Consider the following 62,905-nt stretch of genomic DNA (forward strand, 5'->3'; position numbering starts at 1 on the left):
ATTCATCAAGATGATCTAACAAGGATGGGAATATTTAAACTCATAAGTAAATAGACTAACAATATATGCTATTTCAGAAAACAAAAAAAAAAGTGGAAGAATAAAATTAAGAGGCACATTTATCTAAAATACATTGAGCCCAATCAATCCTTAGCTAAAACATACTAAAACACGTTAAAACCTGTCTCTCATTGACCCTAGCATCAAATCTCCTTTCCTGTTTCAGTGAAAAAAAACACTTCATGAGTCTTGGTAGGAACTGTCTCTGAGACAGCTCCTTCTCCCTACCTACTGGCATCAAGAAGACAAGCAAATGACCTGGATTCAGCCAAACAGAAGTGAACACCCTGGACCTTGACTCTGAAAGAGAAAGAGAGCCCCGAAGGTGCAGGGAAATCGGGGAAGTGATTATAGGGACAGCAGTGGCAGTGAGGACGGTGTTGGCAGCAGTGAAGGTGGCAGCAGTAACCATCCCGCAGGAGTGTCTGGGACCATGGTGCAGCTTAAAGCAGCCTGTTTCTGACGGTTTCTATGGCCTTGTTTCTGGCCACTTTGATATCGATGTGGTTTACAAATCTGGTCCTCCAAATTTCCATTGAGTCTGTGAACTACCCAACTCTCCCAATACATTCAGTTTCTGTTTTGGGTTTGTTTTTTGTGTTTTTGTTTTTTTAACCAAAGTCCATCTCTGTTTCTTGTAACCCAGAACAGTGACTAATACATTTTTTTCAAGTTATTTATAATAAAGAATATAGGCAAAAAGCCTAAATGTCTAAAAATAAGGGAAGAGTAGATTGTAGTATATCCATACAAAAATATGATACAGTAATAAATATTTTAAATACACTTGGAAATTGGCATATGAAAGTCATACATAGTTATTTTTAAAATAATATTACCTAGCTGTTCACAAGTAAGAAATGCTGGTTAATTTTTCCTAAATAAAAATTATATAAATACTGTATTACTTAAATTAGAAATAATAAAATATCACCAAAAAAGTAAAATTATGGAATCGCAATGACTAAATATTGGTTAATAAAATTTTAAATTTAAAAAAAAAAATACATTGAGCCCAGCCAGCTTGGCTCAGTGGTTGAGCATCAACTGTCAACTGCTTGCTTGATCACCAGTGGGGAGCATGCAGGAGGCAGACAATCAATGATTCTCTCTTATCATTGATATTTCTATCTCTTTCCTTCTCTCTTCCCCTCTGAAATTAATAAAAATATTTTTAAATAATAACAATAAATTACATTGATATTTTTAAGGAGCTCTCATTCCTTAAAGTTCTATCTTCTTATGGCCAAGGACTATAAAGGGCTGATTAATGAGAAGGCTAGTATGTAAGGTATCATCTACAATAATAAGCACACATGCAGACATACCAATAAAACTTACAAGATGACTCCTTAGCTGGGAATTGTCATAAACAAGAATGCCCATTATGTCTAGGCAAGTGCTCCTATATTCTTTTGTGTGTGTTAAATACTTTGTTTCCATAATTAAAAGATAACAATAATCTGTAAAGCAGGTACCATTTGGTTCCCATTGACAGATGAGGAAACTAAGTTAATTAAGATGAAAGAACTTGTCTAATGCTTCACAGTTTTTTAGTGATGGAGCCACTAGGTCACAAGACTTTAGAGAGCTTGGTCATTCAGTTATCCCCAATACATTTTTCCTGATCCCTGTGGACCTCCCACCCACCCACCCACCACCCCACTTCAGTGCTTCTCTAAGCTACCAAAGATATCTTTGCATTTAGTACACTGGATTCTAATTGTGTGAATCTGTGTATCTCCTTAGATGACATGAGTTCCTTGAAGTAGGGAGCATGTTTTTCAAACCTGAGGATACAAAAGAATCACACAAAAAAAGGTGGCTATTACCAGTAGTCCCAAAACACATCTATTGTCCTAGCTTTGCATACTCTCCAAACTACTTGTGCATGCACCTACCAGAGAGCTAGTCTCCTACTGGCCCTCTCAGCTCAGGGCCCGAATACAATAGTGAGTTCTCTTTCTGAACTGATTTTTAACTGTTCTATAAGGTCAATATTATAAGTTACCTCAAAATCTCTTGGGAAATAAATGTGGGTTTATTTATAAATGAATGTATGTGTATGTGACAGTTTAATGAAATCTGAGAAAAGTAAAGTTTGAAAGTTAAAAGGATCCATGGGGGAATGGGGAGAGATGGTTTACTTTTCCCTTTTTGCAAATGAAAGAAGTATAGTCTGTACCAAACTTGCAAACTGGTCCCTGAAAATGTTTTGTGTTTAGACCACAGAATTTTCTTTACTTGATTTTATTGTTCTGGGTTAAGGCTCACATATATTAATTATAATGAGTTTAGAATTACAAAAACAGCAAAGTGTTGCTGTAGTCTAACTTTCACCAATCTTAACGTCCACTCTGGCATTTCATTAAAATACAGGTTGCTGGTTACATGGCAAGTTTGGGTTGAAATTTCTGATTATGTAATATCTAACAAGGCAAACCAAGGAGAAACACAGTTCAACACAGAAGTCATGGATTTTTTCCCACTTATATTGTTTCAGGTGCCACAGAAAATCAGAAAATCCATGACACACCAGGCAGTAAGGCAATATGTGTCAGGCAGGCAGCCAAAGACAGACAACAGAATCCAGAGCCAGAGACAGAAATGGGTGGAGGACAGGTCATGAGCAGATCAGGCAGCCTCTTAGGAGCAAGTGTGAGCATGATCAGGATAAGCAGTGAGTCATGGCCAAATAGGCAAATTGGAAGCCTTACTTTAGGATCCTGAGGAAAAGGGTGGGGAGAGGAGAGGGAGGGGAGGAGGGAGACTAAAGGGTGAGGGGATAGGGAGAGATGCTGAAAGCCAAAAGCAGAACAGGAACAAATTACAAATGGAGAATGCAGTCACATTGCGTCAGAATCAAGTGGACTTTGGCAGCTAAGGCAGGTCCCTGTTCCAGCTTCAGCTGTTCTTCTTCCCCTCCTGCCACGTGAATTTGGCCTGGGGGCTTTCAGCAGAGGCAATGGAAACAGCTAGCTCAGTAAGAGTGTGGGGGTGAGAAGCTGAAAACAGTTTCTGCAAAGAAAGTGTATGTTTTGTTTATAAAGGAAATTAGAAATGTGCTAAAGAAGGTATTTGAATATAAATGAGGTATTTGTGTATTTCAATACCCAAAAGAAAAATCACTCAATAGCAAGAATAGCTAAGCTTAAAAAAGATTAAACAGAACACAAGCACACACTTCAGTAAATACGTTAATGAACCATATAGCTAAACATGCATGGCATTTTCAATTCATGCCTCAGTCGAGAAGACTCCTGATCATCTCCCACTCTTTTAAAAGGGCAGAGAGCTGTTTAACAACCCTTCAGTGTTCCAGGCAGCAAACAGACTCTCAACTATTAATGGCAAAGCTGCCAGAAGTCAGACATACCTGGGAACAGATGAAAGGTTTCGTTTGTTCACCTTCAATGTTACACTAGTTCCCACTCAGGATCTCTGAACACATTACTGGAAACTTTTAAAACACACAGTTACTGGTGCAAAGAGGTTTCTGAAAACATACAAAGCACACATTCAACAAGAAAGTCCACCTGAAAATCCTGTGAAGGCAAAATTGGATTGGAACATTACAGCATGCCTGTTTTGTTTTGTTTTTTTACATAGACCAAAGCAAGTTCAAAGACTCAAAGATTTTCTTGAAAATGATAAAAACATATGTCAAATGAGGTTTCACCTTGAATGCCAAATCCAACTCACTGGCAATTGCTTCTTGAAGCCCCATATATCTGGTCTAATTAGTGATGTCTGCCACAGCCTAGAGAGGAGGGAGCAGATATTCACATCATTTAAAAATCTATCTTACTTTGAGTCCTAGGCCATCTGGGCATACTACTTTCTTCCCTAGAGGTGCAAAATGGCAGTTTTGGGGCTGGGTTAACATTGAAGATATGTTTTGGCCCTCGCAATAATTTTAAAAATTAGTTGCCAATATTTGAAAACGGGAGATTTCACATTTTTAAAGATTTAAAGTTTCTCTTAAAAATGAAAATTTCTAATAATTTTATTGCTCTCTTTCCAAATGGCCACTGTCACCTGAAGCTTAGTAGAAGCTGCCTCCTTTAGATGAGATGTTCTCTCTCAATTTCCTTCTTTCACTCATTTACATTGCCTGTCTGGCCTCTGTAGGATATGTGTTTGTGACTCCCTACTCTATGCCTCTGTATTACTGTTACTTAATCAGACTCCTCAAAATGAATGAGGACTTTAAGGTTCACTGTTCCCTTTTCCATTTCAATTCTGTCATTAACCAGAATGACTTTAACTTCTAATACCCTAGTTTTTGTGTGTGCTTTGTTAATAACTTCATATTTAACAGATGTTTGTGCCTTTATTTCCAACAAGTCTACCATTTCTTCTCAACCAGATGTTTAGTCCCTTTCCCCTTTCTATATTTTCCAAATATAGAAGCCCCTTTCTGGGTCTACTTTGATCCCATGGCCCATCATGCCACTGCTTCACTAACAAGCGTTAACAAACAAACAAACAAAAAGAAAGGAAAAAAAAGAAAAGAAAAGAAAAAAACAACAACATTGAAACCTGTAAAGAATTTTTGTGAGTTTATTTGAGCCAAACTGTTGATATGTGCTGGGAAGCAGAACCTCAATTAATTGAGATAGTGCTCCAGAGAATTGAGGGTTATATCTATATTTATACATTGTAATCAAAGGAAAGGGACGTAGGTGAGTTACATGAAATTCATTGGTGATAGATTAGGGAAGTGGGACAAAGCGAAGCGGGGAAACCTCTGGGATAGGGTAAAAGGTTAAATGATGGACATGAGCTTCTTTTACAGAGATGGATACAGGATACTCTAATGTAATTAACAGTTGACAATTAAATTGATAACAATAACCATGAGACAAGGTAGGAAAAAATATCCAAGCATAGCAGCATATAGAAGAGGAAAAAAAAAAACCTTAAAAAACAGGAGGAGAGCCTAAGGGAACTTTGGGACAACACGAAATGAAACAACATCCATATAATAGGGGTGCCAGAAGGAGGGGAAACTGAGCGAGGAATAGAAAACCTGTTTAAAGAAATAATAACAGAAAACTTCCCTGATATAGGGAAGAAAAAACTCACACAAATCCAAGAAGTTTACAGAATCTCAAACAAGATGAACCCCAAAAGACCAACACCAAGACATATTATAATTAAATTGGCAAACACCAATGACAAAGTAAGAATCTTAAAGGCTGCCAGAGAGAGACAGAAAATTACCTACAAAGGATCCCCCATCAGACTAGTGACTAATTTCTCAACAGAAACACATCAGGCCAGAAGGGAATGGAATGAAATTTACAAAGTCATGCAAAGCAAGGGTCTGAATCAAACTGAACCTCCTCTCCAATTCTGCTTTCCCACCCTATTAATGACATCAATACATACCCAGTCTCTGAAGCCAAACACTTGAGTCATTCTATGGTCCACCCCCATCTTCCTCACCCAATTTCTATAATTCCAGATCTGAAATATAAGCAGTGCAAAAAATAAACAGTCAAGATACCACCTTGGCAATGAAAAGAGTTTTTAGGGGTAAAATAGGCAGGTTTAGGAAATTTTATGAATTAAAGGGTCCATGGAAAAAGCACAGGGCTACAGAGCTGCAGAAGGTACATTTCCATAGAATAAGGTAGTTGGGAGCAGCAGAAGGTGTACATTTACAGAATAAGGGAAGGAAGCCCCTCATTCTGAGAGGGAAGAATAGGAGAACAATAAGGGAGAAGAAGGATGGAACTTCAAGTACCTCACATGAGGTTTGAGCTCTGAAGTTGCTATAGTGACCAAATCAGAGGGGATTGTGACCAATCAGAGGGGATGTCATGGCACAAAGAACTGGAGCCTTTATAAACCATAGGGAAAAAAGGGACTTAATGGGATTCTCTCCCCACATGGGAGTCTGTGCTTGTTTCTCAATAAATTTCCACCTTTTGCTATATCACCTTTTGTCCATGGTTTCATTCTTCAACTCCAACTGAACAAGGACCTGTGAACCATCCTGCCCAGAAGAACACCACATGTTCAAGTTCAATTTTCCAATTTCAGCAATAAGAAAAACAAAAATCACCCTGGGAGCTGATTGTAGTTTGGCCCTGGGGAATCCATTCTCCCATAGCACTCCAATTTGAAATTTCTAAAATGAAAATCTGATCATATAATTTATTTTCAAAGTCTTTCCATAGATTTAAGAATAAAAGCAAAGCATCAGTTTAGAGCACAGGCCCTTCTTGAGTCATTCCTTAACTAGCCTTCACTTCATGACTCTCCTCCACGTGTTACTTAAAAGGGAACATGTCCCTGAGCAGGTCTGCCTAGGGCCAGCCGATGGTGTGTGGGTTTCCTGTAGGAAAAGTTTTGTGTAGGAAAAGTTTCACCACAGTCCAGGTGAATTTTAGAGGATGTTTATGAAAGCTGGGGACAGTAACACAAGGAAGGGCTGGGGAAATGAGCCTAAGCTGCTAAGCTTTGGCTCACTAAGAAGTCAGAGAAAGGGGGGCCTTGGATACAGGTATAGGGGGGTTATCTGGGACAAACTGCTGCTGCCCATTGCTGCCCTGGTTGCAAGCCTTGTGAGGTCTCTTAGAGTTTAGGAGATGCATACCTGTGGGGGAAGAAGTGGGGAGAGGTTCCAATGTGTTCCTGGGAAGGAGAGCAAGCTCTGAGTTGTCTCAAGGCTTGTGTTTCTCTCTTGCAGACCAGAATCTTAGGGGAAGTCTCAGAGGAAAGTTTCAACAGAATCTTCAACAATTTTCTAGGTGTGCTCCTTCAGAGTCGTGGTCTCCATTGGTTGGTCACTGTCACCCACCTGGTTTTGTGCTTTTCTGGTCCTGTGTCACCCACCTGGTTTTTTGCTTTTCTGGGTCAGGAGCTGAAATACATCTGAAGCCTAGATATTATTTCTAGAGAGGTGACTTTCTGCATATGCTGTAAATTGAAGTCAGTTTATTCAGCTATCTGTCTATTTCCCTATTTCACTTGTCCTGGCTTACTGGCCTATCTCACATGTGCCCTTTATGCACCAGCTATAATGAACTCCTTGCACTTTCCTGAATGTATTGCACTGTTTCATATCTGTACTTTCATTCACACTGTTACCTCTGCCTAGAATTAGTCCATGTTCCTTTCTCTCTCTCTCTCTCTCTCTCTCTCTCTCTCTCTCTCTCTCTCTCTCTCTCTATTTGCTTGGCTAACTCAACCTTTCCTTCAAGACTTAAACATAAGCTCCTCCAGGAAGCTTTCCCTGACTCTTGAAGGGGAAAAGAATTGGCCACCCCAAAATATGTCTTTTTGGCATAAGGATTACTGTTTGTTGGAAAGGAAACTGGTTGTTGTTTTTTTAATCCTCACCCAGGTATATTTTTTTCATTGATTTTTAGAGTGGAAGGGAGAGGGAGAGACAGAAAGAAACATCAGTATGAGAGACACACATCAATTGGCTGCCTCCCGCATGCCCCCGACCAGAGCTAGGAGCCTGCAACCGAGGTTCATGCCCTTGACCAGAATCAAACCAGGAACCCTTCAGTCCTCAGGCTGATGACACTCTATCTACTGAGAAAAACTGCTACGGCTAAGCTGGTTATTGTTAAGAAACAGCAGACCTGACCTAAGAAAGGCTCTGAAAACTGAGTGGTTATCCTTTTTAAAGAGACATTTATGTGTGAGAGAACTCTTCATTTGTAAGGGTTTCTCCCTCTCTGTGTCAGGAAGAAAAGGAAGACCAAATCTATTGAAACTCTTACCAATGGAGAAGGAAAGTGTCTATATCTGCCTAACAATCTTACCCCTGATAACTGTGCTTTTCCTAGTAACATCCCATAATTGACAGGCCCCCAAAATCTTTTGTCTTTAGCTGGAGATGGTATTTAAAGTGGTGGCTTACCTCATTGCAGGGAGTTACTAAGTTTTCCTAGCTCTCTCTCAAGTATACAGGAGGTATGCTTGTTATTAAACTTCTGTTTTTCGGAGGAGGTAAGATGGCGGAAGAATAGATGGGCGGATTCTGAGCCCGCTCCCAAGCAGAAAGAGAGAGAAGCTGATGGTCTTGTGCTGTGAGTGTTTATTAGCAAGCTGGGAGACAGCGAACACCAGAAGAAACTGCTGGGGGGCTGCTGACGGAGGTGCCCCTCACAGGGAAGCACCCACGCGGGCTGTGTCCCTGCCCGGAGCTACCTACCGGCTTGCACGGGGAAACCTCACCATCTTGAGAGGAAGATAGGATCGTGTCAGAGGCCTGAATATCCACAGCCGCAGCGACCACCAAGCAGCGGTGCCCCTCAGAACGCGGATCCCAGGCGGTGCGAACACCTGACTGCATTGGAATACCCCACTGCTCGGCGAAAAGGTCAGATTTCGCGGGGAGAGGGTGGAGAGTGCTCGCGGCGAAGATAAAAAGCCTGCGCGCCCGCGCTCGCGGAAGCTGGAGGACAAAGGCAGTGATTACAAGTAGAAGCCCCCGCTGTTGGGCGGGTGTCACCCGTGAGAGTGGACGGGGCTCCTAACAGGGGAGATATCTAAAGAGCAACACATTTGGATCTGGCTCGGAGGGATATCGGAGAGTTGCGGGAGATTGCAGTTGCTCGGGCCTGCCCCATCCCCACTCCATAGTTCCTGCTGCAGAGAGGGCTGAGAGAAAAAAAAAAAAAAAAAAAAAAGCTGGAGAGGCTCTAGACTAGAGTCTGGAAACTCAACCTAGAAACGCTGCCCCCAGAGGCTAATTCACAAATTGACTCTAGTGTAATAAAAACAAAGCAAAACCTGCCTAAAAATCAGGACTGGATCATAACAATAGAGGAAGCGAATGACCTTCATTACTGCAAATTTTACTTAAATTTTTTAAATTTTATTATTATTTTTTTAATTTTTAAATTTTTGTTTTTTATTTTTGTTTTCATTATTTGCAACGTTTACTCAAGAAACTATTTTTTTTTCTTTTTCCTCACTTGATTTTATCTTTATAATTATTACATTGTATATGTAATCAACATTATTACTACTATTAATTTACCTTTTTCATCTTATTTTCTTTTATTTCTTTTTATTATTTTTATTTCATTTGATTATATAGATTTTTTTTTTTTTATCTCAGGATTACTGTTCTACAGTCTTTATCTATCTTTCCTTCTCCAATGCTTTATTCTATCTCAACCCTACCTTTATGCCTTCACCCTCTTTCCGAACTTTTCCTTTGGTACCCCGTTTATCTTAACCCTTTCCTGCTCTAGATTTTCCCCATTCCTTCTGTCTATCCCCTCCTAAAATTTCACCCTACTTGTATATATCTAATTTCCAACTACCTGCTCCAAGCCCATTCACACCTCCCTCGTAGTTGTCCTAACAACAAAACAAAACAAAACAAAACAAAAAAACAGTCTATCTCTCTAACTCTTTGAAGTTGTATGTTGAATGTTAACTATACTGAAGTTGTATGCTTTTTTTTATATATAAGATTGATTTGCCTATGCTTTTTGTTTGATTGTATGTTTTTGTTAGCCGGGTTCTAGTCACCATTATTGGTGGTTATTAATATTGCAAACACATTTCTATTCAGTGCCTGTGTGTAGTGCCTGGTTGTGTTGTATTTTGTGCCCTTAAATCAAAGCAGGAGAGAGAGAGAACTACACAACCAGACATCCTAGATAATGGGCAGACCAAAAAACAGTCCGCAAATGAAAGAAAAGCAGGCTTCACCAGAAAAGGAAGTAAACGAGATAGACTCAAGCAACCTACCAGAGCAAGAATTCAGAGTAATGATCATAAGATGGCTAAAAAGAATGGAAGACAAATTTGACAATATGAGTAAGACCCAAGAGGAAATGAAGAAGAACCAAGAAGAAATGAAAAATGACATTGCTACTGTAAAGAACTCAATAGAAAGCATCAAGAGTAGATTAGAAGAAGCAGAGGACCGCATCAGTGAGCTAGAAGACAAGATGGAAAAAAATACCCAATTAGAACAGCTTCTGGAAAAAAAAATTAAAAAACAGGAGGAAAGTCTAAGGGAACTTTGGGACAATACAAAACAAAACAATATTAGAATAATAGGGGTTCCAGAAGGAAAGGGAATTGAGGAAGACATGGAAAACGTATTTCAAGAAATAATGACAGAAAACTTTCCTGAGATAGAGAAGAAAAAAACCCACACAAATCCAAGATGCTCGCAGAGTCCCAAGCAAAATGAACCCCAGAAAATCCACCCCTAGGCACATTATAATTAAGCTGGCAAATACCAACGACAAAAAAAGAATTTTAAAAGCAGCCAGAGAGAGACAGACAGTTACATATAAAGGAGCCCCCATCAGACTAGCAACTGATTTCTCCACAGAAACTTATCAGGCCAGAAGGGAATGGGATGAAATATACAACGTCATGCAAAGGAAGGGACTGAATCCAAGAATACTGTACCCAGCAAGGCTATCAATCAAAAGTGAAGGTGAAATCAGGAGCTTCACAGACAAAAACAGACTAAGGGAATTTATCTCCACCAAACCAGCAATGCAAGAAATGCTAAAGGGTCTACTGTAAAATTAAAGAAATTGAAAGCAAAGAAGGAACACAGGGGTATAGAATAAAAATGGCGTCAAATCAGTATCTATCAATAATAACTTTAAATGTAAATGGACTAAATGCTCCAATCAAAAGACATAGGGTAACGGATTGGATAAGAAAACAAGACCCATATATCTGTTGTCTACAAGAAACCCACCTCAGAAAAAAGGATGCACACAGACTGAGGGTGAAGGGATGGAAAAAGGTTTTCCAGGCGAATGGAAATGAAAAAAAAGCTGGGGTAGCAATACTTATATCTGACAAATTAGATCTCAGAGTGAAGGACATAACAAGAGATAATGAAGGCCACTTCATAATACTAAAGGGAGCAATCCAACAAGAAGAAATAACCCTGGTAAATATATATGCACCCAATACGGGAGCACCCCAATATATAAAAAAATTGCTGGAGGACATTAAGGGAGAGATTAATAGCAATACAATCATAGTAGGAGATTTTAATACCCCACTGTCACCCTTTGACAAATCATCTAAACAAAAAATCAGCAAAGAAATATCAATCCTAAATGACTCGCTAGACCAGATGGAATTAATCGACATTTTCAGAACATTCCACCCCAAAGCCACAGAATATACATTCTTCTCAAGCGCACATGGGACATTCTCAAAGATAGACCACATTTTGGGACATAGGCAAAGTCTCTTCAAATTCAAAAAGATAGAAATCATATCAAGCATCTTCTCAGATCATAGTGCCATAAAACTGGAAATTAACTACAATGAAAAAAATCCAAAGAAATCAAACACATGGAGACTAAACAGCATGCTATTAAACAAGGACTGGGTTACCAAAGAAATCAAGGAAGAAATTAAAAACATCCTAGAAACAAATGACAATGAAAACACAACTATCCAAAATCTATGGGACACAGCAAAGGCAGTTTTGAGAGGGAAGTTCATATCCCTACAAGCCTATTGCAAAAAACTGGAAAAAAGGGTAACAAATGATCTAACTCTACAACTCAAAGAGTTAGAAAAAGAGCAACAAGAAAAGCCCAGAGTAAGCAGAAGGAAGGAAATAACAAAAATCAGAGCACAGATAAACGACATAGAGACCAAAGAAACAATACATAAGATCAACAAAACCAAGAGCTGGTTCTTTGAAAGAATAAACAAGATAGATGGACCTCTAGCCAGACTAACCAAGAAACAAAGAGAGAGGACTCAAATAAACAAAATCAGAAACGAAAGAGGTGAAATAACAACAGACCCCGCCGAAATACAAAGGATTGTTACAAAATACTACGAACAACTCTATTCCAACAAACTGGACAACCTGGAGGAAATGGACATATTCCTAGAAAAATACAACCTTCCAAAACTCAATCAGGAAGAATCTAAAAATCTCAATAGAGCAGTGACTTGGGAAGAAATTGAAACAGTCATCAAAAAGCTTCCAGCAAACAAAAGCCCAGGGCCAGATGGCTTCACAGGAGAGTTTTATCAAACATTCAAGGAAGAACTAAAACCTATCCTCCTCAGACTATTCCAAAAAATTCAAGAGGAAGGAACACTTCCAAACTCCTTCTATGAAGCCAGCATCACCCTAATACCAAAACCAGATAAAGACAACTCAATGAAAGAGAATTACAGGCCAATATCCCTAATGAACATAGATGCCAAAATCCTCAACAAAATTCTAGCAAATCGGCTCCAGCAGAGCATCACAAAGATCATACACCATGACCAAGTAGGATTTATTCCAGGAATGCAAGGTTGGTACAACATCCGCAAATCAATAAACGTGATTCATCACATAAACAAGTTGAAAGATAAAAATCATATAGTCATATCAATTGATGCAGAAAAAGCATTTGATAAAATCCAACACCCTTTCCTGATAAAAACTCTCAACAAGGTGGGAGTACAAGGATCATATCTCAACATAATAAAAGCTATATATGATAAACCCACAGCCAACATCATACTCAATGGCCAAAAACTAAAACCATTCCCTCTAAGATCAGGAACAAGACAGGGATGCCCACTATCGCCACTCCTCTTTGACATAGTACTGGAAGTACTAGCCATTGCAATTAGACAAGAGGAGGAAATAAAAGGCATCCAAATTGGAAAAGAAGAAGTAAAGTTATCCTTATTTGCAGACGACATGATATTGTATATAAAAAACCCAAAAGACTCCATTAAAAAACTAATTGGCTTAATAAATGAATTTGGCAATGTAGCAGGATACAAAATTAACGCCAAGAAATCTATGGCATTTCTATACACCAACAGCGAATTTATAGAAACAGAGACTAAAAAAGCAATTCCATTTACCATCGCACCAAAAAAATTAAGATACCTGGGAATAAACTTAACTAAGGAAGTAAAGGACCTATATGCGGAAAACTACACGACACTGAAAAAAGAGATAGAGGAAGATGTAAACAGATGGAAGAACATACCATGTTCATGGATTGGTAGAATCAACATCATCAAAATGTCCATACTTCCTAAAGCAATCTATAGGTTCAATGCACTCCCCATTAAAATACCAACGGCATATTTCACTGACCTAGAAAGAACTCTCCAAAAGTTCATTTGGAACAATAAAAGACCCCGAATAGCCACAGCAATCCTGAGAAAGAAGAGTAAAGTAGGAGGGATCTCAATACCAGACTTCAAACTGTATTACAAAGCCACTGTTCTCAAAACAGCCTGGTACTGGCACAAAAACAGACATATAGATCAATGGAATCGAATCGAGAACCCAGATATCAACCCAAATCACTATGCTCAATTAATATTTGACAAAGGAGGCACAAATATACAATGGAGTCAAGACAGTCTCTTCAATAAATGGTGTTGGGAAAATTGGACAGATACATGCAAAAGAATGAAACTAGATCACCAACTTACACCATACACAAAAATAAACTCAAAATGGATGCAGGACTTAAACGTCAGACGGGAAACCATAAAAATACTAGAAGCATCCACAGGCAACAAAATCTCAGACATATGCCTAAAGAACTTCTTCACTGATACTGCCCCTAGGGCAATGGAAGCTAAAGAGAAAATAAACAAATGGGACTACATCAAAATAAAAAGCTTTTTTACAGCAAAAGAAACCATCAACAAAACAACAAGAAAGCCCACTGTGTGGGAGAACATATTTGCAAATGTTACCACTGATAAAGGTTTAATCTCCAACATCTACAAACAGCTTATACAACTAAATAAAAGGAAGATTAATGATCCAATTAAAAAATGGGCAATGGACCTAAATAGAATATTTTCAAAAGAAGACAGAAGGAAGGCCAAAAGGCACATGAAAACATGCTCAAAGTCACTAATTATCCGAGAGATGCAAATCAAAACAACAATGCGGTACCATCTCACACCTGTCAGAATGGCCAACATCAACAAATCAACAAACAACAAGTGTTGGCGAGGTTGCGGAGAAAAAGGAACCCTCGTGCACTGCTGGTGGGAATGTAGACTGGTGCAACCACTGTGGAGAACAGTATGGAGTTTCCTCAAAAAACTGAAAATGGAACTCCCATTTGACCCAGTAATCCCACTCCTAGGAATATATCCCAAGAAACTAGAAACACCAATCAGAAAGGATATATGCACCCCTATGTTCATAGCAGCACAGTCTACAATAGCTAGAATCTGGAAACAGCCTAGGTGCCCGTCAGCAGATGATTGGATCAAAAAACTTTGGTACATCTACACAATGGAATACTATGCTGCCATAAAAAAGAAGGAATTCTCATCATTTGCAGCAACCTGGATAGAACTAGAGAACATCATGCTGAGTGAAATAAGCCTGTCAATGAAAGAGAAATACCACATGGCCTCACTCATTTATGGATATTAAAAAACATTATAAACTGACAAACCAAAAGATAGATATAGAGACAGTAGAGCAAAAAGTAGACTGTAAAATTACAGCGGGGAGAGTAGGGAGATCTGGGGGAGATAAGAGACCAACCAAAGGACTTGTATACATGCATATAAGTACAACCAATGGACACAAAACTCTGGGGAGGGAGGGTATGTATGGGGGGGGGGCAATGTTAAAATATGTACACAGATAATAATTTAATAAAAAAAAAATTAAAAAAAAAAAAAGTCAGGACAGAAATAATCTGATGACAGGACTTGAGCCTTGAACAAGCCATACCTAAAATCAGAACCTTTAGACTTTGCAATTATTTTGCTAAAGGCAGTTTGGGCTGAGTTTTCTGCCCTTTGCTCCCACATTATGTAAACATGTCCCAAACCAGAGTCATTAAATTTCATTACACTGTCATGTAATTTTTCAAGTGATCTATAATTTAATTTTATTTCAGTTCATTGTAAAATTCACCCTCATGTTTCCATCTGTGTACACTTTAGTAAAGAATGTCCATGTCAAGCAAAAAAAAAAAAAAAAAAAAAAAAAAACAAAAAAAAAAAAACTTCTGTTTTTCTCCTATTACTCTGTCTTTTATTATAGAGGGAGGAGGCTTTCAGTCAAGAACCTAGAAAGGTAGAGGGAAAATTATGTTTCCTCTCCTACAGTCTCCTTTTTTGCATTGCCAGTACTCTTATGTGCCTTTATCATAGCACCTTATCACACTGACTTACGATTATTGACTAACTTCTATGATTCTTTTATCAGGTGGTAAAATTCCAAAAGCAGGGATTGATTGGATAGCTATTTCTGTATGTCTAGTGCCTGTACATTATTCAATACATAGTAGATGCTTAATTAGTATTTGATAAATAAAATTTGAAACATATTAATGGAAAGTTAATTAGGGACTAAAAAAGACTAAAATTTCATATTACTATGACTTCTTTTGTACACTGACCTCAAATTTATATTTTAAGTAAAAGATTTTATTTTTTTTTTTTAGTTATGTACCTATGAGAAGTCATTGAGAATGTACAAGAATTCATACCACTTGTCATCTTTGTGTTACTTTATCATGAGTAAGTTCATTGAAGTGCTGCCTGACAAGATACTTGTGGCTTCTGTTAGGGTAAGAAGGTTGCATTATGTCACCAAAGATTTCTCTTTCCTTTACCAAACTTCTACTGTCGTACAAAAAATGCCTATGCAAGTTGTACCTCCTGGCCACCATGCATTTGGGGCTCTTCTGCCACGGTTCTGCCTGTCTTGCCTCATCTTGCTCATACTTGCTGCTGTTTATTACTGCTAATTTAATAGAATGAGCCAACCAGGCTCCCCAAACAAGGTAAGAAAACTTTCCAGGAAGAGCAAAATAATTGTTAAGTTACAGGCTTTGCAGATCAAAATTGCTCAAAGCCTGCTTTTGTGCCTGAAACAAATTTAAATAGTTGTGATTCTGCTCCCTTTACTAAAGGCTCCCCATTCCCTACCTCCAAAATCAATACCTTCTTGCCAATGAATAACCTAATTCAGACCTCTACAGTGCTTTTCAATGAATGGGTCAAGAGGTACACTCTGAACCCTTCCTGCTCAATCCTAGGCCAATGTGCCCTGTCCAGTTATGCTGCAGGCCCTTCCCAGGAGGAGAAGGTGATGTATATATATATGTGAGGGATATTTTCCACTATTATTAAGCCAGTAAGAGTTATGATAAAGGGACTCTGGACTATTCATACTCTGAGCTATCATAATATAGATGAGCCTTATCAACCCACAGTAAGCATGAGCTACATGTCACACACTGACAAAAATTCAGTCTAGTGACTCAACCTTTCAAAATGTTATAGCTTATCATTTTTGCATGACCCTGGATGTGGTTGGCCTTCCTATGTGTATTATATGTTCCTAATTGTAACACAAGTATTTTCAGAAGGCTTTCTTCTCTGTCCAAAAAAAGATTGGCATCTTGTTGTCAAAATAGTCATATCTGTAATTTCCATCAATCACATGAACACTTTTGCCAGTACTTTTGAAAGCCAGTACATTCATCCACCTAACTCCCCTTCACAATCTCTGATCAGACCACATTGTGTTGATGTATTTTTTACTCTGGATTATTTCACGTCCTCGAGATTTTAAGAGTTGCATCTCAGCAAAAATTTCCTATTGACATATCTTCATGTTGATACCTTAAATGATCTTTTTAAATTAATCAAATGGATCACTCTAGTAACCATGAAATCTTCCTTTTTGCATTTTCAAATCCCTTTTTCAAAACTTTTTATTTAATCTCTATTCAGATAAAATATATCCCAACAAGCCTTCAAATTTCTCAAATATTGCCAGAGGCTTCCCAAAACCAATCAATTACATTGAAGCTATAGGGGAAACATTTTTTTACAACTATCTGTAAGAATTCCTGAATATATTTAAGTCTAGGTAATTCAAACTGAGACATGCAACCTATTAAAGTGCAACGCTTTTCATGTTAAATTTAAGCCATGACCAAATCACCAATCTAGCTAATTAGATTTCTTGTGGTTTGATTAAGCTAGAGAGTTTAAATTTTAATACTAACTAAATTGTCAGAATTCATTCCCTTTTAAACAATTTCATTGATGTGAGAAATTTCAATCTGAACAAAACATTAGTTCTGAAAAAACCCATTTTATGTTTTCCTATCAAATAAAAATCGCATGTCTCCTCTTCAAGCAGAAGTAACTGAAGTGGCCTCTCAAGTCATCTGACCTCCAGGTTTACCTAAGCAAAGATAAGGTATTTTCAAAGCTTCAGTTCCTGGAACTGTGTCTGTGCATTTATTGGCTGGGCTGTCAATGGAGGGAAGGCATAGGAGAGGGATTGTCCCAAGATGTTCCATGTCAACCACTGGTTCTGGCTCAGGACTTTATCAATACCTTGCTGCCTTCCTGACTAACAAATGAAGAGAAATATGACATCCACAGCAATGACTTCCATTCCATTCTACCTGCCAATGCTGGCATGTTTGGCATTCAGTCGTGAGAAGCTATTGCCCAAGTGCGGTTAACTAGCTTGAGTTGAGTATGACAGATATTCTAGAAATTCTACATTTCTTATAGGATTTGCTGGTTTGCCCAGCTGGTGTTGCATGATTGAGCATCGACCTGTGAACCAGGAGGTCACAGTTCGATTCTGGGTCAGGGCACATGCCCGGGTTGCGGGCAAAATCCCCAGTGTGAGACATGCAGGAGGCAACCCATTAGTGATTCTCTCTCATCACTGATGTTTCTGTCTCTTTCTCCCTCTCCTTTCCTCTCTGAAATCAATAAAAATATATTTTTTTAAAAAAAAAGATTTGCTAGGAAAGTAAAAGGTTCCCCTTGTCATTTTATTTTGATAACATGGAAGAGAAGGGGGCATAGAAAACTTACACTACCCGCATAGGTTCTTTTGGCTGGTTAAATAATTAAGTCTACATGAGACAGTTTAGATTAACAAGAGAAAATAACCAAATTTAGTTATATACATATATATGGGAACCCCACATACATAAGAGAGTCAGAGACCCCACATACATGAAAGATTCACAAATGGAGAAAATGAGGTATATATGATATTTTGAGCTAAGGATGAGGTAAGATACCTTGGGACTTCTGAGGGGAGGAAGTTCATTTGCAAGATAGTAAGAAAAACAAAATTTTAGTCATTAGAACAGTGGTTCTCAACCTTTCTAATGCCGTGACCCTTTAATACAGTTTCTCATGTTGAGGTGACCCCCAACCATAAAATTATTTTTGTTGCTACTTCATAACTGTAATTTTGCTACTGTAAATGAATCGTAATGTAAATATCTGTGTTTTCTGATCGTCTTAGGTTCTACAGCAGTGGTTCTCAACTTGTGAGTCAGAACCTACAGGATGAGAACCACTAGAAGGATCACCTAAGACCATCGGAAAACATAGATATTTACATTATGATTCATAACAGTAGCAAAATTATAGTTATGAAGTAGCAACGAAAATAATTTTATGGTTGGGGGTCACTACAACATGAGGAACTGTAATAAAGGATTGTGGCATTAGAAAGGTTGAGAACCACTGCCTTCGAAGCTTTCTATGCCGTATAGATAGATCATAAAACGTTATTTCTGGCCCTCACTTAGTTGGTTGGAATGTCATCCTGTACACCAAATAAGGTTGCAGATTCAATTCCCAGTCAGAGCACATAACCTAGGTTGTGGGTTTGATCCGCAGCTGGAGCACATATGGGAGGATCTGAGAAATGTTTCTTTCCCCCTCTCTCTCTTTCTCTAACCCTCTCCCTTCCTCTCTCTCTAAACTCAATGAAAGGAAAACCACGATGGCAGCATAGGGTAGACACCCGAATGCAGCCTACCATAACAAATTTGAATTTAGAACTGGAAAACAGAGGAGGCATTTCCCTAAAGCTAGCTGAGAGGAGGCTCTGCCATCTGGGAAGGAGAGAGAAGGCACACTGAACCTCAGTAACTGTGAAGGTATGGAGAACTGTGCGCAAGAAAAGGTGCTGGCTTACTCCCGGCACGTGGAGAGGAAGGGCAGGACCTAGATTGCTGCTGGCTGACTCCCAGTGCACGGAGAGGGCAGGCCGGGCTGAGTTCCCTTACTGGCTTACTCCTGGCGTGCAGAGAGGGCGGACAACTAACGCACAGCTGGCTTTCTTGTTCTTGTTCGAGAGGAAAACAGAATCACCCTATTGCTCTGATAGAAGGCCCCAGACAGGGAGAGACCAGACTGTCAGGCAGCAGGCAGAGATCTCTCGGAGGTGTGTGAAGCCAGAGGCCATTACTGCGGGACTTGGGGAGGAGCCAAAGGAAAAACAAAGCTTGTCTGCACCGCCCCATCCAAGCTGAGCACAGAAGTTCTCCGAGACACTGGCTTTCTTTAAGGAGGGACTGTCCGGAATCCAAAGCTAGTCTGTGCCTTTACCAAAGAGGTGCATGCGCCTGCAACCAATCTTCCGAAACTCACCTTTTCTAAGGTGAGACTGACAGGGAACCAAAGATTGTCTGCACCACCTCAAGACCCCTCCCCATCCAAGCGGAGTACAGAAGCCCTCCTAGCTGAGACACTGCTGATCCTCACAGCCAATTGGCTTGGAGATCAACACTTCCCAGTGATACCAACAACAAGCAAGGCTTAACAACAATACTGCACACACAGCCCACAAAGGGCTGCACCAAGACTGTCCACCACAGGTAACTGGGAAGGCTGTGCTACTGGGCTCTACCAGAACACCTAGCACACAAAACTATTCCATCAAATCAGGGAAACAACTAAAATGCAGACAAGAGGCAGGACACAAAGGAGGAGATGGAGGAAAAGAAGAGATTGGACATTGAGTTCAAAACTACAGTTATAAGGTTATTCAACAATATCCTAAAAAGGCCGATAAAATAAATGAGACCAATGAGAATTTGAAAAGAGAGCAACTAGAAATAATAAGGGATCAACTAGAAATGAAGAAAACATTGTTTGAAATAAAAAATATTACACAGAGTCCTAAAAACAGACTGGAAGATCGCAAGAATCAAGACAAAGTTTTAGAACACAAAGAGCCAGAGGACACTCTTCCACAGAAGCAAGAAGAGAAGAGAATCCAGAAAGTTGAAGATAGTGTAAAAAACCTCTGGGACAGTTTCAAGCAAACCAACATCAGAATTATGGGGATCCCAGAAGAAGAGAGAGAGCAAGATACCAAAAACATACTGAAAGAAATAGTGACAGAAAACTACCCCCACCTGGGGAAAGAAATAGACTTACAAGTCCAGGAAGCCTGCAGAACACCAAACAAAAGGAATCCAAGGAGGACCACACCAAGACACATCATAATTAAAATTCCAAGAGCAAAAGACAGAGAATATTAAAAGCAGCAAGAGAAAATCAGGTAGTTACCTATAAAGGAGCACCCATATGATTGTCAGCTGATTTCTCAACAGAAACCATGCAGGCCAGAAGGGAATGGCAAGAAATAGTCAAGGTGATGACTAGCAAGAACCTACAGCCAAAAATACTCTACCTAGCAAAACTATCACTCAGAATCGAAGGCCGATAAAGACCATCACAAATAAAGGAGTTCATCACCACCAAACCAGAATTATATGAATTGCTGAAGGGGGTTATTTAGGAAGAGGAAGAAGATAAAGATAAAAATTATGAACAACAAATATGTAACTATCAACAAGTGAATCTAAAAACTAAGGGAATGCCGAAACCGGTTTGGCTCAGTTGATAGAGCGTTGGCCTGCGGACTCAAGGGTCCCGGGTTCGATTCCGGTCAAGGACATATACCTTGGTTGCAGGCACATCCCCAGTAGGGGGTGTGCAAGAGGCAACTGATCGATGATTCTCTCTCATAGATGTTTCTAGCCCTCTATCCCTCTCTCTTCCTCTCTGTAAAAAAATCAATAAAAATATATTTTAAAAAAATAAATAAAAATTGGTTTCTAAAAAATAAATAAATAAATAAAATAAAAACCAAGGGAATTAAAAAAATCTGATGAACAATATTAACTGGTGAATATAATAGAATCAGAGGTATGGAAGGAGAGTGAACTGACGATTCTCGGGGAAAAGGGTAGTGGGGTGCGGAAAGAGACTGAACAAAAACTGTGCACCTATGGATGAGGACAATGGGAATGGGGAAAGGACAGATGGTGGGGTGGGAACCTGGTGGAGGGGAGCAATTGAGGGAGGGGAGAAGAGGAACACATTTGTAATAATCTGAACAATAAAGATTTATTTTAAAAAAAATTAATGAAAATAAATCCTTGGGTGAGGATAAAAAAAACATTATTTCTGGTGGTAACTGTTATTATGGGGAAGGCTCTGCATTTAAATTCTTCTAGGTAGTTAAGGAGGAATGTGGCAGAAGTTTCTCTTGAGCCTGCAGGGTCTCTGTTGCCTTTAGCTCAAAATAATCTGCATACTGCTTAGGCATATTTTGGGCACTTGTTCTGAACTCCTATAATAATATGTTTTGTTGGATAAGAAAACAAAGTATTTGAAAACTACCAATGAGTAATTTAGTAACTCTTTATAAATAATGGCTCCTACAACTCAGTTATATCACACAGCATACACATCTGGAGCAGCATATATTTAAATGGACTCAAAGTGAAATGGTATATAATTTAACGCTGGCTTTATTTTTGTGCTGCTAAATACCAGGCCTTAAATAATTGCATAAATCATTAGTCAGAAGAGGTATTTCTCTCTAGTCAATTACTAAAACAATTTCCAGAGAGACGTGAAAACATATGTTGTTTTCATAATATCCCAGGAAGGAGAGCTAGAATCATACTGAGAAGAGGGGAATCAAAGCAAAGCAAAGTCGGTCTGGGCCATGAACATACTAGGACAGGACATAATGCTCCCAAAAAAGGAAAGGCATGATAATGTTAGAGGTTCTGAGGTTGGAGCAAATCATATTATGATCTCCCTTACATTTCCCATGCACATCCAGGTTAATTGACCAGTTAAATACCAAGGCCAATGCAAGGCAAAGGTGATATCACCATCTTTACACTATAGAAATATAGAGGAGTGCAATAATAGCTACCCTGTTTCCCTGAAAATAAGACAGTGTCTTATATTAATTTTTGCTCCCACAGATGCGCTAGGTCTTATTTTCAGGGGATGTCTTATTTTTCCATGAAGAAGAATACGGTACACATTTATTGTTAAATAAAAATAAAGGAAATTTATTACCTGTATACGGTACGGTAGTACGGTAGTTGTCAACACAAACCAAACAAACTGTGAATCCTACAGTATCAGGAATTTACTCATTTATTCAATGACAATCATGTCATCATCTTCTGGAACATCATCATAACAATCCAATTCCTGAATTTCATGGTGAATTTCTTGTGACTCCATTTCTTTCAGAATCAGTGGACCAAATCTCTCATGTTTAGCCTAGGGGTGGCCTTATTTTTGGGGGGATGCCTTATATTTCACTCAGAAGGAAACCTGTAAGTAGGTCTTATTTTCGGAGGATGTCTTATTTTCAGGGAAACACGGTAGTAGTATAATAGATGGGGTTTGGAGGGCTGAGGAATCTGCATCTGTCACAAGCACTCCCAGATGATCCAAATGATCCAGATGGAGGGGTTCCACAGATCATGCTTTAATTAGTACTGCCTCAGAGAATATTAAAACCATCATAACCAAAGAATCCTAGAGCTAGAAGGCCCCCAGAGACCATCAAATCACTTCCAGCAGTCAGAGCCAAACAAAAAAAATGGTGTGAGCCACCTTTGGGAGGTAGTAAACAGCCTATCACTGAAGGTACTCCAGCAGAAACTCAATAACTATTTAGCAAGAATATTGTAGTGGAATTTCAAATACCACATGGGGAAGTTAGTCTGCGTGATCTTTAGGGCAGTTTCAAGTAAGTCTGAGATTGTATTATCTCTAGTTCTGGGAAAAGATAGAAATCCCATTCCCAGAAGTAGAAATAATACTAAAATGTGTTCCAGCTTATCAGATCATGGGTGATGTTTAGAAAAAATTAAATACAAAATGAAATAAAGCCAAATGTTCTGAGAAACAAAGTTATGTACTGATGTCCATGGCGAGAAAGAGTCTAGAAGGAAGAGATTGCTTGGTATAACTTGAAGGAGCAAGAGAAGAGAAGCTACTATGGAAAAGTACTTTATAACCTATATCTGACAAGCTAAGAGCTTGGTACTAGTCTTTTCCTGATTTCATCGTGGGACAGAGGTTAAAAAATAGAAGGCAGGTATCAACAAAACAAAGAAAACCTACTCAAAGAGAGAAGATATTAGCCAATATACATCTGATAAGGGGTTAATATCCAAAATTTATAAAGAGCTCATGCAACTCAAAAACTAAAAACAATTCCATTTAAAAAAGGGCAAAGGACCTGAATAGACACTTCTGTATAGAGGTCATACAGATGGCCAAACGATATATTTAAAAATGCTCAGTCACTAATCATCAGAGAAATACAAATTAAAACCACAATGAAATATCACCTCACACCTGTAAGAATGGCTATCAATAAATCAACACGTGTTTCCAAGGATGTGGAGAAAAGGAAATCCTTGTGCATTGTTGGTGAGATTGCAGATTGGTACAATCACTGTGGAAAACAGTATGGAATTACCTCAAATTGTTAAAAATAGAACTGCCTTATGATCCAGCGATCCCACTTTGGGGTATATATTCAAATAAATCCAAATTGCTAATTTTAAAGAATATATTCACCCCTATTTCATTGCAGCATTATTTACAATAGCCAAGATAATGAAACAACTTAAGTGCTCATCATTAGACAAGTGGATAAAAAAGTGTTGATACATATAAGCAATGAAATATTGCTCAGCCACAAAAATGAATGAAATATTAACCTTTGCAACAGCATGAATGGACATAGAAGGTATTATGCTAAGTGAAATAAGTTAGAGAAAGACAAATACAATATAATTTCACTTAAATATGAAATCTAAAGAGTAATATAAACAAACTCATACATATTAAAAATGGACTGATGGTTGCCAGAGGGGACGGGTTTGAGGGACTGGATGAAAAAAATATGAAGGAATTAATAAGTACAAATTGATAGTTACAAAATAGTCATGGGGATGTAAAGTACAGCATAGAGAATACAGTAGATAATGACTATGTATGATGCCAGGTTGGTACTGGAAATACTGGGGAAACACTTTGTAACGTATGATTGTCTAACCACTATGCTGTACATTAGAAATAATATTACAAAGTAATATTAAATGTAGACTGTAATTAAAGTTTTATTAATTAATTTAAAAAAATAAGACAGTTGTGAGATGGAGAATGAGTAGGAGTGGAAGCCTAAAGGAATAACACCAGACCACAAAGTGAATCACTAATGAAGATATTCCATATACTGTATTCATTGAGGAAGGGACTATAGCACAATGTTCAAATTTAATAATTCAGACAATTAAACGTGTATAAGAACAGTTCTAACTCAGGGAAAGATTGGCAGGGTTTATGATAATTGTATATTACCTTTTGAAACAGCATGAATGGACATAACAGTCATTAAACACTTTCTAGTGCCCACAGCAGTAAAAATAAGGATATTGGAAACTAGCATTTGTGTAACACTCTGTATATTCTGGGACTTCTATTTTGACCTGTCATTTAATCCTTACAACAGCTCTATGAGATGGGTAGTATTCTTTATGCCCTTTTTACACGTAAGAAAATTGTTTCAGAGACATAACAATAAATGGCAGAATTCTAAGCTATGACTCTGATTCTAAAACCCATGCTTTTGCCGCAACTGCAGTGTCTCTCACATTTAATATGCAACTTAGTATTATCTGAGGAGCTTTTTAAAAATATCACTGCCCAAGCCCCACTCCCAGGATTCTGATTCAACTTTTTTGTTTGGAAAGGGTGGAAATGGGCATCAATATATTTTTCATAACAACTAGAGGAAAAGCACAAAACAAATGTACAGTAAAATTGTGCCAATCAGTGGTCCATTCCTTTTCCTTTCTTTCTTTTTTACTGCATAGTATTTTGATTATATGGACATACCACAATACTTTTAGCCCTTCAGTAATTGATGCACATTTGGGTGGTTTCCAGTTTGAAGCAAATATGAATAAAGTTGTTAAGAATGTTCTCATGCTGAGACCGGTTTGGCTCAATAGCGTCGGCTTGGGGACTGAAGGGACCCGGGTTCGATTCCGGTCAAGGGCATGTACCTTGGTTGCGGGCATATCCCCAGTAGGGGGTGTGCAAGAGGCAGCTGATCGATGACTCTCTCTCATGGATGTTTCTAACTCTCTATCTCTCTCCCTTCCTCTCTGTACAAAATCAATAAAAAATAAAAAAAATTAAAAAATAAAAATACTTAAAAAAAAAAAAAAAGTATGTTCTCATATATACCTGTTGATAAATATAAACCCTTATTAGCTGGCTTTAAACCATACATTATCCAGCAGAGCAATACTGCCCTCAAGAGGATAAAACTGGTTCTTGGGAAAGTGAAAAACATCTGGTTCATGGCCCTCCAAAAGGCCCTAATACATAAACAGATCTATGCTATATTTGACATATTAGAATTTCATGGAGAGGTGGGCATGATAAATAACTAAATATCTGAAAAGGCCCCTGAAGGGTATGTGGTAATGAAAAAAAAGGTTTGGAAACACCACTTTATATGTAGGAGTAAAATTGTAATATATGTGTATATTCAACTTTATATATACTACCAAAGAGTTTTCCATAATGGTTATATTTTAAAAGCACCAGATATAACTCTAATGTATATCTAGGGTTCAAAACAATAGCACTCCACCATAACTTTCACAATAGGTAGAACAGTGTCATCAGTTCAAATATATGGGTTGACAAGGTCCTGTCTCCCTGCCTCCCATCTTCCTTGATCATCACCACAATCCCCAACCAGGGCTATCTCAGATGCAGAGGGCCCCCTTGAGGAGTGAGGGAGCCCAGGCCCATACTTACCACAGTCTATGAAGCCAGGGGTAGGAAGAAAAGTCCCCCTAATTTATGGCTGTGAAAACCAATAGGAATTGTGGCCAAGTGAGATGGAGGGCTGCTAAACTCCCAGGTGTTCCTATTAAAAGGCCCCATACAGATTCTGAGTTCCAGCATTGGGGCACCAGGGATATACAGAGAAGAACTAAGTTGTCTGGCAAAAGGATGAGAGCTGGAAGGGCAACTTTCAAACAGAAGTGTTGACAAAGGCCATTCTTCCTTTGCTGAGCCCTCCCACAACAATGCAGCATGTGGGTGCTGTATCTGAGTCTCTATAAACCTGGATAACACTGTTTACCTCACCCTTGTGATTCCCTGAGACTCCATACCACCCAACTTGTAGACCAACCCAAGCCATTTCCATTGACTTTTCCATACAAGTAGCCTGTCTTGGCTCATGCTTTGGAGACTCCTAAAATAAACAATATCTGGCAGATGTATGTTGTTCAGCACTAGCAACAGCCTATCCTGGGCACCTCCAAGTCCAGCATAAGTAAACACCATCTATAGATGGCTTTGTAGCTCATAGTGGGCAAGGAACAGGTGGCAGTTGACTATGGCCTCCACCTCCTGGGAGACCCTAAGCCAGAGCCTGATGGACAGCTTCAGACCATGTTGAAGCACCACCCAAACACCTCCACAAGCAACATGTATGAGTCACACTCAGCCAGCACTAGAGCCCCACTGAAGTGATTCCTTCTCCATGGAGTCAGCTCCTGCACAGCTAATCCTCCACATTGGTAACAGCCAATCCTTACAGATAGTTTCCCTGGAGATAAATCCCTCCTATTGAGGCGACAACAGCAATCAGGCTCAACTACAACAGGAAGGTGTACATAGCCCACATGGGGTGGGAGATAACTCAGGTGTCAGGAAGGCTGTGCCACTGGACCCTACAGGACACCAACTATATAAGGCCACTCTACCAAGCCTGAGAAATGTAGAAGTTCTATCTAATACATACCACAGGGAGGCAGCATAGATGAGGAGACAAAGGAACATGTCCCAAACAAAAGAACAGAACAAAATTTCAGAAAAGGAAATAAAGAAAATGGAGACAAGAATTCTACCAGATGTAGAGTTCTAAATACTGGTTATAAGGATGTTCAATGAACCTAGGGGAAGAATAGATGAACTTAGTGAGAAGTTCAACAAAGACATAGGAAACATAAAAAAGAGAGATTGAAAACATAAAATATAATCATTCAAAAATGAAGAATACACTAACTGAAATTAAGAAAATATTAAAGGGAATCAACGGTGGAATAGATGAAACAGATGGTTATATCAGCGATTTGGGAAGTTAAGCAGAAAACACCCAATGAGAAAAGCAAAAAGGAAAAATAATTTTAAAAAATGAGGATAGTATAAGGAGCCTCTGGGACAATATCAAGCATACCAACATTTGCATCATGAGGGTTTCAGAAGAAGAGAGGGAGCAAGGGATTAAAAACCTATGTGAAAAAATGATAGAAAACTTCCCTAACTTGGGGAAGGAAATAGACATACAAGTCCAGCAAGTACAGAGTCTCAAACTCAATGTAGCTAAAGAGGTACATGCCAAGATATATCATAATTAAAATCCCAAAGGTTAAAGACAAAGAGAAAATCTTAAAAGCAGCAAGAAAAAAGCACTTAGTTATCTACAAGGAAATTCCCATAAAACTGTCTGCTGATTTGTCACAGAAACTTTGCAAGCCAGAAGAGAAGCACCGATCAGACCATCAAACCTCAGAGAGAAGGTAGGGTAGGGTGGGGGTAAAGGGGACAGATCAACCAAATAACTTGTATGCATGCATATAACCCTAACAAATGGACACAAACAACAGGGGGTGAGGGCATGAGTGGGGGGGATGAGGGGGCAATGAGGCAATAAGGACACATATGTAATATTTTAATCAATTAAGAAAAAAAAATTAAGTGATGAAAAAAAGGGACCTACAACAGATATTACTCTACCCAGCAAAGCTATCATTTAGAATCAAAGGACATATAAACAACTTCTCAGCTAAAAGAGTTCATCACCATCAAAACAATATTACATGAAATATTAAAGGGTCTTCTTGAAGAAGAAGGAGGAGGCAGAGGAGGAGAAGAAAATAGAGGAGGAGGGGGGAGAAGCAGGAAGAAGAGGAGGAGGAGGAGGAGGAGGAGGAGGAGGAGGAGGAGGAGGAGGAGGACAAAAATACAAATAATAAAATGGCAATAATATTAACAATAACTTTAATGGCAAATAGACTAAATGCTCCAATCAAAATACATATAAAGGCTGAATGGATAACAAAACAAGACCATATGTTGTCTACCAGAGACTTGCTTCAGATCAAAAGACATACAGAGACTGGAAATAAAGAGATAGAAAAATATATTTCATGAAAACGGAAACAAACAAACAAAACTGGGGTAGCAACAGTAGTTACAGAATAGTCATAGGGATATAGAGTACAGCATAGGGAATATAATCAATAATAATGTAAAACTATGTATGGTATCAGATAGATACTAGATTTATTGGAGGAATCACTTGGTAAGTCATAAAATGTCTAATCACTGGGTTGTACACCTGAAACAAATAAAATATTGTACGTTAACTGAAATTTAAAACTATTTATTAAAAGTTAATAAAAAAGTTACATTCTTTGAAAAATATTTTTAATATATTTTTATTTATTTCAGAGAGGAAGGGAAAGGGAGAGAGAGAGAATTGTCTATTGAGCCCGCATCCCAGGCATGTGCCCTGACCGGGAATCAAGCCATGAACTCTTGATTCATAGGTCGACACTCAACTACTGAGCTACGCCAGCTGGGCTGAAAAATATTTTTTTAATGATATTTTATTAATTTTTTTTTTACAGAGAGGAAGAGAGAGAGATAGAGAGTTTAAAATATCAACGAGAGAGAAACATCAATCAGCTGCTTCCTGCACACACCCAACCCTGGGGATGTGCTGGCAACCAAGGTACATGCCCTAGACCAGAATCGAGCCTGGGACCTATCCACTGAGCCAAATCGGTTAGGGCTGAAAAATATTTTCAATGAGGTATATTGGCATTATTATTTTTATGTCTTGAATTAAGAAATGCCAGTCAATAAGTGTTAACTTTATGAACAACAAACCTGCTTACTCCCCTACCAGACAATACACCCATTCTCATACAAGCCCACCCATTGCCATCTTCCCTGATGTTAGAAACAAGGCAGCCTTCTTCACCTCTGCCTTTTAAGCTGGGATTAGTTTTATCTCCTGATGCTGAATCTTTTCTTTTTATTTAGCATCAGCCCCATTCCAGATATTTTAGGCTCTAGCATGATATAAGTGTAGTTATATTTTTTGTGCCCCAGGGTGTCTTATTCATAAAAGGATCAAAGGCTCCCTGCACTTTCTGAGTCTCCAACCAGTTCTTCAAATAAAATTCTGTCCCCTTACTGCATTTCAATTTACTAGTATACTCTTAATTTGAAGGCTGTGAATATTTCTTTTGACCTTTCTATGATCTTTATTTTCTACATTTAGACAATCACATAACATCCTCTAATAGAGAAAAATAATTTACAATTGTAAAATTCTTATTTTTAAAAAGTATTAGTTTGTGTTTTCCTGTTGTATTTGGAAGATTATTAAACTTCAACAGATGTGGAATTGAAAGAGCATTCTGGGGGCAGTAACTGGAAAAAACAAACCTTCCTTCACTACTGGCTCCCTCAGTAAATCAAGGCTCAACCACCCACAGCATAATGATGGTGGTGGTGGTGTATACATGTAAAGGGTTAGCTCTGGAAACCAGATAGCATTTCCATTGTTAAAAGCTTAGCCTGGCTCTTACTACATCTCAGTCATTCAGCATCTCTGGTGAAAAATCACCATATAAAGGAATGTAACCTTGTTAGCTTCCATTATGTCCCTGGGCACATATTAATCCTCTCAAACATATCTGGACTTCCACAGCCTCTGAACCAAGTAGGACAACGATTCTCTGGAACGAAATATTGGATCAGTGTAGAAAAGATGCAAAAAACAGATCCCCTTCTTTTAAGTTATTTTCAATTGAATAAAAGTGAACCATGATCTCCCTCTAGTGACCAAAAAGAGAGAAGCCACCAAACTATCTCTTGCATTCCTTTCGTTAATACTAGTAGGCTGGTATTTTGTTTTGTTTTTTTTTAATTTATCTTTATTGTTGAAAGTATTACAGATGCCCCCTTTTTTTCTCCATTGATCCCTTCTAGACCTTACCCACCCTCCAACCCCAAACCTTTACCACAATGTTCATATTTATCCTTAGCAGCACACACACACACGTGCACACACACCATGTGTATAAGTTTCTTTTTGTTTGTCTACAACCAGACAATAAGACTTATGGAGCAGGATGAGAACACAGACAAATTATAGATGCCACAATTTGGATACTAGCTACATATGCACAAATTGCTTCATTGCTAAGCATAGGCTGCCTCATAAAATATTAAAATATTGAGGAAATGTTTGGTAAGCTGGTGTCTGAAAAAAGCAATTAAAAAGATGAAACAGCTGAAACCGGTTTGGCTCAGTGGTAGAGCGTCAGTTTGCAGACTGAAAGGTCCCAGGTTCGATTCCGGTCAGGGGCATGTACGTTGGTTGCGGCATATCCCCGGTATGGGGTGTGCAAGAGGCAGCTGGTCGGTGTTTCTCTCTCATTGACGTTTCTAGCTCTTTATCTCTCTCCCTTCCTCTCTGTAAAAAAATCAATAAAAATATATTTTTTTTAAAAAGATGAAACAAATGAGCCACACTAAAAAGGCTGTTTGTGCAAGTAATCATGTTTTTGTGAAAATGAACCTAAAGATAAGGGAAGTAAAAGTAAAAATAAATGAATGGGACTGTGTCAAACTAAAAAGTTTCTGCACTGGTGTCTTAAAAAAGATGATGGTGAAGGGCAATGATGATGATATTGATTATCATAATAGTGAGGAGGATATAATGAAGAAAGGTAATTTGCAGCTGAGAAGGTAGAGGTTCAGAGGCCTGCCTTGTTCCTAACATCAGAGGAAGGATGGCAAAAGGTGGGCTTGTGTAGGAGTGGGTATGATATTGTCTGTAATAGGACTAAATCATGCCACCTCCCAAATACATATGTTGAAGCCCTAACACTACAGAGAAAAAGTAAAGTGACAAAACAGAAGGTTCCAATTGCAAGCTAAGTAGAGAGGCTTCACCAGAAATCAACTTTACTGGCACTTTGATTTTAGCCTTCCAGCCTTCAGAACTGTTAGAAATTACATTTCCATTGTATAAGTCATGCACTCTGTGGTATTTTCATATAGCAGCTCAAACATATACACCATTATTATTATCTTTACAATCTAAACCACCATGATTCTCTTTCATCAGCAGCACCATCACCATTTTCATCTTCACTGCAATCATAATAACCATCCTCTTCACCCTTAGCATTATCTTCATTATTACCATCATCATCAGAAATCCTACCTAATAAAGGAGCAATATGCAAATTAACCATCACTCTGCTACACCCATAAGCTACACTCACCAGCCAATCAAAGAATATATGCAAATTAACCGCAACCAAGATGGCTACAGCCACAGAGAGCAGGAGGGAGGTGTGGCTTCCCCAGGAAATGGAGGAAGCCAAGCTTTCTGCCTGCCCGTGCTGGCCTAGGCCTCCACACAAGGATACAAAGTTTCAATTATAGAAGGTAAACAAATTCAAACAGAAATGGCAGCAGCCATGGAGCTGGAAAGAGCGGGAGGCTAGGGTTGCCCCCACAAAGGAGGAAGCCAAGCTTTCCGCACACCCTGGCCACCCAGGCCTCTGCTTAAGTCTACAAAGTTTCAATTATAGAAGATACATAAACCCCAACAGAAATGGCTGCTACCAAATAATGAGCAGAAGGCGTGGCTCTGCTTCAGGCTGCAAAGTTTCAATTATAAAAGATACACAAACTCCAGATACCAGGGCCTCCACTTGGGTTGCCAGGGAGCATAGCTGGCCTGCAAACCACCACAGGCCTCTCACTCAGGCTCCCCCATGCCCTAAGGAAACCCCCATCCTTATCTGGGACACCTTCAGGGCAAACCAGCTGGCCCCCACCCGTGCACCAGGCCTCTATTCTATTTAATAAAAGAGTAATGTGCAGATTGACCATCACTCCAACACACAATATGGCTGCCCCCATGTGGTCAAAGATCCTGTCCCAATGTGGACACAAGATGGCCACCACAAGATGGCCAGCAGAGGAGGGCAGTTGGGAGGGATCAGGCCGGCAAATTAGGGAAGTCAGGGGTGACCGGGCCTGCAGGGAAGGGCAGATAGGGGAGATCTAGGCCTGCAGGGGATGTGAGTTAGGGGCAAACAGGCTGGCAGGGGAGCAGTTAGACATCAATCAGGCTGGCAGGGGAGTGGTTAGGGGGTGATCAGGCTGGCACGCAGAAACGGTTAGGGACAATCAGGAATGCAGTCTGGCAAGCAGTTGAGAGCCAGCAGTCCTGGATTGTGAGAGGGATGTCTGACTGCCCATTTAAACCTGATCCCTCTAGGGGTCCCAGATTGGACAGGGTGCAGGCTGGGCTGAGGTACACCCCCCATTCCATGTACAAATTTTGTGTACCGGGCCTCTAGCATGACTATAATTATCATTACATTATTACCATTTCCTCCTCATCATCTGTTATTATTTTCATATTTATCCTCACCAGCCTCCTTATCCTCACCATTATCAGTACAGTCATTGTAATCAAAATCAGCATTATCTTCATAATTATCACCATGATCATCACTATTATCACCAATATCATCAAAATCATTATTGTTATCACTATGATCATCAAATCATCATCTTCATATCTATCATCAGATTTAATATCATTATCAGGTACTTATAATCATCACAATTAGTATTACCAACATCATTATCTTTACCATCACCATCACCAATATTATTTTCCCCATATTTCTCACCATCATAGCTATCATCACCACCAACATGGACATTGACATCAACATATTCATTGTCAGGAGAAACCAAGATGGTGACATAGGGTAGATACCTAATGCAGCCTACCACAACAATTTTAAATTTACAACTGGAAAACAGAGGAAACATCACCCTGAAACACCAGATGGCTGGCTGAGTGGAATCTTTACCATCTAGGAATGAAAAAGAAGGGACACTGAGCCTCAGGAGTTATGGAGATGCGGAGATCTGTGTGTGCGGAAAGGGCGACCACTGAGTTCGCTGCTGGCTTACTCCCAGCGTGTGGAAAGGACAAGCATCTAATGCGTGGCTGGTTTTCTTGTTTGGGAGGAAAATGGAACCACCCTATTGCACTGATAGACAGCTCCAGTCAGGGAAAGGCTAGACTGTCAGACAGGGGGCAAAGCTCTCTTGGAGGTGCGTGTAGCCAGCAGCCATTACTGGAGGACTCAGGAACCAGACCATCGTAGGGAGGGGCTGACAGGCCGACAAACCAGCCTCCTTATCCTGCAGACAAGCTTTGGTTTGGGCTGACAAACCAAAGCTTGTCTGCACCACCTCAAGACTCCGCCCCATCCAAGCAGAACTCAGAAGCCCTCCCAGTGGCTGGCTTTCTCATTCAGGAGAAAAAAAAAAAAAAAAACCTCCCAACTGCACTGAGAGACAACTCTGAACTGGGAAAAAACTGGCTGTCAGGAAGCAGGCAAAACTTGAAAACAGCCTTTCCCCAAGTGGTGCAGTGCCTGAAGCCAGTCTTGCGAGACTCGCTGCAAATAGGACTTTTCTAAGGTGGGACTGATGGGTAACCAAAGCTTGTCTGCAGCACCCCAAGACTCCGCCCCATCCAAGCTGAGCACAGAAGCATTCCTAGCTGAGACACTGCTGATCCTCACATCCAATCGGCTTGGAGATCAACACTTCCCAGTGATACCAAAAACAAGCAAGGCTTACAACAAGACTGCACACACAGCCCACAAAGGGCTGCACCAAGGCTGTCCACCTCAGGTAATTGGGAAGGCTGTGCAACTGGGCTCTTCCAGGACACCTAGCACACAAAGCTATTCCATCAAATCAGGGAAGCAGCTAAAATGCAGAGAAGAGGCAGGACACAAAGGAAGGAAATGGAGAAAAGTAAAAGAATGGACATTGATGCCAAAACCAGTTTGGCTCAGTGGATAGAGCATTGTCCTGCAGACTGAAAGGTCCTGGGTTCAATTCTGGTCAAGGGCATGTAACTTGGTTGCAGGCACATCCCCAGTAGGGGGTGTGCAAGAGGCAGCTGATGGATGTTTCTCTCTCATCAATATTTCTAACTCTCTATCCCTCTTCCACTCTGTAAAAAAATCAATAAAATATATATTTTTTAAGAATGGACATTGAGTTCAAAACCACAGTTATAAGGTTTTTCAAGAATTTCCTAGAAAAAATAAATGAGACCTTTGAGGATATGAAAAGGAATCAACTAGAAATAAAGAATACATTGTCTGAAATAAAAAAATATTATACAGGGTCCTAAAAACAGACTGGAAGATCACAAGAATCAAGTCAAAGTTCAAAGAGACAGAGGACACTCCTCCACAGAAGCAAGAGAAGAGAATCCAGAAAGTTGAAGATAGTGTAAGAAACCTCTGAGACAACTTCAAGTGAACCAACATCAGAATCATGGGAGTCCCAGAAGAAGAGAGAGAGCAAGATACTGAAAACCTATAGGAAGAAATATTGAAAGAAAACTTCCCCAACCTGGTGAAAGAATTAGACTTACAAGTCCAGGAAGCACACAGAACCCCAAACAAAAGAAATCCAAAGAGGACCACACCAAGACACATCATAATTAAAATTCCAAGAGCAAAAGACAAAGAGAGAATATTAAGAGCAGCAAGAGAAAAGCAGGTAGTTACCTATAAAGGAGTAGCCATACGATTGTCAGCTGATTTCTCAACAGAAACCATGCAGGCCAGATGGGAATGGCAAGAGATATTCAAGGTGATGAATAGCAAGAACCTACAGCCAAAATTATTCTACCCAGCAAAGCTATCACTCAGAATAGAAGGCCAGATAAAGAGCTTCACAAATAAAAAAATTTAAAAAAGCTAAAGTTCATCACTGCCAAACCAAAATTATATGAATTTAAGGGGATTCTTTAGGAAGAGGAAGAGGAAGAAGATAACGATAAAAATTGTGAACAACAAATACGTAACTATCAACAATTGAAACTAAAAACCAAGGTAATTAAAAAATCTGATGAACAATATTAACTGGTGAATATAATAGAATCAGAGGTATGGAAGGAGAGTGAACTGACAATTCTCTGGGAAAAGGGGAGTGAGGGGTGCGGGAAGAGACTGAACAAAAACTGTGCACCTATGGATGAAGACAAAGGGGGGCGGGGAAAGGACAGAGGGTATGGTGGGAACCTGGTGGAGGGGAGTAATAGAGGGGGGAAAAAACAGGAACATTTGTAATAATCTGAACAATAAAGATTTATTTTTTAAAAAAAACAATATTCATTGGCACTATCATCTTCATTAATTTCATACTTATCTTCACCATCCTTATCATCACATCAGTAAAATCACCATTGTCACTAATAGCATTATCACTGGTTATCACTATATCCATCACCATCATCATCCTCAACATCATTGCCATCTTTCTGTCACCACCACCATAACCTTAATCAACAGTATGAACCTCACCATCATCTCAACAGTATAATTCTCATTTTTCTCACCATTTTCATCTTCATAATTATTGTCACTATCACCATCATTACAAGCATCATTATCAGAAGCATTACCCTCACCATCTTCACAATGAATTTTACTATTATCACAAACATCACCATCTTTATAAACATCATTAACCATTATCATCACCATTGTTATTATTGCCATTATCATTTCTTTTTTTTTCTTTTTTTCAGCAAGTTGGTTTAATTCCAGGTGTTACACAGTATCTTGAAGAACAGGCTTTGACGGGATTCTGAGCTGGGTTTACTCTAATCACACAGGTAAGGTTGAAATGGCAAAATGAGAAGAACTGAAGAAATGAGCCCATGCATGATTATCATCATCATTGATTTTTTTTTTCAAAAGTTTATTCTTAAATGTACCATAGCCTCCAAGACAACACTTCATTTCAGCTCTAGGTGGCAAGAGATGTGACTTCAGGGAATCCTGATGTTAAAACAGGAAAGGAATTAACGATCACCATTGCCCCAGGAACAAGGAGCAATTCACTTTTTGTCAGATTTCTTGATTCCAGCTGTGGCCAGGGGCCGTTCCCTGACACCTTCGCTTTCAGCTCCTCGAGTTTCTTCTGCTCCTCTTTCTGCCGCTACTTGAACACTTGGTCTTCCTTGTCCATCTCCTTGGCCTGCTTCTTGGGCTGCTTCAGGGGTATCTTCTTGCCAACTTCTTGGCCAGACATGGTGCCTGCCGCCCCAACCCCAGACCCTGCGGCCACCATCATTATCATATTCATCAACAATACCAACCTAACTAATAGCTTCATTATCACGATCATCATAGCATGCTCATTAATCTCATTATCATCATCTTCATCATTACCATACTCATCAGTCATTATCACTATCTTTTTCTAATTAGATTTTTATTTTATTTTTTAATATATTTTATTATTTTTTTACAGAGAGAAAGGGAGAGGGATAGAGAGTTAGAAACATCAATGAGAGAGAAACATCAATCAGCTGCCTCCTGCACACTCCCTACAAGGTATGTGCCGGCAACAAAGGTACATACCCTTCACTGAAATCAAACCCGGGGCCCTTGAGTCCACAGGCTGATGCTCTATCCACTGAGCCAAACCCGCTAGGACCATTATCACTATTTTTGAACATCATCTTCCCCATCATCCCCATCATCACCATTACCAATACAACAATCATTGTCATTATCATCATCATCACTATTCTCATCACAATTATCATACCATCATCATCATATACAATATATCCAATATTACAATCATTGCCCCACCTAGATGAATATTATCATCTCTTTTCATCAGCAACGTTTTGTAATCGCCATATTTCTCACATAAGCATCATCAATATCTTCCTGTTCATCACTTTCATCATCTATGTATTCTTTTTTTATTTAATATATATTTTATTGATTTTTTACAGAGAGGAAGGGAAAGAGATAGAGTTAGAAACATTGATGAGAGAGAGTCATCAATAAGCTGCCTCTTGCACAACCCCTACTGGGGATGTGCCCGCAACCAAGGTACATGCCCTTGACAGGAATCGAACCTGGGATCTTTCAGTCCGCAGGCCGACGCTCTATCCACTGAGCAAAACAGGTTTCAGCATCTATGTATTATTTTTTTTATTCTTATTGATTATGGTATCACATAATTGTCCTCATGCCCCAATCTCAACCCAAACTCCTCCCTACATATGCCCTCACCCTGTTGTCCATGGCCACTGGCCAGGCCCATATGCATGCACACAAGTCCTTTGGTTGATCTCTTCCCCTTTACCCCCACCCTCCCCTACTTTCCCTTTGAGGTTTGAAAGTCTGTTCGGTGCTTCTCTTTCTCTGAGTCTGTTTTTGTTCATCAGTCTATGTTGTTCATCATTTCCTCTAGATGTGTAAGGTCATGTGATCTAAGATATACCCTTGTAAGAACCTAAACTAAGAAAAGCCATAATGGTTATGCTGAGAGGCAAATGAATCAGTCTGTAGTGAGTTCCTCTCTGGACCAACAGTTCTTTTGAGTCCCAATTTCAATGTCAAATAGTTCCTTATGTATACATGTCAGCCATGCTATTTCAGATCTACTTGGTGGCCAAACGGTGGTGATGCAGGTTCGACCATCTCTGGTTTGGTCCTGGGCATACTTCAGCAACAAACAGCTGCTGTCTGCTGGTATGGTGAGGTGTCATCAGCATCTTCCATCTCTGAATTGTTTCTCTTCTGTCTTCATGACTGGAGCACTTCTGTCTATTCTTCTCTGTTACAGGATTCCAGATGGTCTCGGGGTTGTTTTCTGAAAATATACAAACATATTCTTGACCAAAAGTTAATAAAGGGATATTTTCTATAAATTTGACTTGGGATCCTTTTTCATTTCTCCCCCCCCCGCCCAGAATGATTTTCCTCTGGCTTGTTTTGACACCATGTGTGTATTTTCATGGGTATCTTTCTGTTAGCATTTCGAATGAAGGTTAATTTTCTAAAGTACAGTTTTTTTAGATGTAAATTATTCGCAAGATATTTTTCCTTACATGATATTATTCCACTGTCACCCCTTTTTTAATTTAAATAATAGGAGACTTTTGGAAATTTTATAATGTAGTCTTGATAGCTTTTACATTTTAATTATTTGTGCTAAACTATGACTGCTTTAGGTTCATAACATGTTATGCAACTTTACCATGAGACACTCTGCCAATAAGAATCTTTGTGAACAGTACAATCAGTTTGGTTTTTTTTTTTTTTTTAGAATATTCATTTATTTCCATTAGCCACATTAATTTCCTCTGAGAAATTGGCTACTATTCAACTGTCAAACTCAACACTCTAGCAACAATCTTATTTACCATGTGTGTATTAGTGGAATTCATTATTTGCCTTCTTGAGAAGGGCCTGAGCATTCCTGGTACTAGGCCAGATTTAGATATTAAAAACCCTCTTTAGCACGCCATGGGTACCAGGCCTCTCAAACAAGTCTTGTTGCAGTGAGAGGGCAGCTGCTGTCAGTCAAGACTCTGTCTGTTACATGGGTCCCAATTTGAGCTGTGCATGGGAAACTAAGCAGCCATGGGGGCTGTAGACCTCCCTCAGAATGGGAGTAGGTTCAGGCGCCTGCCACGTTGCAGGGGGGTGGTAACGGTCTGTGCCCCACCTCTGTTGACCCCCAAGTTCTCTCCTGATGGCCCCTCTGCAAATATGCCTATCTTAGATTGTTCCTTTCTTGAGGAATCTTATCCATCTCTGGCTAACCACCAATCCTCCGGGGCCAAGCAGGTTGATGTGAGTTTTGGTCTGTCTTCTTGGTAGCCTATGCCCCCATGGGCTCCACGCTCAGCAACTGCCTTGGGGACCCCTCACCTGCTGGTGAGGCCCGGGCGCTGATCTCATATTTTTGGGAACCCATGTTTCTTCTCCAAAGAGGGCCAAGCTCACCCCACTGGGCAGGAGAAAGATCCATGGTACCAGCCACCATGGTGCTTCAGCCTTGGCATGAGCTGAAAGGTCAGGCAATGGTTGTGGGCACCTGGACCATGAAAAGAGGGTCATTTTTGGCCAAAAGGGAAAGACTGGCCAATATAGAATGCTCAGGTGCCTTCCCAGGGGGCCCTCTGCACAATGGAAGGAATGAAGTCCTTTCATGTCGTTTTTAAATTGCTGCCAGACATTCAAAGGATTGGTTTGTAAGTTTGTTTGGGAAAATCGTACAATATGTTGTTGTAATTCTAAAATATCTAGAGATGTGTTACCTTTGTCTCCAAGCATCAACAAATATATATATAATGATTTTTTATTGATACCCCATGGTGCAAGTAAAGTGGATAACCCAAGTCTGGGAAAAATTATAATGACCTTGTAGAATGATATCATGTAAGGATAATCTTTGATCTAGGCCATAGAAATTCCATTTTAAACTAGTTGTCAATTTCTTTTTGTATAGACAAGGTCTTTGTTACATTTTCTCCACCTCTCTCAGGAGGAAGTAATGATGGTCCCTTCTTTTGGTGTCCTCACAAGCCAGAAACCTCTTTACTTTTTTTTTTTTTAATAAATTTTTATTGTTCATATTATTACAAATGTTCCTTTCCCCCACCACCACCACCATTGCTCTCCTCCACCAGGTTCCCACCCCACCCTCTGCCCTTTCCCCACTCCCCATTGTCCTCATCCATAGGTGCACAGTTTATGTTCAGTCTCTTCCCACATCCCCCTCTCCCCTTTTCTCCAAGAATCGTCAATTCACTCCCCTTCCATACCTCTGATTCTATTATATTCACCAGTTAATATTGTTCATCAGATTTTTTTAAATTTCCTTGGTTTTTATATTCACTTGTTGATAGTTACATATTTGTTGTTCATAATTTTTTTAAATATATTTTATTGATTTTTTACAGAGATTAAGGGAGAAAGATAGAGAGCTAGAAACGTCGATGAGAGAGAAACATCGACCAGCTGCCTCTTGCACACCCCCTACTGGGGATGTGCCCGCAACCAATGTACATGCTCTTAACCGGAATCATACCTGGGACCTTTCAGTCCACAGACAAACGCTCTACCACTGAGCCAAACCAACTTCGGCACTAGGTACTTTTTCATATTTTGAAATTGGAATGTATCTTACAATTAATGTACTTCCTGTTTAGGGTAATTGATGACCAGTGGTAGATTATGAGCTCCTTCTATAGACCATCCCAATCCAGTTTAAATGAGGGTTCTATTTATTAACATTCACTATAGAAATTTATTTTTTTTATTAAATTATTCTCTGTGTACATATTTTAACATTGCCCCCCCTCCCATACATAACCTCCCTCCTCAGAGTTTTGTGTCCATTGGTTGTACTTATATGCATGTATACAAGTCCTTCGGTTGATCTCTTATCTCCCCCAGATCTCCCCGCTGTAATTTTACAGTCTGCTTGTTGTTTTACTGTCTTTATAACTATCTTTTATAAAATACAACTAAAATATAAAATGGACATGACCCAGAACTACAGGAAAGTCGACTGACTTGAAATTGTACAACGAGAAGCAAGGAGAAAACCAGAAGGAAGCGCAAAGGAACTGTAAAAGCCTAAGGTACGGAGACGCGCTGCACGCGCATCTCCGTACCTTAGGCTTGTGGGAAGAGACTGAACATAAATTTTAATATCTTTTGGTTTGTCAGTTTATAATGTTTTTTTAATATCCATAAATGAGTGAGGCCATGTGGTATTTCTCTTTCAATGACTGGCTTATTTCACTCAGCATGATGTTCTCTAGTTCTATCCAGGTTGCTGCAAATGATGAGAATTCCTTCTTTTTTATGGCAGCATAGTATTCCGTTGTGTAGATGTACCACAGTTTTTAGATCCAATCATCTGCTGACGGGCACCTAGGCTGTTTCCAGATTCTAGCTATTGTAGATTGTGCTGCTATGAACATAGGGGTGCATATATCCTTTCTGAATGGTGTTTCTAGTTTCTTGGGATATATTCCTACGAGTGGGATTACTGGGTCAAATGGGATTTCCATTTTCAGTTTTTTGAGGAAACTCCACACTGTTCTCCACAGTGGTTGCACCAGTCTGCATTCCCACCAGCAGTGCACAAGGGTTCCTTTTTCTCCGCAACCTCGCCAACACTTCTCGTTTGTTGATTTGTTGATGTTGGCCATTCTGACAGGTGTGAGATGGTATCGCATTGTTGTTGTGATTTGCAACTCTTGGATAATTAGTGACTTTGAGCATGTTTTCATGTGCCTCTTGGCCTTCCTTCTATCTTCTTTTGAAAATATTCTATTTAGGTCCATTGCCCATTTTTTAATTGGATCATTCATCTTCCTTTTATTTAGTTGTATAATCTCTTTGTAGATGTTGGATATTAAACATTTATCAGTGGTAACATTTGCAAATATGTTCTCCTGTTGTTCATAATTTTTATTTTCATTTACTTTCTCTTCTGAAAGAACTCCCTTCAGCAATTCATATAATTCTGGTTTGGTGGTGATGAACTCCTTTAGCTTTTTTTTATTAGTTAAGCTATTTATCTGACCTTCGATTCTGAGTGATAGCTTTGCTGGATAGATTATCTTTGGCTGTAGGTTCTTATTATTCATCACCTTGAATATTTCTTGCCATTCCCGTCTGGCCTGCATGGTTTCTGTTGAGAAATCAGCTGACAATCATATAGGTGCTCCTTTATAGGTAACTACCTGCTTTGCTCTTGCTGCTTTTAATATTCTCTCTTTGTCTTTTGCTCTTGGAATTTTAATTATGATGTGTCTTGGTGTGGTCCTCTTTGGATTCCTTTTGTTTGGAGTTCTGTGCGCTTCCTGGACTTGTAAGTCTAATTCTTTCACCAGGTGGGGGAAGTTTTCTGTCACTATTTCTTTCAGTATGTTTTCCATATCTTGCTCTCTCTCATCTTCTGGGACCCCCCATAATTCTGATGTTGGTTCGCTTGACGTTGTCCCAGAGGTTTCTTACATTATCTCCAATTTTCTGGATTCTCTTGCCTTCTTGCTTCTGCGGAGGAGTGTCTTCTGGCTCTTTATGTTCCAAATCTTTGACTTGATTCTTGCGATCTTCCATTCTGTTTTTAGGACTCTGTATAATATTTTTTTTTATTTCAGACAATGTATTCTTTATTTCTTGTTGATTCCTTATTAATTCTAGTTGATCTCTTTTCATTTCCTCAGGTCTTATCGATCTTTTCTAGGAAATTCTTGAAAAACCTTATAAGCATAGATTTGAACTCTATACCCAGTCACTTTTTCTCCTCCAATTCTTTTTTTGTGATCTATTTCGTCGCATTTTCGCAGCTTTCCTGATGGGGTGTGGTTTCAGGGTGGAGCCTACAGCCTTGGCTTCCGTCAGCCCCGCCCTATGCAGCTCCTGAGTCTCAGGGTCCTTCAGTACTCGCTGCAAGCACCTCTGAGAGAAAGGTGCCCTCAATTTTTGCCTGCTACCAAATAGTCTAGGCTTTCCCCCAATGAGCCCGGTATTGGGGTTCAGTTCAGTTGGAAGTGGAGTTGGAGGTGGCGTTCAGAGCAGTCTGGAGCCCCTGTCTCCTTCCCGCCAGGGCAATTCTGCGGTACAGCCAACCATCCCTTCTCTGTGCGCAATGTGCGCACCTGCGGGACCTCCTTTCGCCACTCCCGCGGAGTTCCGCCTTACAGCCCAGCTCCCTCTGTTTGCACCTGGGTCCCCGGGGTCTGGCCTAGAACTGGGGTTCAGAGGAGTCGGAACTGGGACCCAACACAGTCGGCGCTTTTATCTCCTTCCTGCGAGGGAACGCCAGCCAGGCACTCAGCCTCCCTCCTCTCCGGCTCTGTCCTCTCTGCGTGTGCAGCGCGTCTCCGTACCTTAGGCTTTTACAGTTCCTCTGCGCTTCCTTCTGGTTTTCTCCTTGCTTCTCGTTGTACAATTTCAAGTCAGTCGACTTTCCTGTAGTTCTGGGTCATGTCCATTTTATATTTTAGTTGTATTTTATTGAAATTGTTGTGTGCGGCTGCGGCTAGGTGTCTACCTGAGCAGCCATCTTGGATTCTCTCAGTAACCTCTTTACTTTTACAAACAAAGGATCAGTGGTTTAATTTTGTGTCATACAGAATGGCAGCTGGGTGATGACCCTTATGTAATTATATTTCCTTGTCCCACCCGTGGTCCTCCTGGATGACCAAGGTGTTTGGTATCATCAATGACTACTTTGGGCAGGAGGCTCAGTGCAGGTAAGGGCTCCCACCCATGGAGGATTAGGAACATAAGTCCAGAAATACTTACCCAATAGTCCCAGGTTATATTACCGTTCAGCTGCTGACTGCTAGCATGACAGAAAAGGCGTTCTCCAGTGTTCATCAGTCTATGCCGTTCATTATATTCCATAAATGAGTGAGATCATGTGATGTTTATCTTTCTCTGCCTGGCTTATTTCACTTAGCATAATGCTCTCCATTTCCATCCATGTTGCTGCAAAAGGTAGGAACTCTTTCTTTTTTACCACAGCATAGTATTCCATTGAGTAGATGTACCACAGTTTTTTAATCTAATCATCTGCTGATGGGCATGTAGGCTGTTTCCAGATCTTAGCTATGGTGAATTCAGCTGCTATGAACATAGAGGTGCATATATCCTTTTTGATTGCTATTTCTAGCTTCTTAGGATATATTCCTAGAAATAGGATCATTGGATCAAATGGGAGTTCCATTTTTAGTTTTTTAAGGAAACTCCATACTGTTCTCCACAGTGATTGCACCAGTCTGCATTCCCACCAGCAGTGTAAAAGAGTCCCTTTTTCTCCGCATCCTCCCCAACACTTGTCACTTGCTGATTTGTTGATGATAGCTATTCTGACCGGTGTAAAATGGTACTGCATTGTTGTTTTGATTTGCATCTCTCTGATGATCAATGACTTTGAACATGTTTTCATATGTCTCTTGGCCTTCCTTCTGTCTTCTTTCAAAAAGTGTCTATTTAGCTCAGTTGCCCATTTTTTTTAAAAAAATCTTTATTGTTCATATTATTACAAATGTTCCTCTTTTTTTCCCCCTCCATTGCTCCCCTCCACCAGGTTCCCACCCCACCCTCTGCCCTTTCCCACACCTCATTGTCCTCATCCATAGGTGCACAGGTTATGTTCAGTTGCCCATTTTTTGATTGGGCTGTTTATCTTCTTTTTGTTGAGTTGTATGAGTTCTCTGTAAATTTTTTAGATTAAACCCTTATCATTGATATCATTGGCAAATATATTCTCCCATATAGTGGGGTTTCTTATTGTTTTATTGATAGTTTCCTTTGCTGTGAAAAAGCTTTTTATTTTGATGTAGTCCCATTTGTTTATTTTCTTTTTAGCTTCCAATGCCCTAGGAGCAGTATCAGTGAAGAAGTTCTTTTGGCATGTGTCTGAGATTTTCCTACCTGTGGATTCCTCCAGTATTTCTATGGTTTCCCATTTTATGTTTAAGTCCTATGTCCACTTTGAGTTTATTTTTGTGTATGGTGTAAGATGGAGGTATTTAATTTTTTTACAAGTATCTGTCCAATTTTCCCAACACCCTTTGTTGAATACACTGTCTTGACTCCATTGTATGTTCATGCCTCCTTTGTCAAATATTAATTGAGCGTAGTGATTTGGGTCGATATCTGGGTTCTCTATTCTATTCCATTGGTCTGTATGTCTGTTCTTGTGCCAGTACTAGGCTGTTTTGAGAACAGTGGCTTTGTAATACAGCTTGAAATCTGGTATTGAGATACTTCCTACTTTATTCTTCTTCCTCAGGATTGCTGTGGCTATTCGGGGTCTTTTTTTATTCCAGATGAATTTTTGGAGTGCTCTTTCTATGTCTGTGAAGTATGCTGTTGATATTTTAATGGGGAGTGCATTAAATCTATAGATTGCTTTGGGTAGTATGGACATTTTAATGATGTTGATCCTACCAATCCATGAGCATGGTATGTTCTTCCATCTGTTTACATCTTCCTCTATCTCTTTTCTCAGTGTCATGTAGTTTTCTGCATATAGGTCTTTTACCTACTTAGTTAAGTTTATTCCTAAGTATCTTAATTTTTTTGGTGCGATGGTAAATGGGATTGCTTTTTTAGTCTCTATTTCTGTAAGTTCATTATTGGTGTATAGAAATGCCACAGATTTCTTGGCATTGATTTTGTATCCTGCTACCTTGCAGAATTCATTTATTAAGTCTAATAATTTTTTATGGAATCTTTAGGGTTTTCTATGTACAGTATCATGTCATCTGAGAATAAGGACAATTTTACTTCTTTTCCAATTTGGATGCCTTTTATTTCTTCTTCATGTCTGATCGCTATGGCTAGTACTTCCAGCACTATGTTGAATAGGAGTGGGTGAGAGTGGGCATCCCTGTCTTGTTCCTGTTCTTAGAGAAAATGGCTTTAGTTTTTGCCCATTGAGTATGATGTTGGCTGTGGGTTTGTCATATATGGCTTTTATTATGTTGAGGTATGATCCTTCTATTCCTACCTTGCTGAGAGTTTTTATCAAGAAAAGGTGTTGGATTTTGTCAAATGCTTTTCATTTATCAATTGATATGACTATATTATTTTTATCTCTCAATTTGTTTATGTGATGTATCACGTTTATTGATTTGTGAATATTGTACCATCCTTTCATCCTCAGGTTAAAAACTACTTGGTCATGGTGTATGATCTTTCTGATGTACTGCTGGATTCGATTTGCTAGAATTTTGTTGAGGATTTTGGCATCTATGTTCACGAGGGATATTGGCCTGTAATTCTCTTTTATTTTGTTATCTTTATCTGGTTTTGGTATTAGGGTGATGCTGGCTTCATAGAAGGAGTTTGGAAGTGTTCCTTCCTCTTGAATTTTCTGGAATAGTCGGAGGAGGATAGGTTTTAATTCTTTCTTGAATGTTTGGTAAAACTCCCCTGTGAAGCCATCTGGCCCTGGGCTTTTGTTTGCAGGAAGCTTTTTGATGACTGGTTCAATTTCATCCATAATTATCTGCCTATTGAGGTTTTTAGTATCTTTTTGATTAAGTTTTGGAAGGTTGGATTTTTCTAATAATGTGTCCATTTCCTCCAGGTTGTCTAGTTTATTAGAATAGAGTTGTTCATACTATTTTGTAACAACCCTTTGTATTTCTGTGAGGTCTGTTGTTATTTCACCTTTCATTTCTGATTTTGTTCATTTCATTCTTCTCTCTCTTTGCTTTTTGATGAGCCTGGCTAGAGGTTCATCAATTTTGTTTATCCTTTCAAAGAACCAGCTCTTGGTTTTATTGATCTTTTGTATTGTTTCTTTGCTCTCTTTGTCCTTCATTTCTGCTCTGATCTTTATTATTTCCTTGCTTCTGCTCACTGTGGGGTTTTCCTGTTGCTCTCTTTCTAATTCTTTGAGTTGTTGAGTTAGATTATTTATTAACCTTTTTTGTTGTTTTTTGAGGTAAGACTATAAAGCTATACACTTCCCTCTCAGGACTGCTTTCAATGTGTCCCATTGGATTTCAATGTTGTGTTTTTATTTTCATTAGTTTCCATGATGTTTTTAATTTCTTCTTTGATCTCATTGATAACCCAATCATTGTTTAGTAGCACGCTATTCAGTTTCCAGATGTTTGAATATTTTGGAACGTTTTTATTGTAGTTCATTTCTAATATGCCATTGTGATCTGAGAAAATGCTTGATATGATTTTAATTTTTTTTAATTTGGGGAGACTTTGCTTGTTACCCAATATGTGGTCTATTTTTGAGAATGTTCCATGAGCACTTGAGACGAATGTATATTCCTTGGCTTTGGAGTGAAATTCTCTGAAGATGTCAATTAGGTCCATCGGATCTAGTGTATCATTTAGGATTGCTGTTTCTTTGCTGATCTAATTTTTTGTCCAGAGGATTTATCCATTGATGTCAGTGGTGTATTAAAGTCCCCTACTATCATTGTATTGATGTTGATCTCTCCCTTGATATCTTCCAGGAGATTTTTTATGTATTTGGGTGCTCCTGCATTGGGTGCGTATATGTTTACCAGAGTTATATATTCTTGCTGAATTGCTCCCTTTAGTATTATGTAGTGGCCTGCCTTATCTCTTGTTATGGCCTTTACTTTGAGGTCTATTTTATCTGATATAAGTATCGCAACCCCAGCTTTTTTCTCATTTCTGTTTGCCTGAAAAATGGTTTTCCATCCCTTCACTCTCAGTCTGTGTGAATCCTTTGCTCTAAGGTGGGTTTCTTGTAGACAGCAGATATATGAGTCATGTTTTCTTATCCATTCAGCTACCCTATGTCTTTTCACTGTTGCATTTAATCCATTTACGTTTAATGTTACTATTGATAAGTACCTGTTTGTTGTTATATTTACCCTTAGTGTTTGTGTTTCTGCTTGTCTTTCTCTATCTTCTTTTTACAGCAGTCCTTTTAGCATTTGTTGCATTGCTGGCTTGGTAGTGATAAACTCTTTTAGCCCTTTTTTGTCTGTGAAGCTTCTGATTCCACCTTCAATTTTGAATGATAGCCTTGCTCGGTATAGTATTCTTGGGTTCAGTCCCTTGTTTTGCATCACTTTTTATATTTCATTCCGTTCCCTTCTGGCCTGGTGTGTTTCTGTTGAGAAATCAGTTGATATTCTAATAGGAGATCCCTTGTATGTAACTTTCTGTCTCTCTCTTGCAGCCTTTAGGATTCTTGCTTTGTCGTTGGTGTTCACTAATTTAATTATGATATGTCTTGGTATTGGTCTTTTGGGGTTCAACTTGTTTGGGATTCTATGTACTTCTTGGACTTGGATAGATTTTTTCTTGCCAATATCAGGGAAGTTTTCTGTCAGTATTTCTTCCAGGAGGTTCTCTACTCCTTCCTTCTCTTCCTCTCCTTCTTTTATCCCTATTATTCTAATGTTGTTTCATTTTTTGTTGTCCCACAGCTCCCTTAGGCTTTCCTCTTGCTTTTTAAGTCTTCTTTCCAGTCGTTGCTGTATTTGTGTGTTTTTTCCTACGTTGTCTTCTACTTCACTTATGCGGTCCTCAGCCTCTTCTAGTCTACTCTTTAAGCCTTCCATTGTGGTTTTTATCGCAGCTATGTCATTCTTCATCTCCTCTTGATTTCTTTTCATGTTGGTGACATTCTTATTCAGCTCCTTATAATTCTCCTTGAGTTGTGTGTAATTGTCATTGAGTTGTGTGCATTTGTCCTCTAGCCATTTAAACATCCTTATAACCATTACTCTGAATTCTGTCTCTGATAAGCTGCTAGCCTCCAATTTATTTAACTCCCTTTCTGGTGATTCCTCTTTTTCTTTCCTTTGGGGATTACTTTTTTGTCTTCCCATGTTTTCCTGTAATGCTTTCATTATAGATCCACTTGCTTTGCTGCCCAGGTATCTTGGGGGATGGTGCTACTAGTGTAATCTCTCAGTTTTCCTGTGTTTGTTAATATAGTGTTGCTCCATACTTGAGCTATTTGGGTTCTCTTGGTGTAGGCTTGCGAGCATGAGAGGCACAACTGTGGTGTCTAGGAGTCAGACACTGTTTGGGTGATAGATCCAATTTTTGCTTTCCTGCACCCTTAATTGTAATCACACTTGCCCTGTGGGACTCACAGTGTGCCCCAGGAACTGTCTGTTGGAATGTTGGGGCTCATGTGACCTGCTTTTTGGACAGACATGACCATGTTGCCCAGGGTTCTGCAGTTGTGGAGTGGGCATAACCAGCTTTTGCTGTTGCACCTGTGGTGGATAGGCACTTACTCCCTGCAGTTCACAGGAGCACCCTCAGTGCGTTTGTCAGTGAGCACACTGAAGGACTCTGAAGGACTCTGGCAGTGTAGCCGTGCAATTGAGGTGCCTGTGGTGGGTATCCAGGCTAAGTGAATACAAAGTCTCTACTGCTGGAGAGGAGTGCACTCCCTGCTTGTTCAAGATGGTCCCAAAGAGAAGCTCAGAGTGGCTCCCACTAGCGCGCTGTGGTTACTTGTGCCCAGTATGCCAGGCTGCCAGGATGTTGAGCTCTCAGGGTGCAGAACTTCAATATACTCCGAGGGGTCCCAGCACCGCTGTTGAGCAGCTAGGGTGAATGTGGCAAACCTCCAGGAATAGGGAATTCAGAATTTCCACTGTGGGGCCATGTCACCCAGACTGCACAGAAACACACCTTCGGGTGCTTTCAGCCACTCCCTACTGTCACTCAAGGAGATGCCCACAAGTTGGAGTAAAGTTTTCAGGCTTGCCTATGGGACGGGGAATGCATAAGTCCCTGTCTGCACCAAAACACACTTTAGGGTGTTTTCAGCCTCTCCCCACTACTGCCCAACCAGACACCAGATAGCAGTAGTAAGGTTTTTAGGCCTGTCTATGTGATGATGAATGTACACACCCCAGCCCGCACAGAAACACCCCCTCAGGTGCTTTCTCCCTCTCCCAAATGCTGTCTAAGGAGATACCCGCTAGCAGGATTGTACAGGCCTGCCCATTCCATAGGCCTGTACAAGTAGAGCTCGAGGACCCCTATCTGCCCAGAAACACACCCTTGGGTGTTTTTGGCTTCTCCGCCCCCTCCCCCCCCCCCCGTGCCGCCCAAGAAGACGCCCCACAAGTACAGTGGTGCCTCGCATAAAGAACGCCTCGCACAGCGAACGCTGCACACAACGAACTTCATTTCATGATTCATACAACGAACTTCGTTTCACACAACGAAGTCGCCCGAGCTTCCAGGATCGCTGCCAATGTATTGCATCCTTCCGCGCAGGCACTGCAGGCAGTCGTTAGTCACTGCGCTTAACTTAAGCACGTATCGCGGCAATCGTTCTTCATTACGAATTAAATCACGCACGTATCACGGCAGTTGTCCTTTTAAGTTAAACTCAATACACTGTATCCGGATTCAGCTGAAGCAAACAGGATCAACGATCTTTACTCCGATATTCTTGTCCGCTATTTCCGGCAGATGTTGGAGAAAAGAGAAAAACAAACGACTTTGGACAGGTTTTTCATGAAACCATCGGCCAAAAAGCAGAAAATGAATGAAGATGTGCAAGATTCGGTAGACTCTAGTTAGTCTGTCTTAAAATTAAAAAAATGTGTGTTTTTTTTAAAAAAAATTATGTTTTTAGATGTATCTAAATAAAAATAATAACAAAAAAATTTATCTTTTTTTATGTCATCTTAGCATATTTTATGCTACAGAACGAATTATTTTTTTTAACATGTATTGTTATGGGAAAACACGTTTCACATAACGAACTTTTCGCATAACAAACTTGCTCCTGGAACGAATTAAGTTCGTTGTGTGAGGCACCACTGTAAAGAGTTCTGGGCCTGCGCGCTAGTGCGAGGACTTGGAGATGCCTGACAAGCCCAGTAAAATGTTTCAGGTTCGCACACAAACGCACACTGCCTGGAGACACCCGGCTAGCTAACCAAATAAAGAGATCCGGGTTCCCACGAAACACACGCGGCTTGGAGACTGCCCGGCTAGCCAGGTAAAGAGTTCTGGGCTGACGCGCAAACAAACACTGCCTGGAGAAGGCTCAGCTACTGAAGTAAAGAGTTCCGGGCTCGCGCACAAATGTGCCCTGCCTGGAGGTGTCCAGCTCGCTGAGTGAAGAGTTCCAGGCTCTCGCGAATCCGCGGTTTGGCTGTTGGGGAAGGGGAGTTTTACTTACAGCTGCAGAATAGTGTGTCTCTGAAGATCAAGATCCCAGTGTCCTCTGGTCTGCAGCTGGGGTCGCAGGATATTGGCTAGAGTGTGTGCCGGGTCGCAGGGCAGTTCCAAGTCCTATCTTGTTGGTGATGTTGGTGAGTTTCTAAAGAAGGCCATTCAAGATGGCGTGGGCTCTGTGCTGGAATCCTGCCATCCAGGGAGTGCCTGCAGCGGTGATAGACTCTCCTTGTCCAGGGGAGGCTGTCGTCCAGCTCCTGCGTGATTTAACTTTCCCTCACTCACTCATACACACCCCATGCACTTCCACACACACTTCTTTCATACCCTTACTCACTTCCTCTCTCTCAGCTCTTTCCTGCTAGTCGCCATCTTTCTCCTAACTCCCCCAAATATTCCATCTATGTTTTCTTGATTAACAAAATCAAAGTCATCATCTCTCTCTCACCACCATCATCAGCTACTCTTTTATTTTTAATATAATCATAATTATCATTTTCATTATCCTCATCACCATGATCATCAAAAACATCATTATTGTTATCAATACAATCATTACAATTTTCACTATCATTACCATCAGCAATCTCATAATCATCATGATTATAATCATTTCTATTATCATCATCATAATTTTCAATCATTGCCATAATCATTTCTACACTATTATATCATAATCACCATCATAAACATCATCATTTCATCCTCATCTTTATCTTCTTCATCATAATCATCATTATATAATCATCATTCAAATCACTATCATCATCATCTTAATCATTAAAATATCACTTTCATATTCTCTCACTATCCTCATCTCCAAAATCATCATCTTCTTCTTCATCTACATTACCATATCAAAATCATCATCACCTTCATCATGATTATCATAATTGTATCATATCATCTACAATATTTCCATCACCATTACCTTCCTCACACCTTCATCACCCTTCTCATCACCACTCTCATCACTTTCATCCTTACCATTATCTTCATCAGCTTTGCACACATTATCACCATAATCATCACCAGATGACCATCATCATCACTATCTCACTACCTTCATTATTACCACTGTGGGAACTAAATATATATATATAGAAAGAGAGAGACTTTTCCCCCCACCTTCTAAGTTATTCTAGATGGGCTAATAATTACATTAATAGACGTAAGTTAATACGAAAAATCTAAGTTTTTAATATATACCGTGTTTCCCTGAAAATAAAACATCCTCCGAAAATAAGACCTACTTACAGGTTTCCTTCTGAGTGAAATATAAGGCTCCCCCCCAAGCCCCCCGAAAATAAGGCCACCCAGGCTCTGTCTCAGAATGAAAATTAATTTACCATAAACTGGTCTCTAGGGCCGCCCCAACTGGTGTCTAGCAACCAATGACGTTAGGCGGAGTCCTGATGTCACTACTGTGTAGAGGCGGGGCAGAGGTCAGAGTGGACGGTGAGCACAGGGCAGGAAAGAGGAGACTTTTGCAGATGCCTGTAGAAGAACAGGAGGATTAGAGTGGATGGAATGTGGCGAAGGTGGTGAGTGCTGGTCTGTCTCTGGTGACACTACCTGATGCTTGCGGCAGTCCTCATGATGACTGAAGGTTTTCAGTCAGTGGCAGACCCTGCTCCAGCCCAGATCCAGGCCCCAGCAAGCCCAGTGACAGTCCCAAGGCATTCCCTAGGGGGGAAATGTCTGATAAAGGGATAGGGGGGTGTCTTGTGAATGTGTTCAGTGGCACAAGGGTGGGGGGAGGGGGATCACTTAAAATGACACAGGAGGATCAGAGGGGGCAATCAAAATGACACAGGAGGATCAAAAGGGTTACTAAAATGGTAATCCATTCTCTGATTCTCCTGTGCCATTTTGATTCCCCCCTCTGATCCCTCCTGTGTCATTTTAAGTGATTCCCCTCCACCCAAATTGATACCCCAATTCCTTTATTTTTACCCCTAGAAATGAGCACAAAAAGAAAAAGGTACTCTGCAAAGAGAAGATGTTGAGTATCCGATTGGTCCGAAAATGGTGAGCAGAGTATGGTAACCTCACTGAACAAATGGACAAGGGAAATGCTAAAAAGTGCAAGTGTGGATCAGGTCGGCAACCATTATTTTCTGAGCTGGAAGACCTGATCTGTGAATGGGTTGTTGACAGGAGAGCAAAGGCTTTGGTTGTGAATAGGGCTCAGATTCAAGAATTTGCCCTTGCAATGGCACCACAGTTTGACATAGCCCCCGAAGACTTCAAAGCATCACAACACTGGCTGGATAATCTCCTTCAGTGAAGTGAACTGTCTTTAAGAAGATCCACTACAACATTGTTTAGGTTGGAAAATACCCAAGTTATTAAGCGAGCACTTGCATTCAAGTCCTTTATTGATTATACTGACTTCTCCAAATACAATCTTTCCAACATAATTGTTATGGATGAAACTGCAGTGTTTATGGGCCAATCATTTCAAACAACAATTGAACAGCAGGGTGCCTCCTTAGTGTACATTCCCTCCACTGCTTACGAAAGTGCACGTGTTTCCTGTATTTTGGTAATTTATCTGGATGGCACTAAAATCCCATCTTTAATCATTTCTAAGGGCAAGAAGGAAAAGATTGAATGTGTTTTGGGCGTTTTTATTCTTGAAACTGAAAAAGCCTGGGCCACACAAGCAGTTATAAGGAAGTGGGTGGTTTTAATGCTGCCGCTTGTTATGAGAGGGAGCCAAAGAGGTCTGCTAGTCTGGGATGCAGCCAGTAATCACCGCGCTAAAGACATGAAGACATTTCTTCACGAAAGAAAAATAGATCAGATAATGATTCCCGCAGGAATGATGGCCTATCTCCAGACTCTTGATATTGCAATAAACAAGCCATTCAAGGCCAATTTGCACATGGAAATTAATGACTACATTGAAAATAGAATGGAGAGAAATCAGCGTGGAAACTCTGTGAAACCTAAACTGCAAGAAGTTGTGACTTGAGTGAAGAATTCATGGGAGAAAATCACTGACAGTTGCATTGCAAATGCACTGCTAGCAGGCTACCTTGACAAAAAGTACTCATTTAAAGACAGTGCTATTGCTAAATGTGAGAGATTTGGTCCACTGATTCTGAAAGAAATGGAGTCACAAGAAATTCACCAGGAAATTCAGGAATTGGATTGTTATGATGATGTTACAGAAGATGATGACATGATTGTCATTGAATAAATGAGTAAATTCTTGATACTGTAGGATTCACAGTTTGTCTGGTTTGTGTTGACAAGTACCGTACTACTGTTCAGTATACAGGTAATAAATTTCCTTTATTTTCATTTAACAATAAATGTGTACTGTATTCTTCTTCATGGAAAAATAAGACATCCCCTGAAAATAAGACCTAGTGCATCTTTGGGAGCAAAAATTAATATAAGACACTGTCTCATTTTCGGGGAAATAGGGTAGGTTGGGGCATGGCAAACAGCAATGGCTGCAAGTCAGCCCTCTCTGCCTTTCCATGTTTACAAGTCTCCATATCTTGGGCCACAATAAACAATAATTGCTGGGTGCACCTCTGCAAGAAAGTCACCCTCATTTTCCGACCAGATGGCTGACAGTCCTGCTTTTCCCTGTAGGAGTCTGGGTCCCCGGAGTCTCTCCAGAAACTGGATTTCAGAATGATTGGGAGCTTGTCTCCCTGCGGGTTATAAAAAACCAGCTCACCCAGTCGCCCACCACCAGCCTGATTTGTGTGCCTCTGTAACTTAAGTTTTTATTGCTTGTGGTCTCTTTCTTCTATTTGTAGAACTTCCACTCAGCCAGCTTTCCTGTGGTTCTGGGTGATAGATATTTTGTCTTTTAGTTGCAGTTTTGATATTGTTGTGTGAGGTGGCAGTTTAGCTGTTTACCTACGTCGCCATCTTGGTTTCTCCAAATCAAGAGTATTAATATTGAAATATATACAATAACATAATTGTAAGAAATTCTATCAACTTTTATATATCTTAACATGAACTGTTTTCTTTCGGGATATATTGCATATTATTTTCAATAAAAACTCTGCTTTTAGGTATAGATTTTACAACTCTATATTGAAAACCGTGAATCCAAATATCTGTGGATAAACATCTAAAAACTCAAGTAGTCTCAGAATTCCCAATTATAAGTTTCTTATTTTTCATTTCCTTGGAATAAAGACCCCAGAATCCTTCTAGAACATTATCCCCAAACTTCCTGTCATCTTGCTCTCTCTGCTAATTCTTCTAAGTCATTTATACCTCAAAACCAAAATATATTCAGTGCTGTACAACTTTATATTGCTTTTCTATCCTTTTAGGAGCCTGAGGGAGAAGTTGGGGCAAATGAGTCCCTGAAACAAAGTCAGGTAACCCTTTGTTCTTATAATTCTGTCTGAATTGATGGTTTGTTTTGAAAATATTATTTAACCTCATTCCCTCTTTCTTTGTGGTAGGCACAAACAGTGAGGCATTGTTCCCCCATCCCATTCTCCAACTTTGAGAATTTGTCTAATTAACCAAACAAAAACCTGAATGTCAAGTTCCTGGATCAGGGTCTTGACTATAGTTCATTAGTAATAATAATAATAATCTATTTATATACTAGGAAAAGGCTAATATGCAAAGTGTCCCCTCAGGAGTTTAACTGGGAGACCGGGAGTCTGATTACTCGCTAAAACGTGCACTGACCACTAGTGGGTGTCGTGGAATGAAAGAAGGCTCTGGCCAGCAGCAGGCAGCTGAGGGAAAAGGGTGCCAGTTGGCAGCCGTAAAGCCCCGATCAGCCCTGATCACTGGCTAGGCCTAGGGACACTACCTGTGCATGAATTTTGTGCACCAGGAATCTAGTATCTAAAATAATGTATCAATAGAATTAGGTGGCTACCACAAATTAGGGTTTATAGAGGCAAAACTGGTGGAGGGAATGGTTTGGGGGATTCATCAATCTGACTTCTAGAATGATAATCTCTGCTATAAAAAATTTTTAGTAACCAGTTTTTCTGATCTGATTGCATAGTCACCAAGCTAGATTTCCCCTTTTTATTGATAACGAGAAGCAGATAAAGAGGTTCCTTTAGACAAGACACACAAACTTTATGGTCACTGGAAAGTACAAATTAAGTAGAGAAAGAGACAGATTAAATAAAAGAGTGCATTGTGGTTACAGGTGGGAGAACGCAGTGATGTGCAACCAAAAGGGTGGTTGTACTAGTGTTTATATAGCATCTTAACAAAAGGACAATACATTTTTAGAGAAATAATAAGATAAAGGAAAGCAGGCTTAGCCTTTAAAGTGGCAAAATGTAGGAAGGTAAGTATATGGGGGGAATTAATAGAAGATAGGATTTTTTAGTAAAGTTGGTTTTGTAAATTCTTTTTTTAAATATATATTTTATTGATTTTGCACAGAGAGGAATTGAGAGGGACAGAGAGTTAGAAACGTCGATGAGAGAGAAACATTGACCAGCTGCCGCTTGCACACCTCCCACCGGGGAAGTGCCTGAAACCAAGGTACATGCCCTTGACCAGAATCAAACCCTGGACCTTTCAGTCCGCAGGCCGACGCTCTATCCACTGAGCCAAACCGGTCCTGGCGGTTTTGTAGATTCTTCATGGTGCCCATCTCTGGGTAGATAGGAGTCTAGAAGTGCTCCTATCCATTAAGAGTTCTGTACTTGAGGATCCAAGATGGCTGCACAGGTAAACACCTAACCGCAGCCAAATACAACAATTTAAATAAAATAAAACTAAAATATAAAATGGACATTATCCAGAACTACAGAAAAGTCGAATGACTGGAAATTCTACAACGAAAAGAAAAGAGAAAACCAGAAGGAAAATCAGAGGAGCTATAAAGGCCTAAGGTACAGAGACACGCTGTGCGCGCGGAGAGGAGGGGGAGGCTGAGTGCCTGGCTGGCGTTCCCTAGCAGGAAGGAGATAAAAGCTCTGGATTGTGCCAAACTCCAGGCCCGACAGCGTGGAACCCCAGTTCTAGGCCAGACCCTGGGGACCCAGGCTCATACAGAGGGAGCCTGGGCTGTGAGGCGGAATCCCAGGGGAGCGGTGAGAGGCAGAGCCTCGGAGTCAAGCACATTTCGTGCAAGGGACGGACTGTTGACTGTGCCGCGGGATTGCCCTGGCGGGAAGGAGACAAAAGATCGAGACTGCTCTTAATCCCACTTCCAATCCCACTTCCAACTGAACTGAACCCCAGTTTTGGGCTCATTGGGGGAGAGACTAGACTGTTTGGTAGCAGGTGAAACTCGAGGGCACCTCACTCTCAGAGGTGCTTGCAGTGAGTACCGAAGGACCCTGAGGAAAACTGAGACTCAGGAGCCATATAGGGCGTGGCTGATGGAAACCAAGGCTGTAGGCTCCACCCTGAAACTACGCTGCACACAAGCAGAACACAGAGACTGTTAGGGCTACCAACTCAAGGAAGCTGGGAAAATGCCGAGACAAGGACATAGATCACAATGGAGAGTACCGATTAGAGGAGAAACCAAGATGGCGGAGTGGGTGAGCAGCTGGTGTGCCGCTCCCACAATTTGAAGATTGAAACTAGTATGAGGGACATCTATCATCCAGGACCACGGGAGGGAGGTACTGGGTGGTTGATAATCAGCAATTAACGTGATGGTGAGAGCAGTGAGGAACCGATGGGGCTCTTGGGATGTCACCAGCTAGAGAAATGGAAGAATGGTGGGCCCGGAGGGGCCAGGCTAGGAGCAGCAGCATCCAGGCCCAGGGTCAGCCAAAGCAGTGACATCACCACCGACTGGAGTAAAACCCCAGGGCTTGGCGAAGTTCACTCTCTCTTTCGCCATGCTGCCGGCGTGAGTGAGACAGAGCCCATGCTAGCATCGAAAAGGCTCTTTTGTTTATTGCATCAGATTCGGCTCCCTGGTGGTCCTTGGGGATCATGAAGTCTGGGCGTAACAGTTGGGTGCTTGTCTGGAATCCCAGGACCATGAGGGACCCCGATCCGGAGAGCCCGACTGGCCACAGTAGGTGTATGTTTGTCTGTGTACTTGTGTGAGCGCTCTGGAGGGACTTGGAAATCCCTCCTGTGTTGGTTCCCAAATACGTCTGGCAGACGCGCCATTAAGGCCACTGGCGGGAGGATTCAGAAGACATTCTGACCTCCCGGGAGGGCCCCTCAGTCAGGAGAGATGTGGAATCCTCTCCTAGAGGGACCCTCACAGGGGGAGAGGGATGGAGGAATCCTCTCCTAGAGGGACCCTCAAAGGGGGAGAGGGATGGAAGCCTCTCCCAGGACGAGGTGAGCTGCATGAGCTGTTGCCTCACCTGCGGAAAGTGACGGGAGCCTTTCCCAGGTCTGAGTTTGGTATCGGCGGGCGACATGGCACCCCAGCATGGAGACGGCAAAGTGTGGCCGGCGTGATGGTGCGGGGTCCCCTGGTTGCATTGTGTCGGAGGGGGTCTGCCGCGGGGCTCAGTCTGTGCGTTGGAGCATGGCTGGGCAGTGGTGGCCTCGCTCGGGGAGCAGGCAACTGGGTTAATTTTGCTGGCTGCCTGGAGAAGCGGAGGTGAAGACGGGAAGCCACTGGGGTGACCCATGCCTCCTCCCAGGGGGCCGCCCGAGCAGCACAGCTGTGGTGGCAGTGGCAGCAGCCTCGCTCCTGGGCCTGGGCCAGAGTGGCGGCATCGGGTCCAGGAGAAGAGGCTGATGGGCAAATTTCTGTGTTCTTGTAAAGGCGAGAGAGAACTGGACCTCTCCCAAGTCTGGTTTTAAGTTGAGATGTTGATGCTGTGCGCCCTCTTGTTGGTTGTGGTGATTTTCTGTGTTGTGGAGGTCCTGAATGGCCAATGGCAGACTCCTTCTAGTGGGTCCAGCTTTCAATGTCAAAGGGCCACCGGGTGGCATGAGGCCGTTTAGTTTGGCTTCCACGGAGTTGGAAGACTGTTCTCAGGAGCCCTCTGTCTGTTTCTGTGTACTTTGTAAATTTGCTACTCTCTCCCCCACAAAGCAGGTTGGAGGTGGGGGAGGGGAGACAGGTGGTGAAGCCACTCCTCAAGAAAGTTTTTATGCATCTCGAATTTCTGTGCTCATGTAAAGGGAAAAGGCCAGTTCAAAAGGAGTGTGCATAGTTTAGGGCTGTGCTTAACTCTTTTCTGTGTACAGAATGAGTTTTAAAAATGGTGGAGATTAACTGGGAGATAAATTAAAACTGGTTTCCCTAGGCATTGTAAGCAGCTTTTGAAATTTCCCACCCTGAGGCAGGAACTAGACGGTAATGCTGGGAGTCTTCAGATAAAGTATGTGTTCATTTGCATTTGAATGGCTCCCTTTGTCCAATCCCTCCCCCAGTGATCTACTGGGAATGATCAGATCTGTTGCTGAAACTCCTCTCTAAGAAGCAGGATGTAAAAGAGAGAAAAGGGAAAAAAAAAGACATAGGGCCAGTTTTAAAAGTTCTAAGTATAAATTAAATTAGAAAGAGTTAATTGCCATAACTAAATGCCTAGAATGTGGCAGGCTGAACTGTATTACATATGTTAAAAATAAGCACTAATGATCAAAGGTCTCAAGGATTGATTTATTCTCATTTGTCAGATGAGAAAGTATGTGATGCTTACACTTAAAAAATTATTTTAAGTCAGTGATGCAGTATTTTTTGAAGTCAGTTTTTCTGAAATAATGTTTAATGTAACATATGAAACTTTTATATTTGATCTGTTTTGTTTTGCTTTATATGCCATTGTTGTCATTTGTAATTGCATTGTAAGCTTGAATTTGGGCTTGTACCTGCATCTTGTATTTTGTAAACTTTGGGAGTCATTTTTGTTTCAGTCATGTGTGTCTACTTTATAGATTTAAGTAGACTTCATCACTAAGGTTTATAATTTATTTAAAATTGTGTTAAAACAATGTGAAAACAATTATTTGTATGATTTAATCCCCGCGACTGCTTGGACAATTTTCACCGATGTTATGCAGGAGGGGGGGAAGTAGAGGGGGGCTTAGAAATGCAGATAAATCTGTATCTGTAGGAAAAATGTGGCATTTTAAATTTCAAGCGGCTGGAGACCTGGGAACAGTGTACCGGACCTGCTCCCTCCTCCCTTGCCTTTTCTTTAAAATTTGAGGCATGGTTATGTATTTTTGGAAGATAAGATTTTTATAAAAGGTATAAAGAGAATGTCCTGACAGGTTAGCTAGTAGAGGCAAGCCTGTTAGTTTCCTGATGGGCATTGGGGCAGCCTATTTAGTCTTGAGAGAGCCAATAGGACCCGTACATCAGCCCAGGAAGCCACCGGACAAACTGTTTGTTTTCCTTGGACATAAAGAAGGACTGTGGGAGGATCCAAGATGGCTGCTCGGGTAGACACCTAACCGCAGCAGCACACAACAATTTCAATGGAATACAACTAAAATGTAGAGTGGACATTGCCCAGAGCTACAGGTAGTTGACTGACTGAAAATTCTACAACAAGAAGAAAGGAGAAAACCAGAAGGAAAATCAGAGGAGCTGAAAAAAGCCTAAGGTACGGAGACATACTGCGTGCCTGCATGCACGCGCGCCCGGAGAGGTCTCAGCGGGAGAGGAGGAGAGGGCTGGGTGCTGCCTGGCGTTCCCTAGCAGAAAGAAAATAAAACCCCCAGCCTGGTCTGAACCCCCGAACCGGCAGCGCTGAGCCCCAGTTATGGGCCAGACCCTGGGGACCCAGGCTCCGGCAGGGGGAGAAGGGGCTGTGAGGCAGAATCCCAGGTGAGCAGCAAAAAGTAGGGCCCCCAGAGTCACGCACATTGCTTGCAAGGGAAGGAATGTTGACTCTGATGCTGGATTACCCTAGCCAGAAGGAACAGGGCCTCTGGCGGCGCTGAGCCTCAGTCCGGACTGCTCTGAACCCCAGTTCTGGGCCAATCCCTAGGGACCCAGGTTCGGGCAGAGGGAGACGGGGCTGTGAGGTGGAGTCCTGGGAGAGCAGCGAAAGACCGAGCCCCCGGAGTCCCACACATTGCTTGCAAGGGAAGGAATGTTGACTCTGATGCGGGATTGCCCTGGAGGGAAGGAAACAGGCGCCCCAGCTGTGTTGGGCCCCAGTTTCGACGGCTCTGAACTCCAGTCCTGGACCAGACCCTGGGGACCCGGGCTCGAGCAGGGGGAGATGGGGCTGTGAGGCGGAATCCCAGGGGAGTGGCGAAAAGCGGAGCCCCCAGAGTCGCGTGCACTGCACGCAGAGGACAGTCTGTTGACTCTGATCCTAGACTCCCCTAGCGGGAAGGAGAAAAAAAAGCTCCAGACTGGAGGAATGCGACAGGGAGCAGGAGCCCCTGCCTGATACCGGCCAGCCGGGCGCCGGCAGGGAGCCGGGCAACGGGGCCCCCAGGGGGAGGGGTGCCCCTGAGCCTTAGACCTCTGAGCGCAGGCAACGGAGCCAAGGCCATGGGCTCCTTCCTGGGCTGTGCCGACCCTGGCAACAGGCTGGAGCAGCGCGGGAGCCCGCGGAGAACAAAGGGGTGCCACAGGCCAACCTGCTGAGCTCTCAAGACAAGGAGGAAGAAACCAAAGAAGTTCTCAATGTGAAGAAATCAAGTGAGAGCAAAAGATAGTAAAATTACTTAAGAAAGAATACAAAGAAGATCTTGAAAAATCAAAGACTAAGTCAGAACTCAACTCACCAGCCAACATTGCAACATATATGCGTTTAAAAAAAAAAAAAAAAAAAAAAAAGGACAGAATGTTGGAACAGCGGCGGCCAGGCCTAGAGTGCCCTTGCACAAGGTAGTGGCAACCGGGCCCGGAGCAGCAACGGCCAGGCCCCAGAGCGGCAGCAGCCAGAACCAGAATAACAACAGCCAGCACTGGAGCAGCCAGACCTGGGGCAGTAGCAGCCAGGCCTGAGGCGGAGGCAGCCAAGCCCAGGGTGGCCAGTCCACGAACACGCAGACCCGGAGTGGCTGGGCCCGGAGAAGCCGGGCCCAGAGCAGCTGGGTTGGGAACAGCCAGGCCCAGAACAGCAGTAGCCAAGCCCGGAGCATCCAGGCTGGGAGGGGCCAGACTCGGAGAGGCCGGGCAGGGACAGCCGGACCCAGAGCAGCCGGGTCAGGTGCTGCCAGGCCCAGAGCAGCAGCTGCCAGGCTGGGAGCGGCCAGGCCCGGAGCAGCCGGGTCTGGTGCGGCCAGGCCCGGAGCAGCAGCTGCCAGGCTGGGAGCGGTCAGGACTGGAGCAGCGGCTGCCAGGCTGGGAGCGGCCAGGCCTGGAACAGCTGGGTCGGGTGTGGCCAGGCTCGGAGCAGCCGGGTCGGGTGCGGCCAGGCCCAGAGCAGCAGCTGCCAGGCTGGGAGTGGCCAGGCCCGGAGCAGCCGGGTCGGGTGCGGCCAGGCCCGGAGCAGCAGCTGCCAGGCTGGGAGCGGCCAGGCCCGGAGCAGCCGGGTCTGGTGTGGCCAGTCCCGGAGCAGCAGCTGCCAGGCTGGGAGCTGCCAGGCCCAGAGCAGCCGGGTCTGGTGCGTCCAGGCCCGGAGCAGCTGGGTCTGGTGCGACCAGGCCCGGAGCAGCCGAGTCTGGTGTGGCCAGGCCCGGAGCCGCAGCGGCCAGGCCAGGAGCAGCCGGGTCAGGTGCGGCCAGGCCCGGAGCAGCAGCTGCCAGGCTGGGAGCGGCCAGGCCCAGAGCAGCCGGGTCTGGTGCGGCCAGGCCCGAAGCAGCGGTTGCCAGGCTGGGAGCAGCCAGGCCTGGAGCAGCAGCTGCCAGGCTGGGAGCGGCGAGGCCCGGAGCAGCCGGGTCGAGTGCGGCCAGGCCCAGAGCAGCAGCTGCCAGGCTGGGAGCGGCCAGGCCAGGAGCAGCCGGGTCTGGTGCGGCCAGGCCCAAAGCAGCGGTTGCCAGGCTGGGAGCAGCCAGGCCCGGAGCAGCCAGGTCTGGTGCGGCCAGGCCCAAAGCAGCAGCTGCCAGACTGGGAGCAGCCAGGCCCGGAGCAGCGGAAGCCAGGCTGGGAGCGGCCAGGCCCGGAGCAGCCAGGTCTGGTGCGGCCAGGCCCGGAGCCGCAGCGGCCAGGCCAGGAGCAGCCGGGTCAGGTGCGGCCAGGCCCGGAGCAGCAGCTG

General features: G+C 41.4%; 1 pseudogene across 1 annotated transcript; it reads right to left on the reverse strand.

The window, feature by feature from the left end:
- Positions 1-36,235: 36,235 nt before the first annotated feature.
- LOC311614968 (translation machinery-associated protein 7-like) lies at positions 36,236-36,429 on the reverse strand (annotated as a pseudogene). The gene has a single exon. The product of its transcript is annotated as a translation machinery-associated protein 7-like (transcript).
- Between the last annotated feature and the right edge of the window lie 26,476 nt (positions 36,430-62,905).

Source organism: Pipistrellus hanaki, assembly GCF_964339955.1.
Source record: "Pipistrellus hanaki genome assembly, chromosome: X".
Classification (NCBI taxonomy): domain Eukaryota; kingdom Metazoa; phylum Chordata; class Mammalia; order Chiroptera; family Vespertilionidae; genus Pipistrellus; species Pipistrellus hanaki.